General features: G+C 28.5%; 5 protein-coding genes across 5 annotated transcripts; 1 reads left to right on the forward strand and 4 right to left on the reverse strand.

Annotated features, from left to right (window-relative positions):
- Positions 1 to 3,789: 3,789 nt before the first annotated feature.
- On the reverse strand, positions 3,790 to 4,790 carry LOC124923784 (PHD finger protein ALFIN-LIKE 9-like). Its single transcript, XM_047463755.1, has 2 exons — positions 4,297 to 4,790; positions 3,790 to 3,913 (listed from the first exon to the last, which is right to left on the reverse strand). The coding sequence occupies exons 1-2, from the start codon at positions 4,530 to 4,532 to the stop codon at positions 3,835 to 3,837; spliced, it is 315 nt and encodes a 104-aa protein (XP_047319711.1). The 5' UTR covers positions 4,533 to 4,790; the 3' UTR covers positions 3,790 to 3,834.
- A 12,597-nt stretch (positions 4,791 to 17,387) lies between these two features.
- Positions 17,388 to 20,683, reverse strand: LOC124925517 (probably inactive leucine-rich repeat receptor-like protein kinase At3g28040). Its single transcript, XM_047465540.1, has 2 exons — positions 19,074 to 20,683; positions 17,388 to 19,012 (listed from the first exon to the last, which is right to left on the reverse strand). Exons 1-2 carry the CDS (start codon positions 20,603 to 20,605, stop codon positions 17,518 to 17,520), a joined length of 3,027 nt encoding a protein of 1,008 aa, XP_047321496.1. The 5' UTR covers positions 20,606 to 20,683; the 3' UTR covers positions 17,388 to 17,517.
- A 7,145-nt stretch (positions 20,684 to 27,828) lies between these two features.
- Positions 27,829 to 34,270, forward strand: LOC124923759 (protein PUTATIVE RECOMBINATION INITIATION DEFECT 1). Its single transcript, XM_047463729.1, has 9 exons — positions 27,829 to 28,254; positions 28,886 to 28,995; positions 29,090 to 29,268; positions 29,772 to 30,083; positions 30,351 to 31,317; positions 31,386 to 32,100; positions 32,169 to 32,446; positions 33,087 to 33,732; positions 33,948 to 34,270. Exons 1-9 carry the CDS (start codon positions 27,829 to 27,831, stop codon positions 34,164 to 34,166), a joined length of 3,852 nt encoding a protein of 1,283 aa, XP_047319685.1. The 3' UTR covers positions 34,167 to 34,270.
- Positions 34,271 to 38,840: 4,570 nt separating this feature from the next.
- LOC124925525 (histone-lysine N-methyltransferase ATX2-like) lies at positions 38,841 to 54,118 on the reverse strand. The gene is made up of 24 exons (XM_047465550.1): positions 53,423 to 54,118; positions 53,293 to 53,344; positions 53,133 to 53,207; positions 52,815 to 53,034; positions 52,009 to 52,135; positions 51,793 to 51,897; positions 51,225 to 51,430; positions 50,746 to 50,835; positions 50,541 to 50,644; positions 49,083 to 49,238; positions 47,643 to 47,786; positions 47,354 to 47,401; positions 46,717 to 46,834; positions 46,550 to 46,615; positions 46,390 to 46,451; positions 46,223 to 46,279; positions 45,029 to 45,097; positions 44,689 to 44,884; positions 42,881 to 43,162; positions 42,580 to 42,641; positions 42,423 to 42,500; positions 40,707 to 40,802; positions 39,604 to 39,707; positions 38,841 to 39,220 (listed from the first exon to the last, which is right to left on the reverse strand). The coding sequence occupies exons 1-24, from the start codon at positions 54,004 to 54,006 to the stop codon at positions 39,082 to 39,084; spliced, it is 3,240 nt and encodes a 1,079-aa protein (XP_047321506.1). The 5' UTR covers positions 54,007 to 54,118; the 3' UTR covers positions 38,841 to 39,081.
- Positions 54,119 to 56,083: 1,965 nt separating this feature from the next.
- LOC124926181 (elongation factor 1-delta-like) lies at positions 56,084 to 57,867 on the reverse strand. The gene is made up of 7 exons (XM_047466362.1): positions 57,714 to 57,867; positions 57,530 to 57,646; positions 57,346 to 57,439; positions 57,117 to 57,243; positions 56,674 to 56,787; positions 56,423 to 56,584; positions 56,084 to 56,347 (listed from the first exon to the last, which is right to left on the reverse strand). Coding segments are annotated over exons 1-7 (702 nt in total). The 5' UTR covers positions 57,800 to 57,867; the 3' UTR covers positions 56,084 to 56,345.
- Between the last annotated feature and the right edge of the window lie 14,222 nt (positions 57,868 to 72,089).

The raw sequence follows: 72,089 nt of genomic DNA on the forward strand, positions 1-72,089 counted from the left end.
AAGAGTTACCATTATTAAAAAAAAAACTAGCAAAAAGTCTGTGCGTTTGCACGAAGATAAGTTAACACATATATTAATTAAAAAAATATGTAAAAAAAATGAAAATTAAAAAAAAAAATTACATTTTTTGTTTTTTTTCGTCTTAATAAATTATCGTGTTCGTCGTACGACCACTAAATGCTTGTAGTTGTTCACGCTAATTAAATCTACCATTCAAATGAATTCCTTTGTGTTATTTTTTGAGATTCTAATATCAATAGATATTATAATAGTTAGTCTAAGGTGTAAACATAAAAAAAAAATATAAGATGAAATAATAAGTGGAATGAATATCGATAATTGGACAATTATTACTACATTTTTTTAAGGTTGTAAGGATTGTAATTAGACACAACACGAGAAATAATAAGTTTTAATTTCTCAAAATTTATGACTATAAATATCAATTAAAAGTCCTACCAATTTGAGACTATAAATATCAAACAAAACTCTTATTCATAGTGTCGATTCAATCAAAATTTATCCAAATTAAATTACACAGATCAATAAATACGATTGAAATCATCATCCATCTGATAAAGATTTAGTGGTTTTACACATTCAAACAATAAAATTGATGTTCGAAATTTCTCTTTTTATGTTCTTGTAGATAATTTCATTTTAAATGAAATAGATGAAAAAGTAGTAAAGAATGAAAAGTATAATATCAAAAGGCTAAGAGTTGAGTAACATTCTCAATAAACATCTTATTATTTCAATTTCAACTCACCAAAATATAGAATAGTAACAAGAAAAATAAATAAATTTATTACCAAATGAAAAGACAAATACAAATATAAATACCAAAATAAAGTAGATATTGAACATCCAGCAATATAACATTAAAGTTAAAATATGACAAAAAAATAATAATAATAAAGTTAATAATAATAATAATAATAATAATAATAATAATAATAAAGTATCATTGTTTATGAATTTATTTGTATCACCTAAATAATTTGTCTAAAATTTTGTAAAATGAAACTTATTTGTGAAATTCTTATAACTCAATTTCCACAATATTTACATTAATTAGTTATGAATTATGGCTGAAATAAACTGAAGGGGTTTGTTTTGTTTGATGTTAATTATTTGGATAAATTATTAATATATATGAATGGAATGTTATAATAATGGACTGGCGATGACGATGGCGTCAACTGCGATTCTAAAGGCGATTGTAAGATTGGCTAAAGGAGTTGTGAAGGGGGTAGATAACTGGTTATTTGATGCATGGTTATCTGATGCGGATTCAACCTTTGTCGGTCCAAAATTGTATGACATTGGTGGGTCGCCGCGTTTTGAGTTGTATGAGATGGATTTTGGATGGAGCCGACCGGTGAAGGTGGAGATGGTTTCCATTGACACTGTTGAAGTTTTCTCTCCTCTGTGATGCTAGAGATGACCAAGGCAGGATTGCTTTTAATAAACATAAGATTGAAGTCAATCTTCCGGCTTGAGGATATTGGTAATATTTAATAATTTAATCCTCCAACTTATTATTGTAGTTTATGGATTTTGTGTTATCCTAAATAAATTTTGTATAAGAAATTTTTTTTCTGTTTTTTATTTTGGTTCTTTGTTTAATGGAAATATATATATATATATATTAATTAGATTGTACTTTTTCAATTTTTTGAGTTCAAATAAATTGTTTTTTTTTATCTATTTTAATGTCTTATTTAGGTTTTTAAAACGTGTTTATATATTAAATTAAATTTTATTAAGGAAAAACATCAACTTCAAAAGTTGTTGAACAGGTATTTTTTTCAATTTTATTATTAAATAAATTGTTTTTTATTATTGTTTAATATTTTATTGTCTTAATTAGATTGTTAAAAATACAAACAAATTTGGAGATCCTCGAATAACAATTTATTAGGACGAAAAGGATAAAAGATTTAATTTCTATTTTTTATTTTACATTTTCTAATTTCGTTTGGTGAAAGTTGTTTTTTATTAATATATAATTCAACCTGTCTTATTTTTTCGATAATATATGATATCTTAAACTTTTGTCTTTCAATTTTTATATATGGTCATTTAAAATTATAAAATAATTCATATTGAATAATCTATTTTAACTTAATTTTTTTATTTTGTTTTCAATAGTTTAAATCAATAATAGAATTAGTTGTCTTTCATAATTAATTTTATATAAATATTCCCACTATTTATATTATATATATATATATATATATATATATATATATATATATATATATATATATGACTATTAATATTAAAAAAATAAAATTATAAAAATAAATAAATAAATATTACAAATTTATGTTTATATATATATATAAAAAATATTTGATTCATAAAAGTTTGTTTTATAATTTTTTTTTATATATATACCTATAATATTCTTATACAAAGAAATAATTACTAATAACTAATTTCTTTTTTCTATGTTTTCCTCTAATTATATATATATATATATATATATATATATATATATATATATATATATATATATATATATATAACCAAAATACTTAAATTTTTTATGTTTTAAAAAACTAAACAGAATTTAATTTTTAAACTAAACAGAATTATATCTTACAGAACAAATATTCTTATTCAAATTTTTTAGCAATATTTTCATTTTGAAAATCTTTTTATTTATATACTGAATACTAATTATTTTAATAATTTGGATTGGTTAATACGAGTGATTTTTTATTACGATAAATTAATGAAACAATAGCAATTTCAATGGCTGCTTCAGCGGCTGCAATAGCTATAATAAAAATGGAGAAAATGGATCCTTTTAATTGACGACTATAAAAAAAATCAGAACATATTACAAAATTTATATTAATTGCATTTAATATAAGTTCAAGACATAAGGGATTTAACTATGTTTGTGATTGCACCTATTAAGGCTACTAAAAGAATTATTGAAATAAGTTCAAATGGAAGAAAAAAATCTGTTGATAAATGAATACCAATTTGTTGACTATTACTTATCAAATATTGCTCTAGAGTCGTCCAAATAATGCTATACCATGACGTATCTAGAATAATAGTAATTAGAGGAAAAAAAAATACTTGTACAAATTATCGAAGTAATTCCATCTCCAACCGTCCAAAAGTATTATTTTCATTAATTAGTTATAAATTAGAATGAAACTAAATAATTTATTTTATGGATGTGAGGTTATAATAATATTTATTATCCGTAAAGTATATTTTTTTTTAATTGACGACTATAAAAAAAAATCAGAAAATGTTACAAAATTTATATTAACTGCATTTAATATAAGTTCAAGACACATAAGGGCTCTAACTATGTTTGTGATTGCACCTATTAAGGCTACTAAAAGAATTATTGAAATAAGTTCAAATGGAAGAAAAAAATCCGTTGATAAATGAATACCAATTTGTTGACTATTACTTATCAAATATTGCTCTAGAGTCTGGTTTGATCTTGTAGTCCAAATAATGCTATACAATGACGTATCTAGAATAATAGTAATTAAAAAATATCGTCAAGCACTTACAAGTGTTACAAGTGAAAAAGACAGAGAATTATGTGCAACACTTGAAATATATGCGTGAGATGACACATCTGCTGCTGAAAAATCGAGATCCAACTCAAAGAAGAAGAATGATCAAGTGGAGGCGCAGGAACCTGAATAGCCAATTGATATGGAGGTTGACCATGCTGCTGTTGATGTTTTTGTTACTGCTGCTACATCGAGCTTGGAAAATTTGGATTTTTTTTTGTTAGAATACGCCTCTCAATTAATAACAGGAAAAATGAAAGAGGAGATAGACAATGCATTAAGAGAGGTACAAGTGAAGGAGGCAGAGACTTACTTGCAACACGTGGAGTATATGCTTGAGATGACAACTCTGGGTGCTGGAAGAATTGAGATCCAACACTAAGTAAGTAATAGATAACATGATGATGGTTTTTTTAGTTTAATGTTATCTTTATGTAATGTTTTGCATTTAAGTATAGTAGGTTGTTTTTGGAACTCTTTATCATTCTTATGTTAAAGTAAAAGCTCAAGAAGCATAGTAGATTGTTATCTTTATGTAGTGTTTTTGCATTTAAGTATATTAGGTTGTTTTTGGAACTCTTTATCATTCTTATATTATCCTTCACACGAAACTGACAAATGATAAGTAAAAGCTCGATAAGCAAATAACTATGAATTTGAATTATCAAAAGAAAGATGATGAACTCAATCTAGTATTTACATAAGTGAAAATGGGGTCAATCAAAATCGAGAAACATACCTATCAGATTTGTCAAATCCAAATCTAGCACCAAAATAGTATGCAATCGACAGCAACCATGCATCACTATGAGCCGATACTAAAGATAGCCAATCATTCTCTTGCATTCCATCTCTAACAAAGTTAATACCCAACACAGATTCAGGAAGCTCTGGTGGCACCTCTTCAGCTGGTAAATTCACTTCCCATTGCTCATTAGGAAGTCCATAAAGACAAAGATTTTCCTTATCTGCCATCCATCATAATTTCAAGTTCATCTCATGTTAACATCAACATAATTTCAAATACTTAACACTAAACATGTGATCACAATCAATAGGTCGTAAAACCCCTCTCAATTCACTTCACACTGCTCATTAGGAAGTCCATAAAGACAAAGATTTTCCTTCTCTGCAATCCATCATAATTTCAAGTTCATCTCATGTGACATCAACATAATTTCAAATACTTAACAGTAAACATGTAAATCACAATCAATAGATGGTAAAACCCCTCCCAATCTGTTTGCTAGACATTTGGCTACATTCTAAGAAGCAAGATTGTGTTTCTACTTTCTAGTAATATTCAAATCTATTGATAAAATAGATTTGAACTGTTTCAAGAACAATGAACAAGAGATGAATAATTTGAACCATATCAATCATAAGATCAAATAGTCTCCTCCATCTGTACCTCAATTTGCACATATTAAACCAAATAAGTCAAATAAACTGATGATTATCTTATCATCATCATATATTCTATTGAAAGTTGTCCCCACTATCATCCACTTTACAGTGACATGTCTTTCAAAGATGCATATAACTTTCAATAGAATAAATATATATATATAACAACAAAATTGGTTTCTTATGGTTTTGGACCGAAAGGTGGTTTTTTAACATTTTGTTACAAAATCAAAAGAATTGAAGACTAGAAAAACAAATATAATTGAATATGATTGAAATCTAGAAAATACAAAATTGTATTACTTATTTAAATACAACTTATAACTTTTAGGAGAATTTTCTTTTATAATTTCTAAATATTTCTAAAAAATATTGTTTAAATTTGAACATGATAATTCAACAGTTTAATAAAAAATTATAAATCAATAAAAATGTGAAATATGTAACTTACATTTGTTATGGCTAGACCACAGTCCCACTTTGCATCGCCCAAATAAATTTGAATACGTCTCATACAGTATATTGTGCAATCTGTTGTATTTAAACTATTTTGTCAAGCTAATTTCAAAACTTTGAATGGGAATTTAGCCATTTTGGTTGCGATGTTGAGGTCGATAATTTTGAAAACTTCACAAATTTTTCTATCATCTACGTTTCTAAAAGATAAGATGTCTTATTTACCTTGGAGTTTTTGGAGATTTTGGAGTCTTGCATGGTGATGTACCTGAACCACCAGTCTGAAAAGAAGATTAGTATGAACTCTAAACCACCATAAACCTAAATGAAGTGAAAATATACGAAGGAAGACCTATCATTTTAGCCTTACAGTTGAGGCTAAATAATTTAAATATTGAATGTTTAATAGTAATTAAATAAAAAAAATACTTGATTGGTTTTAATATTGTTTTAAGTTAAATTGTAATATAAATATATTTACACAATAATATATGTATTTTTAACCACATTCATTTAGATCAAATTTTAGAACCAAATTTAAACAATAAAAATATTAGTTATTTATTGACTTTAATATCAAAGTTTGGGTTAAAATTGATTGAAAAAATTAATTGAGGACCAATATTAATTTAAAGTGATATTATGAGGAAAAAAGCATTTTAGGTTTTTGACAAAAAAAATATATATATATATATATATATATTTATTTTATGTTGATCTGAAGTCAAATTTAATCTATTTGAAATAAATAAAAAATGAAAATAATATTAAAAAAATGGAAGAAAAAGTAAAAGCTTAACTTTCTTATATTTTAAAATACTGTAGATAAGTATTGATATATATACAGTAAATTAAAAGATTGTTTGGTTGATTAATATTTATATGTACAGTATTAATTAAGTATAATTTATACCTTATAAGGGGTATAACTTAATACCTACCTAAACTAGTTACAATGAGTTATAAATTTTAATATATTCTTTTAATCTTAATTTTATAAAATTATTAAAATTTTAATTTTTTTATTATATTTTAAAATATAATAATAATAATAAATTATATCTAATTATTAATTTAAATTTAAGAATGTGATAATAACAAATATACAATTACTTATTTTTATTTTATTTTTTTAATTTATATATTTTTTTATTTCTATAATAACAAATATACAATTACTTATTTTTATTTTATTTTTTTAATTTATATATTTTTTTATTTCTATAAATAAAAAATATATTATTTTAAGTATAAATTTTTTTAATGTGATAATTTTTATACATAATTAAATATAATTATTATTTAAAAATAATAATAATATTAATTAAAAAAATAATAATCATATATATAATTAATTTATAAAATAAAATTGTATTTCATTATTAAAATAATATATATAATTAATTATATAAATGACTGATATTATTATTATTATTATTCATTAATACAATTTATATATATAATTTATTCCTAAAACTAATTTATAATTATAATGTTCAAATTTTAAATATTATTTTATTAAAAATATTATTATTATTTTATACAAATAATTAATATTATTTCAATATAAAAATAATTATAATAATAAATAAATTTTAAAATTAAATATTAATTAATATATAATAAGTTTTATTTATAAAATTATATAAGTTAAATTATAAATAATTTAATATAAAATAATGTAAATCATGTAATAATATTATTTATTTAAAAATATATTTATAAAATAATTATATATTATTTTTTATATAAATTCATCTAATTAATAATACAAACTACTTATAATAAACATTAAAATAATAATTACAAATAATTTAAAAAATATAAAATTAAAATAATCATTTATACTTCTTACTACTTTCTTATACCACCAACCAAACACAAAATAATAAAACATATATAACTTATACATATATTTTACTCTTAACCAAACATTAATAACCTATATAACTTATACCTCATAATACTTAATTATAATTTATACCCCTTACAACTTATACTTATATAACTAATATACCGTACCAAACACTAACTTAGAGTGTTAATTCATAAGTAATAAATATTTAAAAAAGTTTATAAAGAGTATTAAATTTGACGAAGAGAGTTGTAAATATAATATTTAAGATTTTATCAGTTTAAATTTGGTCAATATAATCAGTGTATGTTCATATCAATTTAAGGAATCACTATTAACAATTAGTTCATATTGCTATAAATTATTTTGTCCACTAAATTTAGTATAAAATATAGTTTTGCTTCATAATTTGTTGAACTTTGAATTTATAATTTATAATTATATATATATATATATATGACTTTAGCGGAAAAAAAATAGATTGAAACACAGTTTAAACAAAAGTAAGACTATCTGAAAAAAATTAAATAGTGTAGATTTATTATCATTTATATTTTAATTTATATGTTCAGTTTTATTTTTAAAAAAAATATTTGCATTGAGATTATTTTCCAAAAAGTTTATTTGGTGATAAGGCATGTCTATAAAGATTACTGATATTATCATTAATTAAAGACAAATTAATTATATATAGTTCAATATTTACTTAATCTTGGACAGATTAAGTAAATCTGTAAAAAATATTTTTATTTAATACTTTTTATCTCTTATAGAAGTCTTGTTTGGTTGACAATAGTGTTTATATCTTTGTATTTATTAATATCCCAATGTGCTTTAAATAAAGGTTATGATTACTTCTAAGTACATATATATAATATTTTATTGTTTATAATTAGTAAAGAAAATAAAAATAATTGTTGGAGTGTTAAATTTTATTGGTTTAAAAATTCTGAGTTGTCTTACCTAGATGGTTTCTCTTAATTTTACCCTAAATATTTATTAACTTAATTATTAATTAATTACATAACTAATTAATAACATAATTTTAGATAATTAATTTATATTTTAATATATTGAAAATAGTCTTTTTAAACATTATTTATTTTAAATTCTTATATTTTTATCAAATAAAAATTATAAAACATATAAAATATTTAATTATCATTAATTAAACTGATAGGCTAAATTTATATCTCAATAGTATATATAATTATATTTTAATAAAAAAAATTATATTATATTAGAATCTATGGTATAAAATGGAATAACTAAAAGAAGAATATTTAATTACAAAAAAATCTCATCTTTAAAACAAAAAAGATTAGTAATTACAATAATGAAATTAAACATAATAGTTAAAAATTAAATTAAAATTTTAATAGTAAAATTTTAAATAACATAAATAAAAATAATAACAAAAATGAATTTATAATGTATATATTAAATAAAATATTATTAAATAATTGTGTAAAATATCATGATTAAAATATTAAATAATAATAATAAAATTTCATAACAATAAATTAAGTTAGAATAAACAATTTAATTAACAAAACTATTCATTTTTTTATACCACCAATTCAACACAAAATTATAAAACCAATACAATTTATATTTTCTTATATTCTCAACTAATTTCAACCAAACATTAATGTTACAAAATCCCAAACAGTAAAAAAAATAAATTTAGACGCGATAAATGATGAACTAATTTTAATTGAAAGAATCAACTTGAGCAAGTTTATCATCTGATTCGTCATTCTTTCTAGATCCTCTAAAGTATTGCACATGTTTGTGCACTCTCTTTGGTAAATCAATTTGGATCGTCTTTTCAATGAGAATCGAACTTGAGAATTTAATGTTGGAACTTAGGATAATAAATCTTTAATGAATAAATAACTTTCTGCAAGATAAAATTGAAAAGTAATGTTATTATATCAATTTATCATAGATATTAACATATTTAAAAGCAAATAACACTTACTTTCTCATATTTTGAAAAACTCTTCTTCTTTAAATTTATGTAGGAATTTTCCTCCACACACTCATTTTCTATCGTAATGGTCACAAGAAACCGTTTAGGTGTTGGTTGGTTTATTCTTGAAAGGATGATTTCAATCACCTGTTATCATGAAAACAATTAAAGTCAAATACACATAAGAATACTCGTAAAATTTAGTATATAGATCTTCGATATTAATATTTTTTTATCTCAAATCAATGTCATGAGGAATTAGAATTGTGTTTTCACGTTACCTTATTTCTTTTCGCATAAAATTTCAATGTGTTCACAAAACACCAACTAAGACTATTGTCGTCCACCCGAACGATTTCATCAACAACTAATGTCATGTCCTCCTTATGGTTGTCGCCAAACTTGATGTGTCTGAGTCTCACTTATCCCACTCTTTCACTGCAAAGTTTTGGATACGGCGGCTAGGTATTAGTAGACTCTATTTATAGAATTTGTATTATATTTAGGGTTTCATTTATTTTCATCATAAAAGATAAAAAGAAAAAATAAAGTCCAAAGAAAGCCCGTATGATATATTGGGCCATGTCGTTTGGGCTCTCGGACTCGGAAAGTTATAACGAAAATGGTTATTAGATTTCGCAACCATCTCATTTGGAGGTAGGAAATCTCAAATTGTACAACAAAAATTTGAGAGCTCATTTCAAATTTTAGCCAAATTATCTAATAACTGACATCAACCATGTTTCTTAATTGTCCTTATAATTACTCTTTTGAATTGAATTAACTTATTAAGGGAATTCATCCTCCCAATTTTACATTTCCAAATTCATATAGTTTTGTTATTTTTTCATTTCTCATCAAATAATTAATCTACAAATATGATAAATTTGTCTCATTGTAACTGCCAGTAGATTTACATATAAATTAAATGCACTCACAGTTTTTCTCTTTAGCTAATTCTATTGACACATATGTAAGTAAGAATTTTTTTTCCGTCACAACTATCCCCTGGGTAAGGAAAATCTATGCAACCATACGACAACAAGAAGTGGATATTCTCACTATAAGGTCTTGGGTTCGAGCTCGTCAGGCGGGCGACAAGCTCTGCACCTAGTTAAATAATTAAGTGTGTTTGCGAGCTACGTACATACTTAATCCGTTGTCCAATTTTTTTTTCTCAAAAAAAAATCTATGAGCCGTCTAGTCGCCTCCCTCTTAGGGCCCTAAAAAAATATTTTGAAAAATAAGTACCTTATCAAAGTTTGAACATAAGAATCTCTTCAAAACTATTATAATATTTAACTGACTAAACTACTTATATTATATATAATATAAAATTATTAATATTCCATCTCCAACCTTCCAAAGGTATTATTTTCATTAATTAGTTATAAATTAGAATGAAACTAAATAATTTATTTTATGGATGTGAGGTTATAATAATATTTATTATCCAGAAAGTATATTTTTTTAAATTGACGACTATAAAAAAAATCATAAAATGTTACAAAATTTATATTAACTGCATTTAATATAAGTTCAAGACACATAAGGGCTCTAACTATGTTTGTGATTGCACCTATTAAGGCTACTAAAAGAATTATTGAAATAAGTTCAAATGGAAGAAAAAAATCTCTTGATTTCAAATCCTTGTCTTCTTTCGCTTCCCATTTTTCTTGCTGGCATTTGAAATCCCCTTTTTATATATATATATATATATGAATGAATGAAGATCATTTTGGAGAGAGCTTGATTATAAAATATCTTATTAGACTGTGTTATGAAATAATAAAAATAAATAATTAAATAAAAAATAATAATTTTTAATTTTTAATTTTTTTTCTAAGTTCACATAGACAAAGAATCTTCGACTTTCTCTTGATTTCAAATCCTTGTCTTCCATTTTTCTTGCGGGTATTTGAAATCCTCTTTACAGATTTTCCTATACATAGCCATCACGTTATGTAATTAATATATATGATAACTGAAACTCTTATTATTCTTGCAGTTTTTTATAATTAATATATACAATATTTTAGATGAGAATTATTAGGTTTACTATTAAAATAATTAATAAAAAATATTAATATATATATATATAAAAGTATATTTATAAAAAAGTAACCGACGTATAATAATTAATGATGAAATTTTGTTAAGAATTAATGAAAATATATATATATATATGAAAATATATATATATATAAAAGAAAGAGAAAATACATATGATGATAAAAATCATTTTGGAGAGAGCTTGATGTACATCTCCAACATTTATATACATATAATTAAAATATTAATATTATTTATTAAAATATAATTTTACTTATAATTTATTATAAAATATCTTATTAGACTGTGTTATGAAATAATATAAATAAATAATTTAATAAAAAATAATAATTTAATTTTTTTTCTAAATTTACGGAGGCAAAGAATTTTTGGTTTTCTCTTGATTTCAAATCCATGTCTTCTTTCGCTTCCCATTTTTCTTGTGAGCATTTGAAATTCTCTTTACAGATTTTCCTATACATAGCCATCACGTTATAATCTTAAAACAGTAGGTATCTAGCGAGAAGAATAAATAGGATAACACCGCATGACCAAATAATAAATGATGATAGAATTAACAACCTGCTATGATTAAATTCAGACTAAATCACATTATTATTAATATAATATGAATATATTAAATAGGATAATCAAGACAAATAGTATACAATAATGAGAATAATAAATAAATTAATTAAACAAATATTATAAAATAATGTGAATAATAAATTAATTAATTAAATGTTATAATAAATAATAATAATATTTCAAAAAAAATTGGAAAATAGTAAAAAATATTAGGCTAAGAATATAGAGATTATATGCATTTAATTTTTTATTTTATTTTATTAATTAGTCATAAAATTTAATCATTACTCATACTTTGACCCTATCGGATTCAAAAGAAGATCGATAAATGCGTAGGATGTTATTGCAGCTGCCTGAAACGATCGGATTCAAAATAAGATCGATGAAATGTGTATGACGTTGTTGCAGGTGCCTGAAACGATCAAATTCCTAATAAAAATTTCAAAATAGTGAACAACAGATTGTTGAAACATAACCTAATACAAATTCAATTATTGAAAATATTATATTGATAGAGAAATTGAGAAGATTACGAGTCGATACAGAGATAACACGCTTGGAGACCGATGATGTTGTTGTAGCTGCCTGAAAAGATCAAATTCCTTGAAAAAAATGCAAAACAGTGAACAACGAATTGTTAAAACATAACATAATGCAAATTCAATTATTGAAAGCATGATATTGATAGAGAAATTGAGAATATTATGAGTCGATATGACTATTCTCTCTTCAATTGAACCTTGTTGATCTAAGAATATTTATAGGAGAAAATATTTGGGTGGAGAAGAAGATGAAAAATCGAATTGATTTAACATATTGATTTAATTGTAGTTATATACGTTGATATAATCATTATTTAATGTTAAATTAAATTAATATATAATTATAATATGATATGAAAGTTTTTTTATTCTTGTATATTTTTATATTTAATATTTAATGTTAAATTGAATTAATATAAATATTTTTTTATAATTAATATAATATATTAACTAAAACTCTTATTCTTCTTACCGTTTTTTTTATAAAAATTCAATTAATATATATAATATTTTAGAGGAGAATTATTAAATTTACTTTTAAAATAATTAATAAAAAAATATTAATATATATATATATATAAATATATATATATAAATATATATATATAAGTATATATATAAAGGAGTAACCGACCTAAAATAATTAATGATGAAACTTAATTAATAGAATTCATGAAAATATATATATACGGTAAGGGAAAGAAAAACAATTCATAAATGAAGAGAGAAAAATATGAAAAAATACATTGTGATATGAGAATTATTTTGGAGAGAGTGTGATGTACACCCTCAACATTTCAAATTAAGCGTTATTAGATATATATAGATTAGCACAGGCTGAGTAATGATTTAAAAGATTATGGTTAAAATGTAATAATATTTTTAATTTACTCTCACATATAAATTTAGATTAACCACAGCTTTCGACTCGGCAATCCGGACACTTTAAAAATTAAGCATCAATATATATATATATATAACTTATATTTTTAAAACATTCCGCGTTCATTAAATTTGGTGTTGGATTTAAAATATAAAGTTTTATTAGCTTAGTTGGTTAAAGGGTTATACTTGTTTCGTTATGTTGTAAATTTGAAACATACTTATAGCATTTTTAATTTTATTTTTAACCGTTTTAAGTTTATGGGCGGGTCAACCTACAATCTGACCCAAATATCCATTTACTCTCACATATATATTCAAATTAACCACAACTCTCGATCTGACAATCCAAACACTTTAAAAATTAAACATCATTTTATATATATATATATATATATATATATATATATATATATATATATATATATATATATATATATATATATATATATATATATATATATATATATATATATATATATAAAAGTTTAAACAATTTACTAAGTTAGTTTTAAAATAAATGAATAAAATATGTTATTTTGAACTCATAGTTTAAATTGGAATTGACTATAGTGTGAGGAGATAATGAGTTGTACTTAAAATATGTAACTATTTCAAATAAAAAATAAAATAATTATTTAAAGTACACTAATACACAATTCCTAGTAAATCATTTTCTTTGTTCTCTCCTTGGAGAAAAAAAACTAAAGAATGTTAGTTTTTTTTAGTTGTGTATACAACTACATGTAACTATTTTAAATAAATATTAAATTATTTATAGAAAAAAAGTCATAATTATTTAAAGTACAATAATACACTATTCCTAGCCTTTTAAATCATGGAAATAACAATTTTCTTCTTTTTTTCTCTAAAAATAACTAAAGAATGTGAAAAAAAAAATTGTTAAATTTTTGAACAAATTTTGTAGCATTTGAATGTATCTCATTTTTTTCATAACTCAAATTTAAGTTTTTTTTAGTTGTTATTGTATTTGGCATTTGATTTAGTTGGATTAAATTTGTTAACTCATAATTTTATTATATAAATTATTTTAAGTATTTTTGTTATTTATATATGTCGATTGTTGATTATTTTTCGAGTATATATTTTTCTAATTTTAGCGACAAAAGAGATAAAAAGATGGAGTTATTAATTTTGAAGTTGTTTCTTATTTGTTCAAGAGTCATTAAAATTGATTTTTATTTAAAATCTCTATTATGGGCATTCTATTATCATTTGTATAAATTTTTATTATTTTAAATATATATATATATAGTTAATAATTATAAATTTATCATATTATTTAACATTTAAATTCTAATTTAATTGTGAAATATATATTTATATATATATATAATTTTGAAAATTTACCACACTACCCATACTCATTTGAATTTCTATATCTCCTAATTTATTTTTTATTTTCTCCTTTATATATATATTTAAATATATATTATATATAATTTCTATTTAATTTTCATCATTAATTATATATATATTATTCCTTCATGTGTATAACTTTTTAATTTCATAATTAATTTTTTTTCTCTTAACATATAATATATATATTTTCTCATAAATACTTTTATATAGTTATATATAATATTACATATTTATTTTATATTAAGTAAACGCCCTAAACTCATAGTAAGAGGCGAAATTAAGAAATTATTTTTATTAAATATTAAAATATATTTTATTAATTATGTTCAATTTTAAAGTGATTTAAAAATGTATTTGAAACTTATTTATTATTATAAATAATAAATTGAGACACTACAAATAATAATTAATTTTATTTTTAATAAAAATTAATAATTATATATATATATAAACTAAAAATACTGAAATTAAAAAAAAAATGTTTATTAAAATTAAATTCAAATAACAAATTTAATTATTTTTATTATATATATATATATATATCATTATTAATAAAAAAAAACATTTTGAACAATTAATTATTTATTATATTAACAAAAAAAAATTCATACTCAAATAATATTATATTTATTTAAAAATAAGAAAAGAGATAATAAATATACATATAATGAGAAAAAAAAAAATATATATATATATATATAAATTAATAAACTCAAAATTTTATTTACCATTTATTTGTAAAATTTTATGTTTTTTAGTTATGAAAAATATGATATATTTAAAAATAAATAAATATGTAATATTATAAATTATTAAATAATAAAAAATTTATTAAGTGAGAAATATTTTTAATTAAAATATATATATATATTATATTAGAAAAAAATGAAAAGATAAATTATAATTGGATAAAAAAAATAAAAATATACATTAGTTACAAAATTTAACTTACAAAATATATTTATACACAAAATTATAAAATTATTTCAACCGTCTTACTTGGTCTAGCGGTTAAAGTATTCACATTTCATACCTACGAACTAGAATTCGAATTTTTTTAAAATAATTATTATATGTGAGTGTGAATTTGATTTGAATAATAACATATAATAGTGGGAAAGGAAGCAGAAGCGAGATTGTCAGCTTGAGTAAACAAACATTGGTGAAATAACCTAAGGGTTCATCCACGGAGAGATTGTCGGCTTAAATAATATAAACACTGGTGAAAATCCTTAAAGTTCGTCAACGAATGGTGAGTTAGGGCCTAAGATCACGATAAAAGGTGTAATGGAATGGTTAGGCCATGAAAGGAATATCAGCTTGAGTAACGCAAACAAATTGCAAAATATTTAAACTAAAAAATAAAAAAAATGTAAAACAAATTAAAAAAATATTTAAATTAAAAAATTAAAAATATATTTAAATAAATATGTTAAGTTTTAAATTATTAATAAATATTTTTAAAATTTATTTATTATTATAAAATATAAAATAAGACCAAAGAATATTTTTTTATTATCACATATTTTTTTTATTTAACTATTTATATATACATATTAATTTTAAATATATTTTTTAATATTTATACAATTATCTTTTATAATAATTTTTTATTATTAGAAAAATAAGAAATTGTATACTTGAAAGAATAATAATTAGTAATATTAGACCGGACTAGAGTTTTATATAATTTGATCAAAATTTAATGTTTAAAGATTTATTTTATCAAAATTAATTTTATTTTCACCAAATGAATGTTGTCAATTTATATGATTGGTTTGTGTTAATTAGATATAAAAACAGATCTAAGAATCTGAGTCGTGGTGGGCTTGAAATAATTTTAGGTAGACTTTAAAAAATAACAAAACAAGTTTAAATAAAAACAAGTGTATAAATGGTTAAGTTTGTTTGCGACAATAAGAGGTGGATACTAACCCTAAGTTCTTAGGTTCGAGCCCGTCAGACGACAAGTTCTGCGCATGGTTAATGGTTAAGTGTGTTTGCGGGGACATACTTAATTTATTGTCCTATTTTTTTATCCCCTCTTTTAGCTTAGCGGCAACAAGAGGTGGATATTCCTAGCCTCCTTGAGATCATGGGTTCGAGTCCGTCAGACGACAAGTTCTGTATTTGATTAAATGGTTAAGTGTGTTTCCAGACTCCATATGAGAAGCGGAACCCAGCGTTCTAAAAAAACAAATGGATAAAGGTTAGTTTTATCATATTTTTTAATAATTAAATAAAAAAATATTAAATTAAGTTAAACCAATTTAAAAAATCAAGAGATAAAGTCACATCTTATCATTAAAAAAAAAACAAATTCTTGATTTTTTATATCATTTTTTGCTGTGACTACATAATAGTTTTATAATAAAAAATTGGAAGTTAACATTTAATTGTAAAGTTAGGTGTGGACTTATAATACTTTGTGCAATTTTTTTACCTAGTCGTAATCAAGGAAGATCCATATGTTTTAGAGAATTTAATCCATTTGGCTTGTTGTGCATGGATTGGAAGTGGGAATTTGTTAACATGTCTCTAACCTTAATTCTTTCATCTTTCAAATTATTTGTTGAGTTATTCATCCTCATAAAGTTGCAAAAATTAAGTTTTGGATCATTGAATAAAGGAGGAATAAAATAGGAAAATATATACAACTTATATAAGATAAATGTGAAAAAAAGAGAGAGTTCACCAAAAAGACAAATTGTAACAACATAATACAATTAAGGAGCCAAAGTTTAGATAAATAGAGAAGTTTGTAACACATGATACACAATTAAACCTAACTAAAATCTCAAAATGAATTGAAATTGGAACTTAAAATACTTCCATCCTTTGTGGAAGAGGGGTCTTAATCACATGAAGAATTTGGACAACTTCCTCCATGGAAGGCCTACTAGAAGGTATTTGTGATGCACAAACTAGAGCCAACTTCAGCACAGGCAACACCTCTTGTACCGGATACTCATCCATGGTCTCGTCCACGCATTCCAATAAGTTGCCTCTTTCCAACATCGCCTTCACACGCTCCGTTAAGATCACAACATTGTCCTCCCCATACTCCATTGGTCGTCGCCCGGTCACCACCTCCAGCATGGTTACCCCAAAACTGTAAACGTCGCACTTCTCATTAACTCTAAGGCTCTTGCATGCCATCTCCGGGGCGTTGTATCCCGACGTGCATTGGAACCGATTGTCGGCTGCATGTTTGTCGGGCTTGTTTAGGAGCCTCGCGAGTCCAAAATCAGATATCTTTGGATTCATATACATGTCTAGTAAAATGTTTGTTGGTTTCACATTGTAGTGAATGATGGGAGGGCGGAAAGAGTGATGCAAGTGGGCGAGACCCCTCCCAACCCCTATCATGATATTGAATCGATCCCTCCATTGTAATGGCGGGACGACCCTGTCATGAAGGGCTCCCTGTAAAGTTCCGTTTGGAATGAAGTCTGAAACTAGAAGTTGCAACTCCGGGGTCCAGTAGTAGCCTCTTAGTGTAACTAAATTCGGGTGCTTGGCCTTTGCGAGTACTCGAACGTGGCGATCAAATTCTTCTTGGTACGGTGTAATGTCTGATGGGATGAGTTTTTTTATCGCGACTAATTCTTCCCCGGAGGAACCAAACGTTGCCTTGTAAACGCTCCCGAATATCCCACTTCCAATTTCTGCCGACTTGTTGATAAAGCTATTGTCTTTGGGCAAAAAACCTTGGCCTGAAGATTTAGAGTTCAAGAGTACAAGTTTCCCTGTTGCAGGCAATGGGCTGCCGGAATGAAATGTGGAGCTGCCGGAGGAACATGAGCCTTCCAAAGCATTGCCAACAAACGACATCCTCCGCCTTGCCGACACATTCAGAAGTGTCACGACAAAAACCCCGAGGAAGATTAGTAATGAAGCCGAGATGGCTAGAATGGCGGAAACACTGAAGAACCTGCGACGGTGATATGAAGAACTCCGGAAGCTATCTCCTCTGTTCTTGTGACCGGAGTGGTCGCCGGGACCGTAGGCGTATGGGTCAAGAACTAAAGGCTTTGGAACGTTCATTATACATGTGCCTTTTAACAGAGGAGAACAAATACCCATGTTTCCTTCAAGTGCGGATTGGTCTAGGTTTTGGAAAACGTTGCCGAAAGGGAGACGGCCGACGAGGAGGTTGTAGGAGATGTTGACAGCGAGGAGGTTTTCTAGTTTTCCGAGCTCCTGTGGGATTTCACCGGCGAGTTTGTTGAATTCCAGCTTGAGAATCTTGAGTTTGGTAAGATTTCCCATTGATTTCGGGACGGGACCGGTCAAGTTGTTGTGTGACAGAGTCCTGACAAAAGAAAAAGACATTAATATTGATCATATGAAAAGTGATTGATTGGGTTACTTACAGGAGAGAAAGGGAAGAACAATTATTGCCAATCTCTTGAGGAATTGGTCCAGTTAATGAATTCCCATCCAATTGAAGAACCTGCAAGCTGCCGGAATCACAAATGTCATCCGGGATGGACCCATAAAAGGCATTGTTCCTCAGATCCAACACAATTAGATTCTGAAAAAATCCAAGCTCCGGCGGGATTCTCGACCGAAGTTCACCGTTCCATGATAGATTCAAGTAATTCAGCTTTGAGAAAAGCCCAATTTCCGCCGGAATATTCCCCGACAGATTATTCCTCGATAGATCCAATCGCTGGAGAGACTCTATCAGTTTGCTGGAACCAGGCGCCGGTATTTGCCCGGATAATTGATTGCCTGAAAAATCGATTTCATTCAAACCCAGATTAAATAAACCTTCTGGTATACTTCCATTTAAGAGATTGTCTCTCAATTTCAGCACCGTTAATTGGTTGGAGTTCATCAATGAGATTGGAATACCGCCGGAGATTTTGTTACTGGATATACCCAAATAAGATAACTGCTTCATTTCACCGATTGTCAGCGGGAGAACTCCGGTGAAGCCATTGTTAGATAAATCCAAGTATTGAAGATTCCCAAAGTTGCTAATCCATTGAGGGAACTCACCTGTCAACATATTGTTTGATAGAGAGAAGAAATTCAACGACCCAGTTAGCCTCCCGATTGATTCAGACGGAGCTCCGGTGAGAAAATTATAACTCAAATCCAGTCCGGTTAGATGGGAACATAATCCAATATCGGCAGGAATGGTGCCGGAGAATCGATTCTTTTGAAGACGGAACTCCTTCAGGTATTGAACAGAGGATAACCCAACAGGGATTTCACCAGATAAATCATTTTCAGAAAGATCTAATAATCTAAGCCTGGAAAGTGACCAAATCCCACCAACAAATTCTGGGTTACCGGAGAAATGATTCCGGGAGAGATTAAGACTGTTTAGCGTTGTACATTCCTTGATACTACCTGGAATCGGGCCTTCAAAAGTATTGGCAGCTAATGAAAGAAACAAAAGGGATGAACATGAGTTATGGAAGAAATCATTGGGAATTGGACCAGAGAATGAATTATGAGACAGGTCGAGAAATTGAAGAGAGTTCATGTTTGATAAGAAGGAATCAGGGATAACGCCGGAGAACCCATTGTTGCTGAGATCAAGGCTGACTAAACTGGCGGGAAGTATACCGGAAATGGTGCCGGTGAAATTGTTGGAGGAGAGAGTTAGCACCTTGAGTGATTGAAGATTGAGGAGGCCTCGACCAATTTTGCCGGAGAAGCCGAGGCCGTGGAGAGTTATGTCGGTGACTTTTCCGGTGGATGGGTTGCATTTGATGAATTGCCATGAACAGGGAGTGGAATCGTCTTCGTTCCATGATTGGAGAAGGGATTGAGGATCTTGGAGGTCGGATTTGAAGACGATGAGACCCAAAATATCGTCATTTAGATCGACGGCGGCGGCGGCGGAAGATAGTAGTGAAATGAGGGAGAAGATGAAGAAAGAATTACGCATTATTAATAATATTATTGTTATTGTTGTATCTCGATTCTGTGTTACTACTAGTTATTGGATAATCTATCTATCTATCTATCTTGATGAAATGAATGAATCTAAATGAGGAAAAGATGGGTTTCAAATACAGTCAAGAAACTTGAGTAAAAATGGTCCCCAATTGACACATACTATGATCACGAGAGCCACTTGAAATAATATGTTTTTTTTTTTTACTAAATTTTACTATTATTTTTTCTTGGTAAAATTATTAAGTAAGTCCATGTTTGATTTAGGTTATTTTAATAACTCAAATAAAATATAAGATGATTTTACTTTTTTTAAATACATCGCATTATTTAATTTATTAATCAAAATATTAAAATACTCTTTATATTAAACATTTATTTTTTATTTTATTTATATATATATCAATATCTTATTTTTTATCAAAAATAATTACCACCTACTCAAATTCAACAACAATTATTATTTTTTCTCCTTCTAATTTTTTCAAATAATTTCAATCCAACAAACTCAAGACACAAGAAAACAAGTAATTTGTTAAGCTCTCAGGGCTTGGTTGATCTTTGATTATTAGGATAAAATCAAGTTTTTATCTCAAAACTAACAATCATATTATTTTTCTAATGAATTATTTTATCAATTTAAATATTAAAATTACTTTATACTTAAATATGTTATTTAATATTAATAAAAGATATATTTGATTGGGGTATTTTGATCATAATAATTCAAATTTTGATTTTTCTTTTAATTACATCAATCATTGGTTTTTTTAGAAAACTTCAAACAAAACCCAAAAACTCATTTCATCAAATGAGCCTTTAGAACTTGTTTGGTTAGATGTTATTTTAAAAAATATTGATTGGAAAATATTGAGAATGTGAGTTTTTTTTAAAAAACACTTAAAATTTATTAATATATAATGATACAATAAATTTATTTATTTTAAATAAAGATATTATAGTATTTTTATTAATGAATTGAGTGATATGATTGATGAGAGAATATATGAAATTATTAAAAATATATATATATATTCTAACATAAACCCCATAGTCATGACAACAATTTCATGTGAATCGAACCCGTAATTTTTTAATATAAGAAATCACTTTTGTCATTTAAGTTACGTGTGTGGGTTGGTTGTATTTGACTTTAAAAATAAAATAAACTTATCAAACTATAAATTTTGTGAGGCATATTTGTGTATTATCTTGTTAAATTAATTTATAGAATAATTTATGTGAAGCATATTAATGTATTATGGTGTTTAGCTTACTTTATAGAATAATTTTTTATTTTATTAAGTAGTTTCTATAAAAACAAATTGTGAAATGAATGAAACTTAGCTAATAATTTTGAGCATTTATCAGAATTTTGTAGGAGACTATTAGGGGGTGCTATAGGGTAGTTGGGTAAGAAAAATGTTGATTTATGGAATTTGAGGATAATTGATTAGTTGAATGACAACAACAATAAAAAAATAAAAATAAATAAAAGACTGAAAATTATCCCCATTTTATGTTGGATGATGGATCACATGTAAAATAAAAAGACAAACTATCATTTTTAAAAACTAAATAGTGATAAGAAAGTGATCAAATTAAAATAAATAGTTTAACCTCATTTTGATATTTGTTTTTAAGGGACTAATATTTCAAATTGTTAGTTATTTTTTCTTCTAAAATTAGAATTTATTCTTTGAAATAACATATCAAAAGTTATGAACTCATTTTAACTTGAAATATTTTTATTGAAATTAAATATGTTTTAAATAAGACTATTTTCAGTTAAACTAGCATCATAATATTATTCATATGCTCTCAAATTTACTATATAATATTTAGGGGGAATCTGTACTAATTAACTCAAACTTAAGTACAATTTATTTCAATAATAAACAAACTTCAAATCTCAAAATATCAAGTTTAAAGCTCCAAATTTAAGATCTAAATAATAATTTATAATGTTTTAAGCTGGGTTAATTTTTGGTGTGGCCCGTGACCATTTTTATTTCCTGTTTTTTTATTGCTCTAGGGCATTGGTGCTCTAAATTTTGTAGGTGTGAGAGTGGAATTGTTGTGCTCTCAAATCAAATATAAAAAAATAAATTATAAATAACATTCTTAAACTTTAATATGATTTAAACTTCAAACTTTAAAGAACCAAGAGCTCAAGGTCTATTTCTTTTTTTTCTTTTTTCTTTTTTTTCTTTTTTTTTGTTTTTGTTAAAAAATTCAAGCAAAATTAAACATTATTTTAATTTTCTCTCGTCTATCACATCACTCATTTTATTAATTAAAATATTAAAATATCTTTTATTTTAAATTTTTATTTTTTTTATATATCAGTACCTTAAAATATTTTTACAAAAAATAATCATCACACCTCTTTAAAATTATCAATATCGTTATTTTTATCCACTAACTTATTTAAATAACTCTAATTCGAACCGCCTAAGACAATGGAAATAGAATGGAAAATGGAAAATGGAAATGAATACAATGTTTGGAAGTTAGTGTAAGATTGATTATCTACATTAATTTGCTGGACAAGGATAATTCGATGGATTATTGGACATTATTTAAAAAACTCGAAATTTAATTTTTATTTAAAATATTTTTAAATTAAAATAAAAGTAATAATGATGAGATTATACTAACTTTTTACATTAAAAAACTATATTTTTATTTATTATTTTCGTGTTGTAAGAAAAAAATATTATTAAATTTGATGAGTGAATTGTGTGAGGTTATATTTTTTAATGATTGAGTTATTATTAAAAAAAGAATTAAAAAATTAAAATTTTCAAATTGTAAATATTTATCTATCAAATAATTCATTTTAACAATTAAAATATTAATTTTTTTTATAAATTTTAAATATAATAATATTATAATAATTGAACCAAATATAACTTTATTATTTTTATTATTATTTTTTTTAATAAAAAATTACTAAAAAATCTTCACATAACCAACATCGAACAAACTTTAGGCTGGCTAGGTGAGTGACAGGTCACCCATCCAACTGTCATTCTAAAAGAATGAAATCACCCCTCCAACGGTCGTTCTAAAATAAATATATATTAATATATATATACTAAGAGATTAAAATTGAGAGCATAATATACATTATCATTTGATTAAATTACTTTTTATTAATTATAATATAATAAATTAAATAAAAAATTATAACAAAATTATTTTGTCCGTGCTTAATCACCCCAATTTCGGGTACGGATTCAATCATAAATTTACAAGTTAGAATTTGAAAAAACAAGTGTGTGTGTGAGAGAAGTTCACAAATAATAATATATTACAAATTGGGGGTCACGGGAGTCCACTTATTTCAAATACCTTGAGGAAGAGGGCAAAAGTCACCAAAAGACAAATATTTTTTCTACTTTCTCATATTTTTATTTACACTAGATACGATAGATTTGAGGTAATAATATGGGAAATTTGGCTGAATAAACTTAAAAATGGCCTTATTTGATTTGTGGTTAGTGTATAAATTTTAATGCGTTGGTGACACTTTTTAATTTTTTTGGACGAAAATGCCCTCGTTGCGAGATGCAACCGGCGATCGAATGCAATGTGAAAAGTCTAAAAATGCCTTGTGAAAAGTCAACAATCGCGAGACGATTTTTTTTTTCCTCTCGCGAATACCGGTTGCGTGATAGTGTCTCGCGATGGTAGACTTTTCACAATGCACCAAGTTGCGTCAAAAAAAATAAAAGTGTCAAAACTCAGAAAAAAAATGTCAAATAAAGTCATCTTTAGGTCATTCTGTAAATTTTCCCATTAATGATGATATAAGGAAAGAAGTAATTAAGACACTAATATATACATAAACTTCAAATAAACCTTAATATTTTAGAAGAAAAAAAAAACAAATGAAACCAACATAAGATATTGTTAAATTAACACGTATAATTTACAATTTGAATAATGAATCCTACTCAACAAACTATTATCAAATTAAAATAGATGTAATCTTAAATTTAAAATTTTAATAAAAATAAATTTTTGAGAAATTATTGTAAACCTAACTTAGGCATGTTCTTTTTAAAAAAAAAAAAAATCAAATATGACTAGCATTATTTTATTCACTTTTAAATTAATAATATTATTTAATTAATTTATTAAAATTTTAAAATAATTAATATTTATTATATATTTTATTAATATATTTTTAAAAAATTAAAATTAATAACAATCAATCTTTTTAAAATTTATTTAAATAAATTTATACTAAAAAATTGGCATTTTGTACTGTTTGAGTGGTTCTAGGCACGAGCATGTGGGAAGCTGAGGGAGACTGACTGTCACATTTTCTGACATTTCTATTGTTACATGTCAAAATCAAAATGCACATCTAAACAATTCAATGTGACAATGTTTTTTTTTCTTATTTTATAATAATCTCATTTAGCTCAAATAAATCTCATTTAGCTTGTAATATAGAATATACTATTAATGATCATAAAGTTATGAATTCAACTTTTAAAAGAAAATTTTAAAATATGATATATTCATATATGAAAGGAAAATAAAAGAGAATTAATTGAAGATTTTTTGTGTAAAATAAAATAACATTAAGCATTGTTTTATTACTTATTATATATTATGGTCTGAAAAAGATTTTGAGATAGTCTAAATTCATTGAAGGATGATTCTTCGATTAGTTTTTGGAATGTTGGTGTCTGTATCAAAAGTCTAACTATTACGTATCATTAGTTTGATTTCATTACTATATTTAGAAATGTTACAGTTAAGGATAAATTTGATCCTCAATCTAGTGATTTTAGCCGAATTAGATATAACATAAGATTAAACATTAGAGAGAGTTCATCTCATAATAAAATTTACATTTGGTAGGACGCAAGCAAGTGTCCTCGTCTGAATAATACATTATGCATTGACAAAACATGTATAGTTTTAATGTGAGACATTGTTATAAATTGTTCGCTGAGATGATTTTATATAGTTGGGAGAAATTTCTGGAGTAAAATATTTCATCCAAAATTTCACTCTTTTGATGGAGCGTTATTCATGATGGAATTCTAACATATGATATGCGAATAAAATTGTTGTACTTTTGTTAGATGTTGTCGTATGTGTCACGAGGATGTTGAACCGACAACTCACTAACTTTGCATTGTCAAGGGGTGGCTAGTATATGGAATCTTTTGTGGAGTATTAATGTGATTCATTAGGTGATCCTCGAATCTTTAGGTAGTTGTTAGAAAGTTTGAATTGATGCGGTTGATATGATAGACCTACATATTTTGGTTACCATCCAAATTATTTTTTAGTGAACTATTTGGTTGGAGAGAAATCATCGAATTTTCAATAATTGTAGTCGTCTGATGCATATCATTCATAATATTATTATTAGCTTTTTGAGATTCAATCTCGAAAGTTTGTAGAGTCCGTCGGGGAGTTAATCGTTCTTCTTGAGTACTTACGAGCTCAATAACCTATTTGAGTAACGTTTTTCTTAATTTTATTTATTTATTTTCATATTATGTTTTTTCGTTGTGGTTAAACGATTTTTATAATTTTTAATATACATCGATCTTTTTTTTTGTGGGTTGAATATGATTGGAACTTTATGTAAATTTTAATTTTTTTTAAAACAATATAGAGAGGTACAAATATTTATATGTTAATTTTAACAAAATAATTTAATTGATTATTTAAAAAACAAATAAATAAATGTAACATAAGTGAATGGTTTAAAACCTCTTAGGAAGGTCCATTTATTGTAAAGTTGTTTATAATGTATGTATGATAATGGAGAGAATAATAATCATAGTTAATTGGTAAAAGAGAAAAATGAACAAATAATGTATAAATTATGTTTAGAAGTATTATAGAGATTTAATATCAAATAAATGGATTAATCACTTCAGGCTGTTTACAATGTAGCCTGTATGTATAATAATGGAGAGAATGATAATCATAACTAATTGGTAAAAGAGAAAAATGAACAAATTATGTTTAAAAGTGTTATAGAGTTTTAATATCAAATAAATGGATTAACCACTTCATGTTGGTCATGTGAGTTTTTCTTAATTAGAGGATCCTTGTTTAACTCTTCACCAAGATTTTGACTTTGTTGTATTTTTTTGGTTCGATTTAATATATTTTTTTTCTTTTATTATTATTGAATTGTGTAATATGCCCTAGGGTAAGGCCATAAAAGACCCTAAGGTAATGCCAGTTATATGCGGCTGCCTAGGGCCCTCTCAAAAAAAAAAATAGCAAAGAATATCAAAAATATATATATATATATATATTATCATGTCAATTCACCAACTAACCTAAGTTACTTTTATTTAAAATAATACAAACTTATTATATTACTTAATAATATATAAAATATAATTATTTTAACTAAAAAAATAAGAAAAAAAAAATCGTTTTAGGCAACTTCATTCTCAAGGCCGGTACTAAGTTAGGTAGGCAACCGCCTAGGGCCCCAACCTTCGTGGGTGACCCTACTCTTAGTTGATGTTGTTCATATTTTTCGATTGTGTTGGTAATTCTTTTTTGAATTTATATTCGTTTTCATCTTAATAGTAAATGAGACGAAAAAATTAAATTTTAAAAGTTAGTTTTCATATTTTAATAAAAAATCGTTGAAAATGATGATAGTTAACACAAACCTCTTACCAATATACTTTATTTATTTATATGGGTTTCTCACTATTTTAATATATATATATATATATATATATATATATATATATATATATATATAAATTATTTGTTTTTTTATTTGTCTTAATTTTTTTTCCACTGTCTTACTAATTATAGGATAAGAATAATTGTTCATAATATTTAGTAAAAAAAAATACGGTACCGTTTTATTGGTTCGTTCGATTTATTCTAATTCAAAATTTGTCGTTTGATGTTTAAATAATTTATTTGGAATGAACCTCAACCATTTGCGTGATTGTTGAATATTTTTAATTGTAAATTTTATTTTATAAATTGTACATCTAATTTGATATCTAAATTTTAGATTATCAATTATTTGTTGTTATTTATTATTATTTATTAATTAAGTAATTCTTTAATCAAATTATTATTGTTTTTATAATAATGTTAAACAATTTATGAAGTGAAAATTGACAGTTTCCTTCTTCATTATTTATTGAATTTGCGCATCATTTCAATTGGCGCCAACACAGAGTACGTATTATCATGGCACAGGAAACGTTTATCCATGATTCGTCTTCATCATCATGCTCACAAGGTCATCAACCATCGCTAATCCTCCGAACCATAGAAGGCGGTTCCATCTGCTTAGTTTGCCTTTCCAATCTCATCTCCACCTCTAAATCCCCCACGGTTCACGTTTCCTACGCTCTCTCTCAGTTCTCACAAGCCTTTTCTCAGCCTACTTTCCGTCAAGATCTCCTTCAACTTCATCCTCACTTCCTCGTCCTTCCTCTAGTCGAATCACTTTCCTCATTCGAAGATGAACCGATCGCACGCCAGGTATTCGATATCATTTCCGACCTTTGCAGTTCAACCGATACTTGCTCAGTTTATGCGGACTTTCTTCTTCGGATTTCTGATAAACTTTCATCTGGCGCGCTTGGATGGAGTCGCCGTCAGGTGCATACGGTATTAATTTCTGTTTTCAATCATTTGTTTTACTTCGTTATGTTAACTGTTTAAAGTTATAGAATCGTGATCTCGGTCTATGTTAGTTGTTTTCACGTTCTTCAATCTCTTGATTTTCATTACTGCAATTTTACTTCATTATGCAGACTGTTTAAAGTTATAAAACCGTGATCTCGCTCTACCGGCTTCATATTCAAGTTTCAATGTTAGCTGTTTTCACGTTCTTCAATCTCTTGGTTTTCATTACTGCAACTTATTCCAGAATCATTTGTTTTACTTCGTTATGCTAACTGTTTAAAGTTATAAAACCGTGATCTCGCTCTACCGGCTTCATATTCAAATTTCAATGTTATCTGTTTTCACGTTCTTCAATCTCTTGATTTTCATTACTGCAAATTATTCCAGAATCATTTGTTTTACTTCGTTATGCCAACTGTTTAAACTTATAAAGCCGTGATCTCGTCTACCGGTTTCAATGTTAGCTGTTTTCACGATCTTCAGTCTATTGATTTTCATTACTGAAACTTATTCCAGAATGTTAGTAAGATATAGTATACCAGTTAATATTTGTTTCATAACATGTTTCCTATACTATATAAAGCGTTTCACATCGAATTTTCTTTATGCACAGCTCCATTGCTTAGGCATGCTTCTCAATGACAAGAAAAATAATTCACAAGCAAACGTGGCTGACAAAGATGTCCTCCTTTTCAACCTTGTCGAGGGTCTTCAATTGCCTAGGTAGTGTCGGATAAGCATCTTTTTGTTGATTGTGCTTTTGACATGATTTCCAGTGTTGTTTCCTTTATGCGTTTTCTTTCTTTTTGCATTACAGTGAAGAAATTCGGGGAGAGATATTTTTCATTCTGTATAAAATGGCCATCATTGAGTATGCCGGCAAGGAGGGTAGTGGCGTTGCTGACAATTTATCTTTCTTTTGTCCCAAACTGTTGCAATTGTCCTTGGAAGCCCTTATGAAGATTCAAAGTGATGATGCTCGCTTGAATTGTATAGGTATTTAATCTGTCTGCCTATATTCTTGAGTAAATGTTAGCCAGAACTGATACCGAGTTTGTAATTCTTTTTGTTAATGAACCTTGCTAAACTGGTATTCAAATTAGTTTCATGCACATCTTGAGGAATAGCTTTCCTAGTCTGTTCCTAATCTTTTCTAGGAAGCACCTATCTTACTGTTATTTTTATTAGCTACGTTTGTTCATTGTTATCAAATTTAAATGTAAATTTGATATAGAATTGGATACGTTCATTCTACAAGAACTAACCCCTCTTGTTGATATTAAGTTCATGTGTTCGTTCACAACTTGTGATCATTGTTTCCTTCTACCTGAAATTAGCAACAGAATAGTCAAGTTGCTCTTATAGGTCATGTAGCAGCTTGTTCTTATACAGAGATGTTGTCTCTTTGTGCTAGATGAGATCTGGTTTATGAAATCTTCTAATATTGTCATCATTTAAGTTTCTGAAGATTTCACCACTTTCATATATATATTTTGTAGCGCTTTTGACGGTGTTAGCTCAGAGAGATTTATTTGTAACTTCATGTGCTGATGAAACCGGTGGCAAGGATTTTTGCGAAGCCGACAACTTCCTACACGGAACAGAAGATGTAATTAGTGGATCTTCTCTTGATGTCCTGTTTGCGGAGGCCATGAAAGGCACATTGTTGTCTTCAGATACTGAAGTACAGGTTAGCACATTAAATTTGATTTGTCTGTATCTGTCAAGGGAAGGTGGTTCAAGCAACAAGGTCCAGATTCTGCTGGATGAAAGCATTGCAGATTATGTATTTGAAATTCTCAGGTTGTCAGGTATGTAGCGTTTTGCTCCTTGAACACAATGAATAAGCCATTGGTTGGAAGTCATCAGTCATTGCTTCTACAAGAATTTTCACAAAACAACAATGTCTAATCTAAAGTCTCCATGAATCACAGCCTCAGTTTGTTACATTGATATTCTTAGTAATACAAATAATTGATTTATGCGTTGAAGTTCTTAGATGCACAATTCTTTTTTCTCTCGAAATTAAAAACGGGTTCCAGTTCTTTTTGATACTTCTAGGAATTTTACAATTACAGGCTGTAAAGATCATTTGGTGACTTCCAGTGTTCAGGTTCTAGGTCTTATGTCAACTTCTGAGCAATCCTTCAGACAGAGGCTTGCTATTGGGTTCTCAACCCTCATTCCTGTTCTGCAATATGTAGCTGAGGTCCCCTTTCATGCTGCTCAATCTCAAACACTGAAACTTCTGTGGAACTGTGCCTCAAATTGTCCAGGAATAGTATCTGTCTCCCATGTTGAAGAACTAAGTACTCTTTTGGTAGGGATGCTCAAGAAATATGTTGATGGAAAGATAGACATGCTTCCAGAAACGTTTTCTATGGCCTGCTTAATCCTTATAGCTCTTATGAATGTTCCTTCTTCTTATGGGTCTTCAACTTTCTTAAAATTGGTTAGCCATGCAATTAGGCATGCAATTCTGAATTGCTTAAGCCTACACCAGCAGTATCCTGGAAATCTTATACATTCTCTCCATCTCTTGAGGGAGGCATATTCTTACAGTCTTGAAGAGAAAGTGTTGAGCTCCAATGGTCTGGAATTAACTAATGATATTGTTTTTGTTTGTAAGACACAAGTATTCCCTTGGTTTGTGAAAGCTGTAGGTGAGATAGAAAAGGAAGAAGTTGTCTTATCTGTCCTAGAGATTTTCCAGTTGGTCATGCTTCAAGATTCCAATACCCAAACTAGGGAATTTACTGAATTTTTAGTTTCATCATCTTGGTTTAGTCTTATTTTTGGATATTTAGGTTCCTTTCCAACTGAAAATCTGAAATGGAGAGCCTATCAAACATTCAGCTCAGTTGTGGATGTTCTTCTTGGAGATAATATGGGACAGCCTATTAGAGATGCAGCTTCATACTTGCCATCAGATCCAGTAGATTTCCTATTCCTTCTTGGCAAGAGCAGCTCCCATAGTTCAGAGTTGGTGTTGTGTCATTCTTCCGTCTTCTTGATGTTACATATCAGCTCCTTGTATGACGACAGGTAACTGATTTAACTATATGCACTCATCCTCTACTGTGCATCATCTTAATGTCAATCTTTTTCTTTAGGCTTGCAGATCATAAGCTTGTTTTAACTTGTTTAGAACAATATATGCTGGCAAACAGCAATGAGTTACTATCTGGGGCTGCTGATGTCATGCCACTGGAGCTTCTGCTAAGTACTTATGGCCTTTATAGAGGACTTGCAAAGATGAATTACCAAATTCCTTATAGTCAAGAGGCTGAGAGGATTCTATTCATTCTATTGACTGAAAAAGAGTGGGATTTGCCATCCACAAGAATTCATCCAACAGCATTAAAATGGCTGTTTCAACAGGAACGATTATGTATCCCACTGTTGCAACAACTCTTGAAACTTTGCAGTTGCAATGGTAGTACACATGATCACACGATTGTCAACAGAGATAGTGGCCATTATATAAATATTGGTACTCTATCCCAGTTGGTTGCATCGGGAGATAGTTATGCGGCAAAACTTTTGGTATGTATGATGTATGACCTAATTCGAGAAGATGTTGAGCAAGAGAAAATCGTCTCTGTGTTGAATAGTGTGGCAGAAATGATTGTTATTTCTCCATCAACTCCAGTTCAATTATGTTCGCATGGCATTGGAGTTGTAATACATAATGTCTTTAGCCATTTGGGAAATTCCTACAGTACTGAAATGTTCCTGGCCATTTGTGAAGTTACAGTTAGCATTCTAGGTTCAGTCCATTCAGAGTCACTTCTTGATGATGAAGTGTGGGCTACAGTTGCAGTGCAGGTACACATAGTTTCATTAAATTTTCAAATTCGGACTATTAGTTATTTTGATCGCCTTTGTTCTTGCAGTTGATGGAATACCTGGCCATGACTCATGAAGAGACCTGTACAGAAGAAGCTCTCAATGTATTTGGCATTCTTTCATTGATTCTTCATCATTCAAGTAACCAAGTTCTTCTAGAAGCTTCAAAAGTTATATTCCTGAGCCCTGTCTTAGTATCCATCATAAACAACACTATCAGTGCAGCATGTGGAAAGGGGCCTTCTTTGGTTGAGGATGGCGAGGGAACAAGGACTGAACAAGCCTTGATACTTGTTCTTCTCATATATTTCTTTACTTTGCGAAGGTAACAAATATAAAATCAAACTTAAAGAACTGAGATTGAGATTCTCCCCATTAAAATTAGTTGCAAAGGCCACAAGAATGTTTTCATTTTGTCAAAATCAAAACCAATCATGTTTGGTAGAAGGTGGATCAAAAATATTTTCCTTAGCTTATCAAAAATTCATTTTTTTCAACCACTTCTTACCTAAAAATGGTTTATCTAATTCAATCACATCTTTCATACTAAATGAAAACAAAATAATTTTTCACTTTTTACTTGGGCAATTTTAAAAAATTATTGTGATTGTGATGGTGATGATGACAAAACACTAGGTTCTAAATAATCTTACTAGTATTTTGTCACAATCACAATCATTTTATATGCAACTAGTTTTATACACCTCGTTGCTAAAATAGTTGGAACCTCAATGACATTTTTTGATTTAAATTTGAACTATCGGCCATGTTTAAAATTTGGGCATTTGCAATTTATTTGCAACTAATTTTAAAATCAAAGGGCATATTTTGAATTAAATTTGTACTACTCTTGGTTATGTTTAATTTTTTAAGCCTTTGCAACTAATTTTAATCCCTAATTGCTAAAATACTTGCAACCTGAATGACATTTTTTATATTAAAATTTAACTGTCGGTTATGTTTAGTGTGCACGCTGTTCTACCAGGGGCAATGGACTGGCGACATTTTCCCAGTCAAACCATTGGGAAGCATTCACTAGAACTTGTCAGTATTAGTGGCTGTGATTTGTGCAGGCTGATGCATTTTGGTTCTGATATTGTCAAGGTGGTTTCATCATTTTGCCTCTTGGAAATGGTGCTAATTATTTCAGATCAAAAGAATGAGAAATTGGATGAAACGAGTGGAAGAATGGGAGATATATCATCTGTCTTATCTGTATTAGAAGGCTTGATATTTTCTACTGATATTAGAGTTGCAATGAACAGTAGCCTATGTTTATCAATGATTCTTGGATGGGAGGATGATCCAAGGAGGAACTGGTGCAGATTGATAGTAGAGGAGCTTGTGATATCCTTGGCTGTTCCATGTTCTGTCACGAAATCATTCATGAACCACCATAAGCCTGCAGTTCATGTGACTGTGTCGTTACTAAAACAGACCAAAACTCCAGAGTGGTTGAATTCTATCCTTGACGATTCGTGCATATCTAGTATAATAAAAAATATCAGAGTTGGTAATCTGAGCACAGAGTTGGTTCTTTTATTCATAGAATTGCTGAATGCTGGCCGGTTGAAGACTGAAGATATTGCTTGCATTAATAAAGTATTCCAGGTAATTTCTCGCACATTTCATGTCACTGTTAATGAAAAATTGATTATTTGAGTTAAATATTCTTTCTATTAGGTATTTGTTCATGGATTTGTTCATCAAACAAGGCCAAGTCTGTCCCAAAACTTTCTCGATTTGAACACGAGATTTATGTCTTTCTTTTACTATCATAATTAGGATTTCATAACTTAACTGTGATGATGTACTTAAATTGGCAGGCATGTAAAAAAGATCTATATTCAACTGAAGTTGAATGCGAGATGGCCCCGTCGGTTCCACGTGGAGAAAAAATAATCGGGTTTCTCATTAATACAATGTCATCACAGTCGTCTCGAGATTTATATTTAAGAAAAATCCTAGTTGGGAATGACAGATTGTTGGAAGCAATAGAGTTGTTCTCTAGAAGTCTGATGGAAGAAGATTATGGTATCATCTGAGAAGGTATATTTGTTTTCACATTTCAAAGATTTAGTTGATTGAAGGATAATCTTTATGCATATGATAACTGTCAATAAAGTTATTTGAAAATACTTCTTTTTTTTCTTTTTCTAAATCACTTTTGTTAGATCAATTTATTTGAAAGCACTTTTTTTTTCTTTTAAATATCTCATAAGGATGTGTTCCAAATAAGGTAATGTTTAGAAAACCGAACTTAAGTAGACCTAGATTTGTAATTTTATTTATGATTTCTCATCTAATTTGAGACTTACCTAGACTTCCTTCCACAAATTTTAGTAAAAAGAATTTCATTTGTTTACCATACATTTTTTTTGTTTTTTTTTTGTTTTAATAGGATTAATATATCCATAAACCAGATAATGAAATCCGCCCTCAAAATATGAAACTCTTATACGTTTTGTCTAAAAATTTAAAAGGATTTTAAAATAGCTTGAACTAACAAAGAAATCAATTCACTAATAATTTAAAATTAATAATTTAAAATTAACTTAACTTTTAACAATTCAAAACCTACTTTTCAGTGACCACATATTTTTTTTGGTTGAATTTATTGACAAAATCTGATTTTCAACATTTGAACTGAATTAAGATAATTCGAAAAATATAATAAATATGTGAATAAAGAATCTAGGATAAGGCATTTATCCCTGTCACTGAAGTATTTGAGTCTTTTTTTAATTTTTTTTTTCACACACATGATTTGTTTAAAAGTTTTGTTTATACATTTTGTTGGTCTTTTTCTATATCAACGGTGAACTATTATTATTTTATTTTTTTCACATTCAAATTATATTATTTTTGAATATATATATATATATATATTTATTTATTTATTTATTTATTTATTTATTTGTACATCTTAAATGAGACACTTTAAGATACACATCAGCAAATCATTTAAACAAAATGTTGGAATTGACATTTATATTTAATATTTGTTGCAAGCATGACAAATATATATTCAAGCAAAAAAAATATTCAAAATATTAATGCAGATACCAGTTTGGATAATAAATACAAACGAAATATTTTTATATTAATGGATAATTTAATTCATATTTAACCCATATATATATATATATATATATATATATATATATATATATATATATATATATATATATATATATTCCTTTCTTTCTCTCCATTATTATTTGTTGCTCTCTTCATAAGATTTTTCATAATCAAACCGTTGATATATATATTCTGGTTAAGATTGGGCTTGGTTTCAGTTCCATCTTTCCTTAATGGATTATGCAAAATCATATTTTCTAGAGTTATTTGGATTTAAGATTTATTGAACTACAAGCATATTAGGGCAAAAACTTAAAAAAGAAAAACTATTTAAACAAATTAAGTATTGTCATTTAAATAGGAAAGTTTTGTTGTTGCCATTAAGAAGATAAAACATACTTGTTAACTTATGAAATTAACAGTCAACACACTATTGTCATTTGATCTGAGAATTGAATACATAATATTTGTCATTATTACCACTTAAACTGAACTATCATAGTAGGGTTTTGTTTTCTTTTTATAATTATATACATAAATATTTAATATAATTACATATAATTTAATTTATTAGAAAATTGCTAGCACGGAAAATACGATAAAAATTAGACCAAACAAAGGCAATAATATGTTAAAAGGCAAAAAAACAATCATTCAAAACAAATTAGAACATATAAATTCAATAATTTCCAAACTAAAAAAACATGTATTGAAGTCAGCACCAGACGTGCAGGATGTACAATAATGAAAAATTAGATCAGAGATGACTTGCACGGATTAGTAACATTTCAAAAGAGTTGCGAAACTCAATACTTTACAAAAATATATATATATATATATATATATATATATATATATATATCAAATTACCTTGAAGAACAACTCAAAGATCATGCTTAAAAGTACTTTTTACAGCTTCTAAACATGATCCAATTTAAGTGTATTTAATTTCATATATCTTGACCCACTTGACTAATTTATTTGTAATTGCCAACTGATCTAGTTCTAAATTTACATGATTAATGTTAGGGTTGCAAATTAGTCAAGTCGCTTGCGAGCCGCTTAATCATAATTCGACTTGAGTTTGACTTTGATGAAGTTCGAGTCAAGTTCGAGCCGACTCGTTTAGTATTCGAGTCGAGCTCGAACTCATATAATATTTACTTAATGACTTATTGAGCTTTTTCGATCATGGTAATAAATAATATATATTTTTATTTATTTTAATATTAAAATCTAAAATTTAAAATAAATATTTTTTCTTTACAATATTTGAAAATTTAATTTAGTTCAAGTTTTTCAAATCGAACTCAAATTTATAAACTCGTTCGAGCTAATAAATATTTAATCGAGTCAAGTTCGAATTGAGCTAATAAATATTTAATCAAGTAAAGCTCAAATTGATTTGACTCATTTGAAGCCCTACACTGATCTAAGCCTAAATTTAGGTTGTTATTTCAACTTTTATGTGAAATATCTTAACGATAATAGACCTTATTTAGAACTAATTCGTTAAAGAATTTTGTTGATTATTATATGAACCATTTGTATATGATGAAACAAACCCTCTTTTAATTTATATATAACATTGCTTGGTCTTGGACAAATTTAGTACAGTTAATTTTTTGCAACCATTATATACAAAACATTTAACTGATAAAGAACTTGTTAAGAATAAGATAATAAAGAATAAACCCTTATCTTATTATAAGTCAGTCAAAACATATAGCCAAGATGAGATAATGAGATTCCAACTTGTAGTTTACTTCAAAATTAAAGAAAATAATTCATTAGTTCAATCCCAATGCTAATCTGTTCATATTATTTCATCAAATCAACTACATTCTTCACAGCTTAATTAAGATGATTGATTCACTAGCAGTTGTTCTTCACATGTTCCAGACAAATCTGAGGATGATATGATTGCTAAAGGCCTACTACATAATACAATAAACACAAAACCAACATTTCAGAATCATGCAACAAAAAAACATTCAACAAAAACAACTCAATTTTGTCTTTGTTGAGTTGGTGTCCTTTGCACATTTTTTTTTGTTTTTACGCGGTTTGAGTAAGCTTCACTTTGTCTAGCAATTTTTTTTTTTTTTTTTTTTTTGAACAAGCTCAGTTCTCATTTTCAAAAGCAAAATTATATTAAATATCATAGGATAAAAACAAATAAATACTTTTTACATTATTTGCCACATTTTTACCTGATGCAGTGCATCATTTCTTGCAACTCCTCAAAGCTTTACACTTAGCTTGTCTGTGAATTGCTCTGTGTAACATCGACATGGAAACCCTCCAAAATTGCTTCCTAAAATTAGTTCCTTTGTGTGTTTTTGTAGAGTTAGCATATATATATATGTCTGCAATAAAGCATCACCCTTTTGCATTAACATATTCACAATTGTCTTTTATAGCATGTAATTAAACATAGAGTAAAAGAGAAAGTCATTACATGACCACGCATAAAAAACATTAAAAGTCTCGCAACAGATTACAAAAAACCGTCATAAGAATTTAATATTCTTCCCTTCCACAACTGCCCATGCGACTCAAAAATATTCTATCACTTTACATTTAGATTTCACAGTCATCAACCAAGTTGAAATGAATAAGATGTAATGAACAATATACAATCTGATTTAGTGCACTAGTTAGTCTGCTATGATAAAGTAAGATATAAAGCAGTTTACAGAAAATTAGTTTAAGCAAATGTCACCATCATTTGTCACAAAATAATAGCATTTATGTATACTAGTTCTGAAATCAAGATAATGAGCTAATTAACTAATCGATAAACCACTTAAATCATTTCCAATGATTTCTTTATTTATCAGTCGCTTATAAAATCACCTTATGCTATATATGTATTAATCATGATCTAAATTTGCATAAAATAGTTTATAAAACAACTATTAGTAACAACATTTTTTTGGTGAAATAGATCTACGTCCATAAGTGTTCTAAATAAACACACAATATAATACTGCAAACAAATAAGTTCTTACCAAATATTATAACTCGGTCGATTTATCTTTATAAGCCAAACAAACGAGGCCTGAGATTTTCTTTGAAGAGGAGCTGTACAACACTTATATATAATTCTGTTTTGGGAAGCAAAGGGAATTGATCTCCTTTTTCCAATTTGTGGAACCTGATGAAGTTTGGATAGCTAATTATGAGACAAGTAAGGTAATATTCTACGATGGGATATTCTGCTTGAATAATATGAGTATAGGTATTACAAATACTAACACTAAATTCATTCCACATAAGTTATCGGACTCGTTTCCATCAACATGGTTTACACATTCAATAACGACAATTCAGGTCAAAAATATCTAAGTATAAACAAGTTGAGATCTAGAATGGGTATAAAACAATTTTGGTAACATTATACAAAAATGTATTACCAATTACTATTCAAAAGGGCATATAATTTGAAATACATAGTTTAAGGACAGATTACAAAAAATCATCAATAGCTTATCAGTTTACTCAATATGTTTTTCAAAACTATGCAACAAATTCATTTGTCAAATAAAATTATAATTTTATCTAATCGGACTAAAAATGAAAATGTATTTATTTCTCAAAATAATTAAACTGATGATTTCTGATACAAAGACAAATTTAATAAGAAAAAATGTATATTATCATAAAGTTGTTACCTCGAAAGAGTATATCCATATTCCAAGAATTCACATGAATTTGAATCAAGTTCTACCCTATCACTAGCCCATAAATATTGGATTGGATTCCTTGTTTCTTCATCTAATGTCACGAGTATTTAAAATATCCAACGGAAAATGAAAAAAGAATGTATCCAAATTCTACGATTGGAGATGTTGAAAGGTATTTTGTAAAAATTCTTCATCCTCTCCATTCTGTCAAAACTCTACGCTGTACACATAAAGTAGACGCTTGCTCCTCGGCTTCGGTGTCATTCACAACACCTCTGCACCTTTGAGCACCACAGTAACATGCTAGTTGCTCACCTATCGAAAAAAATCTGCAAACCAGGAATGTTTATTATGACTATCAATGCATCAACTGACCAGAGTAAATTAAATTGACATCTTGTAAAAACAAGCATACCAAAATAACATTACTAAACTATCACTAGTAAACAAAAAATAAAAATGTAACTGTTTTATCATGTAATTCCGTGACCCATTTTGTTCAACAATTGTGTTAGGAACAATGAAACACTTGCATAATCCTAATTTACGAGGTTTGAAAACTATTATGCAAGATTATACAGAGAAAAGTTAACAAAATATAATGGGAATAATAACAGTAGAAAAAGAAAAGAGAAGTTCTCAAACACAAATATGAAAATAAAATAGGACAGGTGAGTACTTGCAATAAACTACGCAAAGCAAATGAAGAAACCTGTAGTCATATGTGATTTCTTCCCATTGTTTAATATCTCTTTTTGCAAATATGATTATATGTTGATCACCGTTTGCACTTATAACTCTTGAGTAACAATTAGGCTGCAAAGATAAAGGTAACAGGCCAGTTAAGTATTGATAAGAAACTTTTTCCAGAATAAGAAACATAATGCTTAACTAATATGGAACTTAATCAAACAAGACTAATATATAATTAAATGATGAAAATCCACCTCTGTTAACAAAAATTGGATTACTATATTCTATAAATCAACACCTTGTCCCTCGGGGAAAAAGGTGGATATCCCCAGCCTCCCTGAGGTCCTGAGTTCGAACCCATCATACGGTAAGTTCCGCTCTCCTGGTTAATTGATTAAGTGTGTTTGCGGGCTATGTGCTTAACCCGCGGGAATTAGTCGCACTCTGAAGGAGAAGCGGAACCCAGCGTTCTAAAAAAAATAAAAAATCAACACATTGTCAATGACTTGCCCTACAAAATGAGTTCTTGGTAGGGCCAATGGAAGAGTGGAATAGGCAAGCCTATAAACACCTGGGTAGTAGTCAATGCTAGATGAACTAAACCATAAGACCTGTTTGATGTGGGTTATTTGAGATTAATTTCAAATAACCCACTATTCAATCAACTCAAAACCACAATCCCTTCTGTTTAATTAATAATAATTCATTATATATTTAAACCTCTAAAGTCCTTTTACCCAAATAATCTGGTTTTCAATAGCCTAGATCAAACAAGGTTATTCAAATAACACTAGATCAAACGAGGCCTAAGAATGGGCTCCATCCAGTACCTTGACCAAGATTGGTATTTGGTGTTTGTCCATTAATGCTAAACACACTTCTTACCAAGGAACATTTAAAATACATTAAATCCTTGAATGAGCTCAAGGAATCTCCAAGAACCATAACGGTAGTATTTTGGAATAAGGCAGTTAAAGACCCTCGTATAACAGTTGAAGCAGAACCAAAATAATTTTTTGGGAAGGCAAATAATTACCCACCCATACTTGAGCAATCTTAATCAATCCATATTATTAAAACACCTATCCATATGCATGACAAAAATAAGTGTAAGATGTTTACTTCACACGAGTGGTTAATCAAATGTGCCACACTTCCAGCCCTGGTGGCATCGATAACTTGTTCATCATCAACACGGAACATATAAGTTCCAGCACCCTACCAAAGAAAAGGAAGAAATAAATTAGTGCAAGGTATGATTACATTTTTTATGACTTCCAATTTCTTTTTAAGCATGTTGTCATATACAGAAGATCTAGAAGCAGTATCCAGCATGCAAAGGCAGAAGATAATAATATATGCGGTCTGCAATTGATGAACAATTTGCAAACCGGATGGAAATGTGCTTTTGAATACATGAGTTTATGTTTCTGTTACAGCTTCCCCTACAATAAACATAATTTTAATACAAGATAATAAACATCCTCTTTATTTTTATTAGGTCCGTCATTTATGTTGAATCATGTACTTTAGATTAAATTGATTTTCTCACCATTTTTTCAGGTTAGTGTAAACAATTGAAATAATGACTGGCCTTCATCTTGCTTGAAGGACAAACACAGCCATCAACAAAAAACAAGCTTAAACAGAAACTAAAGGCTCAAGGAAGCATCAAACTAGAAGTGGTTATAAAACAAAGAAAATAGTCGAGCTAACCAGACAAAGAAATAAGTGGTTATTTATATTACTCATAAATATCTCAATCATAACTTGAACTGACAATGATAGAGATAGGACAACAATGCTGACCATTCAAAGAGATAAATAGTCATTTCTTAAACTAACATCACCTCCAGTCGGTGACAGACATCACATTTTACTTAATCTTAAGGCCCTCATGTCCAAGTAAAATCTCTAGGCACATCCCCACTAACCACATGACCAGCCATAGCTAGCTAAACCTACTTGTGAAGGCAACTAATGCTTACCACATCACACACTTATTTCCCCTTTCATCACTCCTTTCTCTTACTGAAGTGGAACTAATATAACATCATAATCCCTCTCACAGATAATGCATGTTATCCTCGCCAGGTACCCTCATTGAAGATATTAGGTTTAGGGTTAAATGATTAATTAGGCTAATTTTGTTACACGTTATTCATATCTTCTCTTATAGCCTATATTACAAACATAACTGGGATCTTCATTGTAGTACAATTGTTTTGTTATTAGCAGAATTACTTTAACATTTTAACAGGTATCAGGGCTCTAGTAACAATTAAGGATTTCTTTGTCTGCCAACAGCGGTCACCATAGGCAATGTTCCTTGTACTACATATTATCCATGCTCTCATTGGTGCAGATGTTCTACTCTGGTTTCATGTAACCTGTCTTTGTCCACCCCAAGCAATTCGGAGGAATTGGAGAGAGAACCACAACCAGATTTAAAGGTGTAAAGTTAACATGCTTAACTGCCTAATTCATTAAAATTAAAACCTATTTGAATAAAAATAAAAATAAAAATCATTGACAACCTCTCTGACTCATCAGTTGAAAAATAATCCAACAAAACTACAGCAACTTGGATAGAAGTTTTCAAAACTTATAAACTGTTTTAATATAAATGTGCTGATACTATCTCAACTAATGTCATTGATACTACAATCGTGTTTCTGCATGATAAAAGATAGTAGAATGCTAATGGATGAAAAACTATTGACAACGTTTGGAGGCGGTGTGAGAGAAAATATTACACTGTTCATAATTTATAAAGATGCAGATGAAATTGATGATGCATGTCCATAATGAACTGTGACGAAGTAAAATTTAACTTACCACTAATAAATTGTATGTCAAATGTTCTCTTCTGTCTGCAATACAGGGTCTAACAAGTTCACCAGTATATTCAATTACCTACAACATGAAACATTTAAAATCTAGAAAATACATAGCTAGAATGAAAAAAAGATGTAAGAAGAGAGGCAAAAAGTACCATGTCTCCAGCTCTGTGGGGCAGTTTTGTAAAAATGCCATATCCATGTATTCTAGATTTACCTGAATCCGACCAGAACATTACAAACAAGATATACACAACTTAGAAACAATCTCTTGAGTAAAAGCACAATCAAGAAATAAAATTGGATTTTCCACGCATAGACATATAATACTTGTTACATTTGAAAACGAAATAACAAATAGAACTTCAAGTCTGACATAGCAACATGACAGTAATAGCCTTTAACTTGGATAATTGCAATAAACCTATTTACTGAATAGAAAACATCAATTCTCACCAAATGCCAGTCTCTTTTTAAAAGTTGCCCTCATGTATCTGTACTTCTCTGCCATGGAACAAATGCTTTCAGGAGCATTAAGCCGCAAAACATTCAACTTTTGAAGGCTAATGGCCACCTTAGAGACGGTGGAACTTGAAACTAATGAGTTGCCAAAGAATTCATGTTGTCTGTATCCACCCACTAAGTATGGCATGTTCTCTACATATAACCGTTTCAATGATGCAGCAGCCAGAACCTCAGGTTCTTTCCTACCTCTTCTGTCAGACCAATTGTACGGCTCTGCATGAAAAGAAAGATGAAGTCTACAGTTTAATGTATTGACTGAAGCATGTGAAACAACTTGTAAGAAACAAGAAAATGGTGACAATAAGAAACCGTAAAATAGTATGGGTTCAAGTTGAAGAATCAGAGAAGACAGGACATGAGCATCTCAGTAAATATATAGCAGAACAGATTTAATGCTTAAGTGTCTGGTGTCAAGGAAGGAGACATGCACAATAATGACTGGGTGGAAAAGAAAGCAGAAAAGATAACAAGTTAAGCTAAAGTATTCAACCAACCATGTAAACAGCAGTTAGGGTACATCATTTGGAGATGGGCACAAATTATAATATTACATGACTTTAACTAAATATATTTACAAAATAGAAAGAAAGAAAGAAATAGACTATAGGTACTTTTGGACTATTGGCTTCATCACAGATCAAATTAAATATAAAATTAATATTACAAAAGTAATTTTAGAGAATTAGCTTTTGCGGAGAATTCGAATCTCCCCAAAGAAAGATTTAATCCTCGCAGACATTAGCTAATCTGACATTTCTAAATAGTGTATCAAAACAAGAAAACAAAATGTAAGGGAAGCATGCTATATTACAAGAGTTTCTTAATCAACCTCACTACTAAAAATATATAATCCAAATTATATAAATATATATATATATTATTATGAGTACACATCTTGTTAGTGTTTAGCTTTAAATTTAACACATTGGTTTCAAAAACAAAAACTTTAAATTTAGAACATAAATATGTCAAATATTCTATTCTAATTTACCAATTTTCTTTTTAGTCATTGATACATGTTTCTATGTTATTTTGTAAAACTAAAACTTGTATATATAAGAATTGTGGAAAAGTGCTACTTCAATACTTACAAGTTAATTGTTAACATTAGGTTATTACAAGATATTTTTCAAAATTAATGTTATTAAGAATTAACTATAATATTATTTAAATTAATTAATTTAATCAAATCAATATAAATTTGTAATATTCGCAATAATATAATCAATGCACATACCTGTTAATCATTATAATAAAAAATATTATCTGAATAAATTAAATATATTGTGAAATGTCTGGAAACATAGTTTGATTATTTCAAAATTGTGGTTTGACTAATTAATGCATTTTGATTCATTTTCAAAGACATAAATACTATAAAAATATTATCTTCAAATTTTAATTAAAGGGTACATAATTTATAAAGAAGTTCAAATTAATTTTATTTTATATTGTAAGAATATTTTCATAAAATTATCATTACATTATTATCAAAAGCTTGTGTAGTTTTACCAGTGTATCATTATATGACTTAAACTAATTCTGTAATCATGTAGTGGAAAATGAGTGTTAGCACATGATTGACTAGTATTATAAATGGACATAAGTCTCCAAGTTTCACTAATACAGAATTGATAAAGAGCATATACCATATTTTGTGTATGCTAACTGAAATGCAAGAAGTTGATAATAACCTACAAAAAAAGACTAACAGAAAGAATTTTGTGCATTGAACATACCACAGCGAGCACAGCCGGAAGGATTGGTTGGGGGAGTGTAACCTTCCTGGCAGGTATCGGGCACAGTGCGATGATCAGCTTTAGATCGTTCATTACCCACAGGTCTATGCTTCTTACAGAAGGAGAGCAAACGAATGCATTGCCCATCCTCATCTTCATCCATAGAAATATTATGCAATCTTTCCTCAACTGCAAGCTGCACGATCATGATATACAAAAAAATATGAACAAAAAACAAGTAGATTAATGAATTGTCAATTTTCAGAAACAGTAATCAAACAAAACCAAAAAGCTACCAGCTAAAGATTTTATATAAAATAAACAAATGTAAATAAATAACCTCTGCGCAAAAGCCTGCAGCACGTGCGCACAATGGATGATATGCTACCCTGCAAGTATTGTTGGAACACTGCAAAAGCAATTCATAGTTTGAGCTTTCATGACCACTTTAAAAAAAATGTAATTTATAGTTACAAACTGAAAGTTTGCTGAAATTAAAATGAATTACTTTTAAATAGACAATCACCATCATTTTATGTTAAATCAAGTCACTTCTGTTTTTATTAGGTGCTAACAGCACAGTTGCTTTATGCAATGATCAGTGTACCAAGAAAAAGCAATTTCATTAAGTATTTAAGCTTCATATTACAATTCAGAAAACCACTATCTCCCACTAGCATATCCTATTCATGAGATCATCTAAATATTTAAATACAACAATTGGGCTAAAATTTAACATTTGAATAGACATGGTCACTATTTTTCATGTAAGAATCTCTCATTTTAAAGGAAAACAAAGCAAATGAAAAAACCCACTACTCTACGCTAGAGATGGGAAAACTGGACAGACATGGTGGGCCGGACACAAAAGAGTAGGCTGCTAATGGCACATGGTGGAAGGGTGAGCAGGCCCAGCATATTAGGAATGTTGGTGGCCAAGATTTGAAGCAAGGCCTCTATTGGTAGAGCATTCTCTGGAGTTAATGGCTGCCAATAGAAACCCTTGGTTCATACCTGGTACTAGCATGACATATAGACACATACACAAAAAAATTATAGAAAGGAAACTTGATCAGATAGAGTACTAGACCTATATTTATAGGCTACAAAATATAAGGTTAAGTTAACTAAATTAAATCAAATTTTCATAATAGGCCTACTTGGGAACAATTGATAATAAAGTGTATTGGGGCTGTATAAGCTTATACATGAGTGCAATAATTTGATTTTGAGAAATGGTTACTACAAATAATACTGACATATGTAATCATTTAAATTTTGAGAAGAAAAAACATCTGAAGGTGTTTCCAAATGAGGACATTATAATCAAATCCAGCAATCTAGGTATACTAGTTCTTTTGCACTTTTTTTTTAAAGGTCAGTTTTTCATTAAATGCAAGATGCGATTAAAGAATTACAGATGGAAGGGAGAAAAGAAACAAAGCAAAAGAAAAGAACAGAACAGAAGGAGAAAAAAAATACTAAATGCCAATAAGATCAAAAAATTTCCAACCCGTACAAAATTTGCACTTGCCTGTATACAAGCCCCATAAGCAACACCACATATACTGCACAAAAGCTTCCAGCGATCCTACATATCATATGACAGGATGGTTCAGCATTAAGATGATGCCTTATCAAGGAGATATAACCTTTCTTGAATCTTTGTAATTCTGCATGTTTATAAATTGGACAGGTTACCTTATTAATTCTATCAATTCCACCTATGGGTTCCATCTTCTTGATATCAGATAGGCAGGTTTCTGCAAGAAAAGAAAAAATAACCAAGGTTGTATGACAGATCAGATTATGGGTCAGAATCATTTTTTGCCAAACACATATCTAACGCATGCCAAGGAACCTGGAATCCACATAGCACAAGCAAGATGAGCCCACTGACCATCAGTTGTTCGTTTCATAGCACCACCTAAGCAAAAGGTAAAAGCCAAATAAACTTTGTGCCATTAAAAAGAACAATATTTGGTGATAAGGGTGAAAGAAAGAAAGATGTGCCACATGAAAATGTACCTGTGACAGGACAAAGACAACAGCAGATAGGAACCTGGGGAGCCTCTGGACGACACAATTGGCATAACCAAATAACCCCATCAACAGGCTCTACTTCACCATAACATCTAGTATGGACCTAAAGACATGACAAATATAGGAAAACTTTAAAATGGCAAACTGGAACTAGGAACACAACACTCCAACCACAACAGTAACCCCTCTCCCCCTTTTTGTAACATTTGAACGCAACTTGCGTTTATTTTATTGAAAAGTTGACCCTTTTCAAAAAACAATAATCAAGGAAGGTAGTGGTTGGTAACACAGTAACTTCTTCTCGTCTTATGCAAAGCATTTGTTTCAGCAAAATTAAGAATAGTAGGTGAAAAAATAGTGTATCCAAAATATCCTCACTTTCTGGTGAAAAATAAGTGTCAGTGGCATTAAGGAGTATGAAAAAAAATCTATAGTTTAAAAAAAGGAATGTGAAAGATAAGTTGCTATGACTAGAAAAAAAATGTTGATTGGTAGGAAAGAGGTTAGAAAATATAATCTATTTAAAACAAAATGGAACAAATAGGTTTAACATTTTAAACACAACAAAAACTGTGATCATGTAGTACATTCTGCTTTAGTGTAAAATGAAGAAAGCAATCACCATCATTCTACATTTATCGCACTGCAGAAACAAATTATTAACGTACTCCTGAAACAAGAACAAAAAAACCTGTAAGATACTGCCCTTCACAAAGCACTAATGAACTTGGAATAAAAGAAAGAAACACAATAATAAATAAAATAATCAAGGAACTGATAGGGCAAGAAGAACCACAAATATCGCGAAGGAAAATGGTATTTTATGAAAGAAACAAGAAGATTTATTCAGAATCATATTTCAGTCCAGTAGAGAAACACGGAGAATGTATTGCAAATAGTTACCATCTTACCTCATCCATGTGGCAAACAAGGCACTTGTCAAGGTCTTTCCACTTAACACGAACAGGTCTGTATCCAATAGGCAATTCTCTTGATCTTTCAGAAGCCATCTTGCATGAATGAGATTTTGATGAAGCTTTGGAATTTGATAGTTTCTGTAATCATGCCAAAAGTTTACACAAGCTATCAATTTCCCTATAATGCATCAAATAGGATTAGTACGCAATTTCTCGGTGCCTTGACACAAAAAAAAATCCCATCTTATGGATCCATTGGATCATCAATCAAAACCTATACATACTGGAAACAGAATTCGAGTTTTTCCTTCACAATATCAAGAAAATGAACAAACACAAATAGTTAGAAAAAAACTACCAGTTAATACATACTGTCGGGTGCCAAAGTAATTAAGCTTGACCTGAATGGCATGCTTAGCCAACAGAACCCCTAATCATGTTCCATATGTAAGGAATATTTAAATACAAAGGTTGCAACTGATTGCCAAAAGTTACCCATTGGTCATAAAAACTGAACTTAAATGATAAATCTGATTATACTTAGGACCTGATTCATATAGTCACATGTCACAGAAATAAACAAATAAAGTCTAGCCATAATCAAGTTCAAATTGGACAAAACAAGTCTTGTAATGTAGAGATATCCGCTAGTCTGAATATATATATATCTTTAATACCCCCATGTTGGTCAGCAACTCACAAACAACTAGGTATATGAAATCAAAATCAAGTCTTATTAGCTGGTAGCTACAGAAAAACATCCTTGAGGGTTAGGTAACTGTTAGCATACCAATCTGTATTTAGGACAGCATAAGCGGTAGAATGGCATTAAACAGATAGAGTAGAGCCCACCAGGCTCCACCAATGTTCATGGAAGTCGCAAAGGAAGAAACGATGTTCGACTTATGACTAGATCTGGAAATTCATCTGCATATGTTTTATAACTCAAAGTAGGAATGGAATTTAGATAGTACAGTTCTTTTGTGTAATCTGCCTTGATGGGGATTCTTTCCCTTGTCGTTGTTTGACACTTGGGACTTTCATGTTATATTTTTGTCATGTGGACACTTTTGGTTTCCCTTTTGTTCATAGCTTGCAGGCTTCTGAAATCATACGCAAGTTTTTTCCCACTTTTACTTTTTATTTATTGATTGCCACTGTTGGGCTTCCCCTATCAACACCCTCCCCACCTCCAAAAAATAAACCTTGTTGATTTGAAACCAGGTCAGAGAAGATATTTTACAGTGAGAAAATGAGAGTGCATGAGTTACCCTTACAATAAGAACAAAAGTCATTATTTAGGCAAGTTAACTCCAAAGACTAAGAATGTCATTGAACATACCTACATACAAAAACTAATATTTCATACCTCTCAAACATTTAACACAGAAAAAAAAATGTTATTCAAGAATCTAATTATAGAGATATACATACCCTAATAAGTTTTAATACTTCGGGGTTGGAGAAACCAAACATATCTGAACCAGAGCGAAATTTGCCCTCAGAAATAAAACTATGGTAGGAATCATTCATATCCTTTACACTATCGTAGACTTTCTGCCAGCAAGAAGATGGGGTAGATCCTTTAAACTGCAAAAAAAAGATAGGCCATTAGAAGATACAAAATTAGTTCCATGAGTTAGTAGTCATTGTACAACATAAAATAAGTTTTGCATGTAGGTTCACAACATTGCGTTTTTGGATGATGAAAGATTGCTAAATCAAAAGGAAATGTTTTAGAACAATATCAGGTTATCAAGAAGAGATTATAAAGCTTCATTTCATGTTGGAAAAATATAATGTTATCAAGAAAGTTTCGTATTGGAAAAATACCAGGTCATGAAGAAGAGACCGTAAGATTTGTATTGGAACAGTATCATATTATCAAAAATAGATAGTGTGACAAGAAAAGATGGCAACTCAGCACAAAGGGAACCCGGCTTCTTAATATTCCAAAACAAAACCAAAATAAGAAACACAACCATACAACAAATAATGCACAAGTTTCTTGGCCCACTTGTATGCTGTAATTTTGTTCCAATCACAGTGACTTGTAGTGTCTTAAAAGTGCATAAATATGGTCAGTTATCCATGTCATTGTTTTAGGATCAATAGAACACCAAGCTGTGGTTATGACAAATGAATCACCTATTATCAACATTAGCCCAAGTTTAGACCATATTTTTAAGACAAACAGAACGTATACATGTTTTCAGTCCATATATATGTTCTTAGAGGTTCAATTTTTGGTGGTCCTTTGGACTGCTTTAGATCAAATATCAGTCATACAATCATCACTAGTGAACATCAGATGTAGAGGTAGGAGAGAGAATTACTCATGTCAAAGATAACTTTCTCCCACAGACGGAGTTGTTGATATTTGTTAAACTTACTATAATTGTTTGACCAAAGATCTCAGGTTCGATTCTCACTAAGAACGCTCTGATTTTAGTGAGGTCATGACTCTGGGGGTCGTGCTAGCTTCCCCTGGGGAATAAACCCCGGTCATTAAAAAAAAACTTTCTGTAGTGAGAACATTATGGAACTGTTTGATAGAACTGAAAATAAGACAGTGAACACTGCAATTAAGTACTGAATAAATAAGTGTTAGAATTTGTGTCGTGAAAAAAAATTTGTATCCCAATTATAAGTATAATCTGCAATCTTAAGTTTAGCATTAAGTACTGTTTTGCCACACAGCTGCAACCTCAAAACAGTAAAAGGAAGTCACAGCCCAACAACCCATATCAGCCTAAAGTCATAAGTTTTATACAAACATTGAATTAAATTGTTTAAACTGATGAAAATAAAGCCTTGCACCGAATGCAACTAAAATCAACACGAGGAACTTCAATATTTTCAAATAGGGCTTTGATTGTAAGAGTCAAATACCTGTTCCCCACCATCTATTGTAACTATAAACAATGGACGAGTCCTTGCAGCATTATCTCTCGTGACCTCCATCTTATAAGTGGTACATTGGGTTGGGTCTGATGCTGAAAATAAACAATATTAGGAACTGAAAAATGAAAACATATGCACATGTAGCAGTAATTATAAACAGAAGTCTTATAGAATGTTTAACCAAGTGACTCACATGTCAATGATGGAAGCTTCCTCACAGCAGTGTATCCTTCAGGCCAGATGAATTTATCATTCTGAAAATGCTTTGAATTCACAATTTTTCCTGCAACAGTTGCAATTAGATATTATTTTAGTTTCTCCCTTAAAAAAGGAATTTGTTATGCTAACAATCAAATGTCACGACATGCATTAAATTCAATTTGTGTATTATAGTTACCACTCATTAACTACCATGCTAGCAACTCAGTTATACTGCCATATTTTCTAATAATATTTTAGAAGAAGAAAAGCTAGTTACTATGGTTTACCAATTACTTGAGAACCATTTTTTTTTCCAGAAAATGATCAAAATAACGAGAATATAAATCATGTTTCTAACAGTCTTGCACGAAACACCTCCCCGCATGAATGAAGATAGAAGGGGTTATGTCTGCTATAAATAAACTAGTAGCAAGTAATAGTACTGCACCATAAAAAATATAGATAATTTACCAAGAGTTATCACTTGAAAATCTCCTATCTGTAGAGGAAAGCTTTCAAAATTCTCCAAATTACTCTTCATATTTTCACCCACAAAGCAATCTTCATCTGAATCAGCACCAAATTCATTATCCCGGCTTCTTCTCTCAGAAACATCGGTATTGTTGCTATTTCGCGTATGTAGCATTCTTTCAGGTAGCTTCTGCTCACATAGATACCTAATAGGAATTTGTTTTGGACAAAAGGTCAACATTAGAGAATATGCAAGAACCTAAACATTAATTAAGCCTCATTTGTTTTAATTAATGAGTTTTAATATGCAAGAAGTGACAGGAGCAACCAAAAAGTTGCATACAACTACTTCCTGGCTTTAAACACAACTTTCGTGGAGACAGCTCAAGTTTCACATCTAAACATGCCTACAAGGAGAGATAGCATCAAAAGAGAATGCTCATATTTACTTCCATGCTCTGAGTTGTAAACTAACATCAGTAAATAGACAAGAAATTTATAAGGTAATAATCCAAGAAACATGTTCACATGGCAAGAAATCAGAGAAAATATCCCAAGAAAAGCTCACATTTTCGCTTCTTCTAGGCTTCGTACAAAATGTGGTTTCTTGCATTTCAGTTGGAAGGAGGAAAGAAGTCCTCTAAGAAATGAAATGACCTGTTTCATGTTTACCCTGTATAATTGCAAGTTGACAAAATGATATTTGAATAATCAAAGCAATATATTACAATCTAAACCAATTCAAAAACATATAGTAGAAAAGTGTTTCCTCAAAACCTCACACCTGGCAAAATCATGAGTTCCAAAGAACTGAACTGGAACAGATTTATTTCCAGCTCTATCTCTATTTAAACCCTTGCAATCAGTAATAAGATTTTCTTCAACAACTATTGCTGGCCACATAGCATGACCTGTATCATGCAATTGACAGAGAATAAATACACAATTGAAACCCAAACAATAGTGGTAAAAAATCAGCCATTGCTAACAGCAAAATATTATCAGAAAAGCAAAATGAGCAGGTTAAGTCTGGAGTGCAAATAGGTTCCTTAAAACTTTTCCATTGTCAAAGAAAGTTTCTAATCAACCAAACACAGCTTTGGTTAAGAAAATTATTTTATTCAGGGTTAGCACTGTCATACAAAACCTTATTCCCTCTGAATTTATATTGTCTACCGACAGCCTAGTCATGAAACCCAAATATAGGCAAGAAAATAACCACATGCTGCATTGCTATAGTACAACACAAAAAGACAATATAGACGAAGACAGAAGTTTTATCATATTAAAACCCATTAATTCATAGACTCAAAAAAATCAAAAGGCCCATTCAGTACATTTATGATACAGTGCATCAATGAGCTTACTCTTAGAAAAATAATATGTAATGTGATTGCACACATTAAAGTATCCAATTGGAGGAACACATATTATAATTAAGCAATGCAGAATTGTCAAATCTCAAGATAGGAATCAAGGGATAGGTTTAGTAAAGCATAAATATTTTGTCACTGTGATATGACAAATAAGTTTGGTGAAGATGAAACATCAAGATGAATGACATATATTGAGTTGGGAGACAGGACTCACCCGTAACTTTGGCCCATATGATATCCCCAGGTCCCAGCTCCTGGCAATCATCAAAACTGGCAGCTAGCACAACCATCTCACTGAAGTCATTTTCATTGATATCCGAGGTTATGGTATTGCAACTCAAGTTTAGTTTTCGCTCCTCTTCTCCAGAAATGAAAATTTTAATCTTCTCCCTAGACAAATCTAAGTTTTCTTCATCACCATCTTCATAGACAATCTGCACAAAATTCATGATTAATCTATTTGATGGGCCTCAAGGTGAACAATACAGACTTTAGAATTAGATATTAAAGTGTTTGGAAGAACTTTTCATACATGATGGCGATCAGTATCTGCATTATACCCAGAAAGGTGAGCAATGTACCACTTATCATCCAAAGGCCAATAAACCTGCTCCAAGAAAATGATTTTAAGATGTTGATACAAATCATAAGACACGATAGAAGTATTGAATACTGAAAAAGAAGAAGATTGCCTTGCATTTCAGTCCAACGAGCTTGTTGGCATTACTACTGTTGAACCCCAACCTGCAGCCAAAGTATAATCCATGAAAAAAAAAACTTTCAACTATCCATTAATGACAATAAGATAACCCACAAACATACCGAACCCATCTCTTGTTAGACGAATTGGGCAATGGGGACTCATCATTATTTCGATCATTGCCTAAATGGAGATTGTTCCTTCTCCTCTTGATGCCAGTGTTACCAATTTTTTTACTCGATCCATCAATCTTCCGTAATTTTCCCAATTTAACCTGCTCAGTGCTCTCTCTCAAACCCAATTTCCTCTTTCTCGTCAACCTCCCAGACCCATTTACAACATCCTCTTCCCTACAATTACCCTCTTCTACAATTTCCTTAACTTCCTCTTTAACTGTTACAAATGCAGCAGCATCCACAGGTGTCATTTTAGGGCGTCGGCAATAGACATGAACAACTGGCGGCCTCGACCACATAACATCGTCCAACTGATCCCGGTCATCAAACTGATTGTGACAGTTATCGTTGAGCTTTCGCACTTTAACCTTCTTAGATACAACATTAGACGATTTCCCACAAGCGGTTGTTGTTGAATACAAGTCACGAAGAGGAACATAGCGTTTTGGAGTCTCTTCCTCCCTTTCTTCACCGGTTTGTTCTGCATCTTCTTGCTGTAGCTTTTCTGGTAATCGTTCTTCTACAGCCATTTCAATAATCCCTTCAATCCCTTCCCGTTCGTAGTGAGAGAACTAAGCGGGAAGAGAATCACTACTCTCTCTTTATGGGTAATTTACAGAACTTTCATGAAAATTTGATAAAAATCTTTGCTTTAGTGTGTGTGTATTTTAGGGCTCAAGCTTCAAAATCAAGAAATTTCATTTTTGTTGTTTTTTTTAGTAGTGATGATTAACTGATTATAAAATTTATAAGTTTACTTTTTCTTAATAAATAAAAAATAAATTACACTTAAAAATAGACTTTACTTATCATCTTATTATTATTGTTTACAAAATTGGAATGAAATCTTTAAGTTCAATTATCATATTAGAGATGTGATGGATTATTTTATTAAGATAATAAATTACTATATTAATCTTTTTTTATATATTATAGTTTAATTAAAAAATAATAGCTAAATTTAATTTATTTTAGAAAAAAAAAAATGAATAAAAAGTCTTTAGTGAGATGAGAGGGAAATATTGTTTTGACCCAAATTGTCTTCAGTTTCCCGCCAAATGTAATAAATATAAAAATAAATAAAAATGAATAATCTTGTAAGTCTATTTGAGTAAATTATAAATTAACCCTTTAAAGATTTATAAATATTAAATTCGTCTTTGAACTTTTTATTTTTACTTTTAAGAAACTAGATCTTACATGTCTCTTAAATAAAATAGCATTTCAATTATTGTTTTATATAAATCTTTCATAAATTAGATTTATTTCATTAAAATAATTAGAAACATTTTTTTTTATCAAATTAACATATATTTCACTTTGATTTTAAATATTTTTTAAATAGGTGCTAATATAACAACAAAAAAATGTGTTTGGTGACACAAATGAAAAAAAAAATGTTTGAACTTAATTTTTATTTTGTTATTTTGATTAAAAAAATTTATGTCAAAATATCTGCAAAGTTAAAGGAGTTATTATTAAAAGATTGAGTTTTGATGGCATAATTCAAAATTAACAAATACTTTAAGAGTTTATTATGATCTATTCAATATTTAAGACGGTTAGAATTAAATGTTTAAATTAAATTAAAATAAAAGATTGTTTAATGCTTATATGTTTTAATTGTAATTAATGGGTCTAGTGATTAGCTGAGTGGTTGACTATTTCTTTATTTATTTTTCTAGAATATAGGTTTTATTTAATGCAAGTCTTAAGGCTATATTTATGCCTAATAATAAATGTGATTTGCTTTAATTAAATGAAAATAATGATTGTGTTATGTTTTAATTTAAAGTTAGATAGTAAATCTAGGCACAATTTGTGCTTGTGCCACCATTAAAAAAACTCATTTCAGTCTTTTTTTTTTTTTTTTTTCTTTTTTTTTATTCTTAAATTATTCTCCTCTTCATTCTTTATTTACTAAATATTTGTTTTATTTAATATGCTAAGTTTAAGTTTATTTATGCTTAAAACATGGTTCATATATATATATATATATATAAATTAATTTTAAATTATATAGTCACATTAATATAAAAAGTTTATAATTGTTGTTCATAATAATTATTTTATATAAAGTTATAAATTTTGTAAGTAAAAAATATATTAAATTAAAATATGTATTGAAAAAATAAAAATATATATATAGAAGAGTATTTAATTAAATAAACATTGATTTATTTTAAAAATGTTAATAATGAAAATTTTGAGGAGAATTTTAATTTTATTTTATTATAAAAAGATTAAAATATATATATATTATAATAAATTGAATAATATTATAAATAAAATAATTTTAATTATATTCTATCTATATATTAAAAAGAATAAAAAATAATTAATTATATATAAAATCAAAAACTTATAAATTTATTTCAAATAATATATTTTTTAATATAAAAAAATTAAAAAATATATTATTATTTAAATATAAAATTAATCAAACAAATAAATATAATTATTTACTTATTCATTAACTTGAATAATTTTAATTTTATTTATTAATATAATATAAAATAGTGAAATTAAAATAATCTATAAACTCAAAACATTATATACTTAAACTTCATGGGAGTTATTGAAGGCAAAACTCGGAACAAAAAGAAAAAAAAAAAACATTATTTTTTAGACATTTATGGTTAAGAGTACACATTAATAAATTTGAAACTCTGATCATTTGAAAACATGAAAAATGATGAATCAAAACCATAAAACTGCCATGAAATTACATGAAGGTCCATAGCTCACACCTTAACTTAAAATATCAGTCTTGAAGAAAATGGTCAACAGAAAACGGTATGAAATTGGATAAAAAAAAAGACTCTTCATTCTCCTTCCCCAATAACAACAGATAGAACAGCATTATCATTTCTGCAAATTTTGAAACATAATTCAGATAATAACAGAAAGCCTTTAGGAAATTTAAAACAAATTGAGTTAACTTACATATTTTGTTGAAGGCAGCAATGTCACAACTCTGGATATACTCGTTCATTGGTTCGACAGTGAGTTGATCCTCAATAAGAGTGTCAACAGACACAAGATCATCAACAATGGTCATCATAATTTGAAGTTTCTTAATCCCATATCCAACAGGAACAAGCTTGGCTGAGAATGATTACCACAGTAAAGATATTTAGGAATTTAAATTTCTATTTCAATTATATCAAACAATCAAGATATGGAAAAGAACATACAAGCTCCCCAGAGTAATCCTTCCATCTGGATACTTCTCACACACTCCTCAAGCTTCTTCATGTCAGTCTCATCATCCCATGGTTTAACATCCAACAGAACAGAGGATTTCCCAGCTGGAGAAAATAACACAAAATTTGTGAATAAATTACAGTTTAAGAAGTCACAATCAAGAAATACAGTTTGATTCATCTTAAACTAGGAAAGACCAGTGTTGAGAAAATGAGACATAGTGTGAGTATGATCAAACTGAAAAGTAATTGCTTAATGCTTCATACTAAATTTGAAATGAAGAACCGATAAATATTGAATAAATCAACCCATTAACGAGTTAATTCAGTCATAGCTTATTCAATTAAACTATATTCATTTGGTTTTATTTGAGCTGAATCTAAATAATTGATCTATTTTAGATAACAATCAATACTAAAAAATTAATTCTTACACTCTTTCTTTTTTGCAGAGGTTTTAACAGCTGCTGCACGTTCTTCTGCAGCCTTCTTCTCCTCTTCAGTTTCTTCACCGAACAAGTCAACATCATCATCATCATCATCCTCAGCAGCAGCAGAAGCCTGATTTAACAATAAGATGTAAAACATAATCCAAATCAGATACATCCTTTACAATCTCAAAACAACTAAAAATATTGTAAATAAATAGAGATGTAATCTTGCCTTAGAATCTGCAGCAGGAGGAGTGGCAATAGTTTCATCAACTACTGGAGCAAATCCTTCAATGGTAACACCACTGCCATCACCAGAAACACCTCTGCAAAAAAATTGAAATGAATTTTAATAATAACAAAACAAAAGAAATCTACTAAAGATGAAAATTTCAATGGAGAAGAAAAAAACTCACGAAATCCTCAAAAGTGCCTCAATATGGTGGTACCAACGAGAGGCATTCACGAAATCAGCAGATGGAGGCTTGGAAAGAGCAGCATGAACAACGATATCATCCTTTGAGGCTTGGTATCTGATCAATAGTAATAGTTAGATAGATCTAGTGCAATTCAACAACAAGAAACCAAATTGAAACTAACCCAGATATGTAACTACGTGTCAATAGGTACTCGTCCAACTTCTTGACGCCAGAAAGAGAACCCAGATCAAAGAATGTAACCGCCATTGATAGCAAGAGAAAAACAGCTCCTTCTGAAATCAAGTTCCAAAACTAAACAATTAGAGACTCTAAAAAGTGTTGATCCACTCAATTTTACGTCTTTCAAACCAAACCCATAATAGAAATTCACCAGAAAGTCTTGGTTATGGGTAAAAACTATACAGAAATGGAAAGAAATTAGATATTCGTCTAAATCAAACCACAAGACTGAACCTATAAGTCAAATCTACAGACGATTAATCAAAAGAACCGAATTGAACGCTAACTTACCGATGATAGAGAGATGAGAGTTCTAGTTCTCTAGGAGCTGCCTTTGAGAGTGAAGAATACTAGGGTTCGCTGTGGAGTGTTTGTAAGAGATCAGAGGCTTTTATACTAAGAGATTTGGGAATATGCTATTGGGCCGAATATGGGCTTTTGATCTTCCCATATAAACCCAATAAATTGCAAATAAGAAGACTCTAGAATCTAGATTTAGGAGGTTTTTATCCGGTTTATTTCGAAATCAATTGTTTATATAGAACAAATTATTTTTGTTTTGGGGAAATAAAGTTAAAGTAAGAAATTATAAGTTTTGAAAATGTTAAATATATATGTGACTTAGTTTATTCCTAATTTATTTTTATGTAAATTACTTTAAATTAATTTTTTTTTCTTTTGTTTTATTAAAATTAAAATACATGTGTAGATACTTATTTTCTACTACAAAATTTACAATATACTTTTTAGTCACTAGTCCATTTTGTAAGGAGGCGCTATTATTTATTATTTTGTAAGGATTCAATCAAGAACTCATTTTACGAATTTAAATATATGAATAATTATTTCAAAGAGATAATGTTATATGACTCTACAAATAATTTGTAGAGATATAAAATTAGAAAATATTTATCTATATTAGTGTTATTTTTATTTGTTTTAAGTATTATGAAAAAAAAAGTGGACCAAATCTAGTCGAAAAAGTCAACGAACCAGGACTCGGCCTGAGCCCAGAACTAGGCCCAAGCGGATGCGGGACCAGCAACGGTCTATGCATGGATGCGGCCTTGCATTGAAGTCTCATGCATGAACGTGTCTATGTGTTATAGGGTTTTTCGTGCTATTCTTCTTATTCTTGGCAACCTTCTTCCCAGTTTTTTGCGCGACGTAATGGTCTTCTTTCAATTTCGTTAACGAGCGATATGTAACTCTTCTTGGCCAAATCGGGTCAAAAAAATATTGCATGATGATGAGAAAGTTAAGAATTCAATGGAGCCAAAAAATTCCAACAAAACTCAATCAATCACCGTGAATTTGACTCGACATCTATTGGATAGAATTAGAACATTCCTAACTATTGAGGTCCTTATATTTAAAATTAGCCCGCGATTTTTTGATGGGAGCTTATATATATCATGTGTTAACTACCATAAATATGAGTCCCGCTCAGATTTAGATTGGAGTTAAAAGATCAAGTTTGTCTCTTTGTTCTAAGTTTTGACTTTATTTAATCTTTACAAAATTAAATTTTCAATCAATTACTTATTATTAATCCTATCATTTAAAATAATTTTCAAAATACTAAAATATCCTTTTAATTTTAAATTTATTTTTTACATATTAAATTTTAATGAAAAATTATTCTTTTCATTTCATTTATTTTTTATTAGTCCTAGTTTATATTATATTTTATTATATTGATTAGTTTAACCAAAAATATAAATTATAATTAATTTATTTAGTATTTTTTATTTATTATATTTTATCAAATAAATTCGTATTTTTTAAATAAATTCAAAATTTAAAAAATGTACGTATAAAAATAATAGCGAACAAAATCACTTTAATTTGTTTGCATTAAAGTTCATTAGTTTTTATTTAAATACATATTTTTTTAATAAAAATATTAGCACGTTTTTTTATTTATTTTATTTTTGATTATATGAGAATAACACTATAAAAAAATATTAAGATATGCAACAATTAATTTCTATGACAATTTCATTTAGAAAAATATTCATGGTATTTGGTTTAATATATCTTTTATCTTCCTCATCTTCCAAGTAATCGTCCTTAGTAGTCTCAATTATTCATTCATTTCGATGTTTATCAAAATTAATTCAAATTTCTTCTATCATATTTTCCGGATAAAATTATGTAGTCCCGCAGTTGTATTAATAATATTCTTTTTTTTCAAATTCCAAAAGTTCTTTCAATCACAGATCCGATGGACGAGTGTTGTTTATTCTGATGGACGAGTGTTGTTTATTGAACGTCTCTCGCGTTATATAATTGTTGTTATGACAAAATTGATGCGAATGATATGGGGTATGACTATATGGTTCCATGTAACCAGTCATATTTTTATAACCGACATCAACTAGGTAATATTTACTTACCAAAATAATACATAAGTTTTGTTGCATATTTTATTTCACAATTGAAACAATGAAGTGAATAACATACCTGATATTGAATACGAAAAACTATATTGGATTGTTCCGAAACTTTGTCAAGAATCGATGAATAGTGCGTAGATCCCTAGCTCAACACCAACAACAAAATATGTAAATAACATATTGTGGTCATACACCATTATGACGTTTGTAGTTGTATAACCAATTCGACCACGCCAAATTAGTGACTCGCTTGCCTTAGGATGTACGCGTACATTAGTGTCATCAATAGCACGAATACAATTCTATTAAAGACAAGACATCAAATAATATTGTATTAATAGTATATGAAATAAATGAACAAATACGTTAAATGTGGAAAATGACAAAATATTTACCTTAAATATTTTTCGAATGTTAGTTGTGGTGAACTTGACATGTACTTGTATTTGATCAATGGGTTGCATCTCATCCATGTATAGGTGTATTAATGATTTTACACCTTTGATACTATTGTAGTTGTAGGCATCGTAGACTTCAAATGACCAAAAATGATGATCACTGCCACATACTTCCACCATGGAAAAATATACCAAAGTTATTAATACTTCCTCTTCAATTGAAATATTACGTCCAGCAACTAAATTGTAATGTGTTACACAACGATTTATCAATCGTCTTACACATTCACAATTCATTCTTACAACTCGAAAACATGAATTATCATTATTAATTAAGACTTGTACAATTTCAACACCGCAATTAGAAGGATCTTTAGGTAAACATTGAACTTGCTCATTCAATAAATAATGATCCGCAAATGTTGTAAAACAAATTGCGACCAAATAATTTACAAAATCATTATTAGATAAAGTACTCGTGTCAATTTCATCTAAATTGTTCATTCTTTCTAATTTTGTAAAACAATATAGAAATATTAATAATTAAGAAGGAGACATGAAGAAACAACCCCAACAAAGAAGAGAAATATGTGTTATGATTTGTGTAGAGGAAAATATGGACATAAAAGATAGACTTATTTTATGTTTTCTTTATAGGGTAAAAACTCAATTATTGTTTGTTTTTTGTCATAAAATAAAACAATATATGTACTTATTGGTGTTTGTCCATTGGATACAATTTTAAATGTACATATTATCTCAATTATTATGTATTTCTGGTCTATAGAATAAAATGATGTATGTCCTTATTGTTGTTTGTCCATTAAATGATGAATGCACTTATTTTTTATTTATTCATAAGATAAGGTGATGTTTGTATTTAAAAATAAATTGGGTAAAAGAATGTTATTATTTAGGTAAAAAATGATATCATTTGATTTTTGACTTTTGATTTTTTTTATATAGGGTGAATCTTGTACGTAATATCACCATGGGTCATTTACACACATATTTTACTTAATATGTAAGAAACTTATAGATAAAAACATGATTAAAAAGATGTATTGTAAGTATATATTTGAAGAATGATTAGTTTGTGAATTGAGTTTTTTTGTGTGTAATTATATTAATCATTTAATATATAATGCAACTACCATCATTAATTTGTTATAAATCAATTTCAAATAATCATACTCTAACATAACATAATTTATTGCTTAAAATAAACCCATCTTCATTTAACAAAATAAGCATATATTTTATCATTACTCAATAAAGTTCATCACACAAATAAAAGCGATATTATAGTTATAAATACAAAAATAAGTCATAAGTTCAGTTTTAAAAAATACAAGAGATAGAACTATCAACTCAATATTGAGTTCAATATTGAGTTGTTGAGTTGGTGGAAAATTCAGGTCACCAAGTCCAAAATTTGATTGATTTTGTGTTGAAGTTGAGTCAGCAATATTTTCAACTTTGATCTAAGTCCATTTTTTTTCATTATTTTCAAGCTCTAAGAAAGTTTCAATAAAATTATAATTCACTGCAAAAATTTGAGATATGTGATTGAAGATTTCAGATCCACGTTGAAGGTATGGGTGTTTAAATTCCTTATAAAAAATATCAAATATATTTCCTTATTTTGAATGAATAATGACCTCTGCAATTTTAATATATACAAAAATTAATTAATTAAAATCTGCAATTTTAATGTATATAAAAATTAATTAATTAAATAGGGAGGCTGTAATCCCAAGTTTTGACCCAATCCAAATAAATAAAATTAGGCCCATGTTCTATTTTATATTTCAAATAAATAAAATTAGGCCCATGTTCTATTTTATATACAAGGCTCTTAGTCTTTCAAACCTAATATATCTTTTTCTCATTCTAGTTCTTTAGTTCTTAGCCTCCAGGTAAAATTTCTTACTCTAACCTATCACTTTGATCTATGAGCGCCATTATACATTAAACATTGTTTCTACGGATTGATTTTTGTTTTTTTTTTTCTCAACTGTTAGTCTGTTATGTTTATAAATTAGGACATGAAATTAGTTTAAATGTAAATAATGTGTATGTAGATTAGTTTGTTTGATTATTCATTGGAAATCCATGCCTTTTGATGGTGAGGAGTGTTATGATACAAGTAAATTGTAATAGTCATTAGTTTTGTCATAACCAAATCCGTAACAGGGGTCAACTTTGACATTTAGACAACGATGGTTCAATTGATTCAACGATATGTAAGGAAGTTACTTTTGTGTTGATGGATTACAATAAACGATATTTGATATGTCAATTATTGTATTAGAATATCAAACGTCTGATTGTGGAATTCATCAAGTGCGAAAGTCTTTAAAACTTTCTCATTGATCAGTTGTACTCTTGCTATCAAAATTGGTTTCAGCCCAATTATGGATTGGTTATGACAATACCATTGACATTTACAACAATTACGAGTTCTAAGGTATTTATGAATACTATAGAGTCATAAGTATGATATTATATTTGAACAGTTATATTTATATTTGAACATGAAAATATGAGAATCATTAGTAGAAAAGTACTCCAAAGTTATATTTAGTATAATTTAGAGTTTTCTGAAATTTAAAATTATATTGAAAACTTGATTGGAAAGTCTAGGCTTTGTTATATTTACAAATACTATATTGATTCTATGTTTTTGATAACAATACACTATAAAAAAAGGATAATAACGAGCATTACCACCGATTGTTTTAAAGACCCATAGCTATTGGTAGAATAGGGCAAGTATCCCTCTTCCCCAAGAGCTTTCAGCGGTCCCATCTTTCTTGCATGCTCACTTGGCTCAGGGGGATATAGTTCAGATGGTAGAGCTCCGCTCTTGCAATTGTGTCGTTGTGATTACGGGTTGGATGTCTAATTGTCTGAGTCAATACCTACAAAAACATCTTTGAACAGGGTTCTAGCACCATGCCAAATGTGCCCAAAGAAAAAGAGCAAAACAAATGAAGCATGCCCAAAGGTTTTCTCTATCCCTTCTTACCCTGAAAAAGTAGGGTCATCATCATAGGTATAGGAAGAAGCCCCATCAAATAGAGATTTTGAATTTCGACCATATTACGATTGGTAATACGATATATAATGACCACTAATACAAAGAGTATTACACCATTGATCGTGAAATATCGATTGCTTGTTGAACCCTGTGAATTGCGTAAAAGTAGGATACTCCAAATTTGGGGGTCAAAGAGTTTTATAAAACGTTTATTTTACGTTGCTTCTTATCTAAATAGACTAGTTTCTTCATTATTTGTAACAGTTCTTTACTTGGGCGGCTGAAATCTTTCTATTCCATACATATACGTACCTGGGCTTTTTGAAATAAATAAAGAAGTAATTCTTTCTTATAAAGAACCATTTCGGTACTAAGGGTAGGTTAATAACCCACAACGGAGGGCATTCTACCCAATAACGCAGATAATAGCGATTGTTTTGAAAACCAATAACAAGGTAATAGCAATTGATCCATTATACTATATATAACGCCCCAATCGGTATACCACCAATAAAAAACCGCGAAGAGAATGCGCAAGATTTTGACCACGTTTATTTAGTCATAGTACCAATTAGTTTTTATACCAATCGGCACACCCATATAATTAACAACCCGTCAGCTTTTCTCTCCTTTTCCCTTCCCTAAACCCTACCGCTCTCTCTGTGTAGGCTCTCTCTCCCTTCCTATTGATTCCTGAATCCCTATTATTCAGCCTTATCGAATCCCGATTCCAACTATCTATTATTCAGCCTTAGTTCTGTTTCAATTTCAACCCTACGAAAAAAGAAACCAGGTCCAACTTCGTTTCTGGATTGGAGCCCAATTGCGTCTTCTTTTCTAGGTCTCAATCGGTCGGTTGAAGAGGAATCTGCTTGGATCAGGCCATGTAAGTTTGATTACTTTGTTCCTTGAAATTCCTGCTGATATATGAATGTGATCGTATAATTCAGATAGAGAAGAACGTTGTTCATTTGTTTGTCTTAGGGTTTCACAACTCTTAAATTTATCTTCTTTTATTACTCTGAAGAGTTTTCTTCTCGTCAATTAGGGTTTTTGATTTTTACTTAATCACTAATCTGCATTCTGATATTTATTTGCTCCCCTTGGCTTATGATATTACTTTCTTGAGTGAACAAGATGGATGACAGTCTAGTTTATTTTTCTTAGGGATTATTCTTATTTTGATTTACAAGTGTCTGGGTTTATCTTTATTAATGCAATGTTTTTTACTGTTAAAGTCAATCTAAATTTGCATGCCCGACATTACTTAGAAGATGGTGCAATTGAATGATGAGTTTCTAGAAGAGGTTGCAGTTCTCCATTTTAAATGTGTATCTAAATTCTAGGTTGTTGTAATTAATAACACCTATTTTGTCATATATCTCTTTTGTGCTTAGTTATGATAACACCAATGACCTCAAACGAGCACAATTCTCACAACCTTGTAATAGTCATAAGTTCTTTTGCGTTGGAGAAATGATGCAAGTGATGAGTTTGAACGATAAATTCATTGTCACGTAATAATAATTGTTAAGGAATTTGACAAGACATCTATATATCTAATAACGCTTAATTTAAAATGTTGGAGATGTACTACACGCTCTTTCCATAATCATTCACAAATCAGGTAATTTCTCTTCCCTAATTTATTTATCTTAATTATTTTCTCTTTCCTAATATATATATACATATTATATATATAAATTTCTTTCCTAATATATATATATTTCAGTATTTTTTTTCTCTCCTTACCACATAGATATTTATATTTTTTTCACACTAAACTGCTGAAAGTGAAGAATACTAGGGTTTCGTTGTGGAGTGTTTGTAAGAGATCGGAGTCTTTTATTCTAAGAGATTTGGGAATATGCTATTGGGCCGAATATGGGCTTTTGATCTTCCAATATAAACCCAATAAATTGCAATAAGAAGACTCTAGAATCTAGATCTAGGAGGTTTTTATCCGTTTTATTTCGAAATCAATTGTTTTTATAGAACAAATTATTTTTGTTTTGGGGAAATAAAGTTAAACTAAGAAATTATAAGTTTTGAAAATATTAAATATATATGTGACATAGTTTATTCCTAATTTATTTTTATGTAAATTACTTTAAATAAATATTTTTTCCCTTTATTTTATTAAAATTAAAATACATGTGTAGATACTTATTTTCTACTACAAAATTTATAATATATTTTTTAGTCACTAGTCCATTATTTTGTAAGGAGTCTATTATTTATCATTTTGTAAGGATTCATTCAAGAACTCATTTTACGAATTTAAATATATAAATAATTATTTTGGAGTGATAATGTTATATGACTACAAATAATTTCGAGATATAAAATTAGAAAATATTTATCTATATTAGTGTTATTTTTATTTGTTTTAAGTATTATGGAAAAAAAAAGTGGACCAAATTTAGTCGAAAAAGTCAACGAACCAGAACTCGGCCTGAGCCCAGACCTAGGCCCAAGCGGATGCGGGACCAGCGACGGTCCATGCATGGATGTGGCCTTGCATTGAAGTCTCATGCATGAACGTGTCTATGTGTTATAGGGTTTTTCGTGATATTCTTCTTATTCTTGGCAACCTTCTTCCCAGTTTTTTGCGCGACGTAATGGTCTTCCTTCAATTTCGTTAACGAGTGATATATAACTCTTCTTGGCCAAATCGGGCCCCAGAAAATATTGCATGACGATGAGAAAGTTAAGAATTCAATGGAGTCAAAAAATTCCAACAAAACTCAATCAATCACCGTGAATTTGACTCGACATCTATTGGATAGAATTAGAACATTCCTAACTATTGAGGCCCTTATATTTAAAATTAGTCCGTGATTTTTTGATGGGAGCTTATATATATCATGTGTTAACTACCATAAATATGAGTCCCGCTCAGATTTAGATTGGAGTTAAAAGATCAAGTTTGTCTCTTTGTTCTAGGTTTTGACCTTATTTAATCTTTACAAAATTAAATTTTCAATCAATTACTTATTATTAATCCTATCATTTAAAATAATTTTCAAAATACTAAAATATCCTTTAAATTTTAAATTTATTTTTTACATATTAAATTTTAATGAAAAATTATTCTTTTCATTTCATTTATTTTTTATTAGTCCTAGTTTATATTATATTTTATTATATTGATTAGTTTAACCAAAAATATAAATTATAATTAATTAATTTATTATTTTTTTATTTATTATATTTTATCAAATAAATTCGTATTTTTTAAATAAATTCAAAATTTAAAAAATGTACGTATAAAAATAATTTTAGCGAACAAAATCACTTTAATTTGTTTGCATTAAAGTTCATTAGTTTTTATTTAAATACATATTTTTTTAATAAAATCATTAGCACGTTTTTTTATTTATTTTATTTTTGATTATATGAGAATAACACTATAAAAAAATATTAAGATATGCAACAATTAATTTCTATGACAATTTCATTTAGAAAAATATTCATGGTATTTGGTTTAATATATCTTTTATCTTCCTCATCTTCCAAGTAATCGTCGTTAGTAGTCTCAATTATTCATTCATTTCGATGTTTATCAAAATTAATTCAAATTTCTTCTATCATATTTTCCGGATAAAATTATGTAGTACCGCAGTTGTATTAATAATATTCTTTTTTTTTTAAATTCCAAAAGTTCTTTCAATCACAGATCCGATGGACGAGTGTTGTTTATTCTGATGGACGAGTGTTGTTTATTGAATGTCTCTCGCGTTATATAATTGTTGTTATGACAAAATTGATGCGAGTGATATGGGGTATGGCTATATGGTTCCATGTAACCAGTCATATTTTTATAACCGACATCAACTAGGTAATATTTACTTACCAAAATAATACATAAGTTTTGTTGCATATTTTATTTCACAATTGAAACAATGAAGTGAATAACATACCTGATATTGAATACGAAAAACTATATTGGATTGTTCCGAAACTTTGTCAAGCACCGATGAATAGTGCGTAGATCCCTAGCTCAACACCAACAACAAAATATGTAAATAACATATTGTGGTCATACACCATTATGACGTTTGTAGTTGTATAACCAATTCGACCACGCCAATTTAGTGACTCGCTTGCCTTAGGATGTACGCGTACATTAGTGTCATCAATAGCACGAATACAATTCTATTAAAGACAAGACATCAAATAATATTGTATTAATAGTATATGAAATAAATGAACAAATACGTTAAATGTGGAAAATGACAAAATATTTACCTTAAATATTTTTCGAATGTTAGTTGTGGTGAACTTGACATGTACTTGTATTTGATCAATGGGTTGCATCTCATCCATGTATAGGTGTATTAATGATTTTACACTTTTGATACTATTGTAGTTGTAGGCATCGTAGACTTCAAATGACCAAAAATGATGATCACTGCCACATACTTCCACCATGGAAAAATATACCAAAGTTATTAATACTTCCTCTTCAATTGAAATATTACGTCCAGCAACTAAATTGTAATGTGTTACACAACGATTTATCAATCGTCTTACACATTCACAATTCATTCTTACAACTCGAAAACATGAATTATCATTATTAATTAAGACTTGTACAATTTCAACACCGCAATTAGAAGGATCTTTAGGTAAACATTGAACTTGCTCATTCAATAAATAATGATCCGCAAATGTTGTAAAACAAATTGCGACCAAATAATTTACAAAATCATTATTAGATAAAGTACTCGTGTCAATTTCATCTAAATTGTTCATTCTTTCTAATTTTGTAAAACAATATAGAAATATTAATAATTAAGAAGGAGACATGAAGAAACAACCCCAACAAAGAAGAGAAATATGTGTTATGATTTGTGTAGAGGAAAATATGGACATAAAAGATAGACTTATTTTATGTTTTCTTTATAGGGTAAAAACTCAATTATTGTTTGTTTTTTGTCATAAAATAAAACAATATATGTACTTATTGGTGTGTGTCCATTGGATACAATTTTAAATGTACATATTATCTCAATTATTATGTATTTCTGGTCTATAGAATAAAATGATGTATGTCCTTATTGTTGATTGTCCATTAAATGATGAATGCACTTATTTTTTATTTATTCATAAGATAAGGTGATGTTTGTATTCAAAAATAAATTGGGTAAAAGAATGATATCATTTGATTTTTGATTTTTTGATATGTAGAGGAAAATATGGCCATAAAAGATAGACTTATTTCATATTTTCTTTATAGGGTAAAAACTCAATTATTGTTTTTTTTTTATAAAATAAAATAATGTATGTACTTATTGTTGTTTGTCCATTGGATACAATTTTAAATGTACATATTATCTCAATTATTATGTAATTTTGGTTCATAGGATAAAATGATCTATGTCCTTATTGTTATTGTTGTTTGTCCATTAAATGATGAATGCACTTATTTTTTATTTATTCATAAGATAAGGTGATGTTTGTATTTAAAAATAAATTGGGTAAAAGAATGTTATTATTTAGGTAAAAAATGATATCATTTGATTTTTGACTTTTGATTTTTTTTTTTATATAGGGTGAATCTTGTACGTAATATCACCATGGGTCATTTACACACATATTTTACTTAATATGTAAGAAACTTATAGATAAAAACATGATTAAAAATATGTATTGTAGGTATATATTTGAAGAATGATTAGTTTGTGAATTGAGTTTTTTTGTGTGTAATTATATTAATCATTTAATATATATTGCAACTACCATCATTAATTTGTTATAAATCAATTTCAAATAATCATACTCTAACATAACATAATTTATATTGCTTAAAATAAACCCATCTTCATTTAACAAAATAAGCATATATTTTATCATTACTCAATAAAGTTCATCACACAAATAAAAGCGATATTATAGTTATAAATACAAAAATAAGTCATAAGTTCAGTTTTAAAAAATACAAGAGATAGAACTATCAACTCAATATTGAGTTGGTGGAAAATTCAGGTCACCAAGTCCAAAGTTTGATTGATTTTGTGTTGAAGTTGAGTCAGCAATATTTTCAACAACTTTGATATAACTCCATTTTTGTTCATTATTTTTAAGCTCTAAGAAAGTTTCAATAAAATTATAATTCACTGCAAAAATTTGAGATATGCGATTGAAGATTTCAGATCCACGTTGAAGGTATGAGTGTTTATCGGTTCGATTTTCGGGTTATTCGAGTTTATTGGTTTGGTTTTTTCGAATATTATTATTTTTAGCTAATTCGAAAAACAAATCGAATTCGAAATTCTAATAAAATCGAGCCGAATTCGAATTTGATATTCGGTTTGAATTTCGAATAATTTGAATTCGAACCAAATTCGATTTCGATTTTCTTTTTTTCTTTTATTGTTAAATCATTAATTCAGATTATTTTAATTCAAAACAAAATTTGAATTATGATGTTGAACGAACGAAGATAGATATTGAATTTGAAATAGGTGTTAAACGACATAGAGATATATCAAGATTTCACATATTTGACAAGGAATAAGCTAAGACATAACAAGATTAAATAGATCAAACTCAAAGATGTAGTTGAAGCCTGAATACTCTTTCATATGAGAATGGAAAAGAGATATAACTGAAGCCTAATGCTCTTTTCAGATGAGAATGAAGATGAAAGAAGGAGGTGACGACTAAAGATTATGTTAATTTCATGTAAGAATGGAGATGAAAGAGGGAGATGAAGATATGAAGGCTAGAGAGATTATTTGATTATGTTAGAGAATAAAAAGATATTAGGTTTAGAATATATATGAGGTGGGCAACTGAGAAATTAGGTTAGAGAGTATAAATAAGGTAAGCAACGGCTAAAAATTAAGAAATTAGGTTTAAAGAATGAATGAGGAATTATTATATATAATAAATTATATAATATATAATAAAATAAATAAATTATTATATATAATAAATTATTATAAATGATATATGATAAATTGTATATTACATAATAAATTATAAAAAAAAATGAATTCAATTTTCGGTTTGGTTTTCGAGTTGAAACCCCAACTCGAAAATCAATTCAAAAACCGCATTTGAATTCGAATTGGTTTAAAATTCGATTCGAATTGGTTTAAAATTCGATTCGAAAACCGAAAATGAAATTTGAATTCGGTCGGATATTTAATTCAGACCAAATATTAAACACCCCTAGTTGAAAGTATGGTTGTCCAAGCAGAATATCTAAATATTTTTTCATTGGAGCAGGTGAAACGATCAAAGGAGAGGACATTGAATCAAAATCTAGCGGGCGATATTGTGGCGACGATTGTTGTTGCATTTGTTTATTCCTATCTAGGAGATGTACAAATACTTTCTCAAGTCTTTTTATTGAGGAATATTTTTTTTGGTTCTTTTACTCCTCCTAGATGAATACATTGCCCTTTTTTACCATTAGACATGGAACTAGATTGTGTTGCTTCAACACAAATTCCATTTTAAGAGTTAATAAATTAATTTTCTAATGATTTATTAGAGTCATTCGATCCCTCTTCGACAATATATGTAATTGGAAGAGGTTAAAAATGTGAGCGAATATAATTACCATTTGCACGGTCACCAATAAAAAGACGTTCCAACAAGTCATAGTTTGGAATTGACTTTCCTTTATATTGATACAAAGATTTATTTTTCTAGAAAAATATACCAAAAATATTAAAATTTAAAAAATTAAATATCCAAGAAATGTTTAATCCAAAAATATTTACCCAAACATAGTCCCACCAACTATCGCTCGCATCAATCATATTCCGTATTGGATTCCATTCTAAGTCAATTTGGAGTGTAGCCCATTGTAATTCAGACAAAAAATTCTTTCTAGTACGAAAGTGGTTCTTGTATTGCTCTTTCGTATGATACAACATATATTTATCCTTAAATACCTTAATCAAGACATTATACGTTGGATTGGTTGACCATGGCGGCCCGACAATCATTTTTTTCTTTCTCCATACATAATGTTTCAAGAAAAATATAGCTTCGGGAAGTTTTAAATTTTTTCAAACATGCCCTAAAAATTCTAAAATAATTTATTTTTGAATTTTTAGGAAAATTTGAAGAATTTTAAATATTTTTTGAACGTTTGAATCGTCACTTAAGTGATGTTTGTTAAATTCTGGAAACAAACATGACTTTAAAAATTATTTATTTTTGAATTTTTAAAGTTTGAGATTAAAATTAAATGAAATAAAAGTTTGGGGTCCAATTAAAAAAATAGAAAAATAATCAGGGGCTACATTAATTTAGAATTAATAAATTAATTTGAAATTAAAGTATCTAGGTTATTTTCAAAAAGTAAAAGGTCTGAGGGCCTTTATTTATAAAACAACTAGAAGAATTGGGGAAAACCAGAAATAAAAATAAAAAATAATAACAGACGTCTTCGTCTTCTTCCCTGCTTGTCTCCGGCCATCGATTGCTCCGACGTCATGGACGTCTAAAGTCGT

The sequence above is a fragment of the Impatiens glandulifera genome, chromosome 2 (assembly GCF_907164915.1).
Source record: "Impatiens glandulifera chromosome 2, dImpGla2.1, whole genome shotgun sequence".
Lineage (NCBI taxonomy): Eukaryota > Viridiplantae > Streptophyta > Magnoliopsida > Ericales > Balsaminaceae > Impatiens > Impatiens glandulifera.

What these genes read in the sequence shown, in the direction of transcription:
- LOC124923784 (XM_047463755.1), bottom strand. Translation starts at nt 4,532, where the DNA reads ATGGCAGATAAGGAAAATCTTTGTCTTTATGGACTTCCTAATGAGCAA. An exon ending in GGATTTGACAAATCTGATAG is followed by an intron (nt 3,914 to 4,296) that starts GTATGTTTCTCG and finishes CAATTCTTCCAG; the next exon opens with CACCCAGAGTTGTCATCTCA.
- LOC124926181 (XM_047466362.1), bottom strand. Translation starts at nt 57,799, where the DNA reads ATGGCGGTTACATTCTTTGATCTGGGTTCTCTTTCTGGCGTCAAGAAG. An exon ending in ACACGTAGTTACATATCTGG is followed by an intron (nt 57,647 to 57,713) that starts GTTAGTTTCAAT and finishes ACTATTGATCAG; the next exon opens with ATACCAAGCCTCAAAGGATG. An exon ending in AGGATTACTCTGGGGAGCTT is followed by an intron (nt 56,585 to 56,673) that starts GTATGTTCTTTT and finishes AATCATTCTCAG; the next exon opens with CCAAGCTTGTTCCTGTTGGA.
- LOC124925525 (XM_047465550.1), bottom strand. Translation starts at nt 54,006, where the DNA reads ATGGCTGTAGAAGAACGATTACCAGAAAAGCTACAGCAAGAAGATGCA. An exon ending in TCTAACAAGAGATGGGTTCG is followed by an intron (nt 53,345 to 53,422) that starts GTATGTTTGTGG and finishes CTTTGGCTGCAG; the next exon opens with GTTGGGGTTCAACAGTAGTA. An exon ending in TGACATACAATTTATTAGTG is followed by an intron (nt 40,803 to 42,422) that starts GTAAGTTAAATT and finishes TTTCTTTGGTAG; the next exon opens with GGTGCTGGAACTTATATGTT.
- LOC124923759 (XM_047463729.1), top strand. Translation starts at nt 27,829, where the DNA reads ATGGCACAGGAAACGTTTATCCATGATTCGTCTTCATCATCATGCTCA. An exon ending in GGGCTACAGTTGCAGTGCAG is followed by an intron (nt 32,101 to 32,168) that starts GTACACATAGTT and finishes TTGTTCTTGCAG; the next exon opens with TTGATGGAATACCTGGCCAT. An exon ending in GCATTAATAAAGTATTCCAG is followed by an intron (nt 33,733 to 33,947) that starts GTAATTTCTCGC and finishes TTAAATTGGCAG; the next exon opens with GCATGTAAAAAAGATCTATA.
- LOC124925517 (XM_047465540.1), bottom strand. Translation starts at nt 20,605, where the DNA reads ATGCGTAATTCTTTCTTCATCTTCTCCCTCATTTCACTACTATCTTCC. An exon ending in TGTTCTTCCCTTTCTCTCCT is followed by an intron (nt 19,013 to 19,073) that starts GTAAGTAACCCA and finishes TTCTTTTGTCAG; the next exon opens with GACTCTGTCACACAACAACT.